Raw genomic sequence first — 72089 nt, 5'->3', positions numbered from 1 at the left:
GAAGGGTTACAGTTACATGAACAAGGTAATGAGTATATTTTCTATAGAGTATTGTTACCTCCTCCTTTGTTTTTTCCCTATCATCCCTCTCCACCTCCCCAACTTCTCCCTCCCCTGCCACCCTGAAGTTGTAAAATTCGTTTTCAACATAATGTATTGTACATCTCATTGTTACCATGGGTCAACCTATATCCTTATTTCAGCATTTTATTATTTCCCTTCCCCTCCTCAAATTAGAAAAATGTATATACAAGATGCAGGTCACCAGAATCAGATAGAGTGAAAACACTGGGAAGAACATACAAAAGAAACAAAAAAAAAAATCACATAGTAAATTATAAGTACGTTAAAAACAACAGCAAGAAAGATAAAACCCTTTATGTCCCTATTTTGGGGTTCATTTCACTTAGTATCAGCTTATATGGTCATATGTACAAAGCTTTTGAATTTTTCTGCTTGTGCCAGACATATCCTAGTTATTGCAAATGAGGAAAACCATGGGACTTATGTTTCTTTGGACCTGGCTTACTTTGCTTAATAAGCTTTTGTTTTTTTATATGTGGTAATAAAATTCCATGGTCAAATACAGATAGGACAACAAGGGAGAAATAGTCAGTTTAAAATTGTGTTTCAGAGCTTATGAATCTATGTTATCTGAGAATTGAGAAAGTCAAATGACATGTGGCAAAATACTTTCCTTTTGAAACAAATGCTCATGAAGGTTCTGATCTTTGGCCTTCGAGTTGTTCAATTACCAAGAATTGGGCAGAAATAAGCTATATCTCCACCAAGTGCACTCAAATTATTGAGGAGTAGTTGGGAGAAAATGAAGACAGTGGGAATTGCTGAAAGTGATTATACTTTTTCTTTTTGTGCTTCATGATATATTGTAAGCATTTACTGGTCTCCAGTGCTACATATTACTGTGGATATTGACAATCTCTCTACTATTGTTTGAAATATTCAATGCCAAAATTAAATTTAATGTAATGTAATCCTCTATAAAAATATACACCTTTCCTAAAAGCTGGGACTTTGTGGGAGGTGCTTAGGCCTACAGGGCTCTAATCTTATGGATAGGATCAGTTATTACAAAAGGGGTTTGGATAGGGATTTTGCCTTTTATTCATCTACTAGCATTAGTCCCTTCTGAAGCAGTATTTTCTTTTTGATTCTTTTCTTTCTCTTCACCACTGGATCTGTGTGTAGTTCAGACAAGCCTTGAACTTGCAAACATCCTTGAGTGTGGGGATTACAGGGGAACAGTACCATACTGTCAGAAGCAGCATTTAAGGCACCATTTTGATAAAATACTGGCTTTTATCAGACACCACATGGTACTTGGATCATGGATTTATCTGCTCCAAGGACACTGAAAAGAAAATTTGTGTTGTGGATAAATCATCTACTTTATTGTATTTCATTATAACACCATGGATAAATTACAATTTACTTACCTATTTACTAATTTTTGTAGAGCTGAGGTCATAGTAAATCATATATTCTAAGCAACTGCTTTACCACTAAACTATACTGTAAAACATTTTAAAGTTTTCTACTTATGAAATAAAATTCTGTCTAAAGTTACTTTTAGTAACTTTATTTTTAGTAACTATTCAGTTAATCACACATTCCTATAACTAGATAAATTATCTCTGATACTACCCACAACATCAACTACCAATACTTAGCTGCCCTGAAAAATCTCCTACAAATGTTTTACTATAATCAAAACACATAATGTGGCTGGGAAGGTGGCTCAGTGGTAGAGTGCTTGCCTTGCATGAGGCCCTGGGTTTGATTCCTCAGCACCACATAAACAGAAAAAGCCAGAAGTAGTGCATGGTACAAGTGGTACAGTGCTAGTCTTGAGCTGAAGAGCTGAGGGGCAGCACCCAGGCCCAGAGTTTAGGCTCCATGATTGACAAAAGCAAAACAAAGCAAAACAAAACCCAAAACAAAACATAACACAAAACATGCAAATCCAGTTCTTAATAATTATTATTAAAACCATTTTATTAATTCCTAGCTCAAGAATATATATAAAATCTTTTAAATACATGAATTAAATATGAAATAAAATGAATTAAATATTAAATAGGCCTTTACATAATTTGGGATGACTTTACACACTGCAGTCCTTTAGGTTGTAGTCCTAGATGGGACCAATTTTTTTGTTTTTGTTTATTATGGGTTTGGTTGTGAGGCCTGAACTGTGGGCCTAGGTGCTGTCCCTCAGCTCTTCAGCTCAAGGCTAGTGCTCTACCACTTGAGCCACAGCACCACTTCTGGCTTTTTTCTTTTTGCTTATGTGGTGCTGAGGAATTGAACCCAGGGCCTCAAGCATGCAAGGCAAGCGCTCTACCACTGAGCCACCTTCCCAGCCCCAGGACCAATTTTTTTTAATCTATATTATTGTAAAGATACTGTACAGCGGGCTTACAGTTATATGAGAAGGGTAATGAGTCCATTTCTTTTTGAGCATTGTTACCCCCTCCTTTGTTTTTCCTCTATCATCCCTTTCCTCCTCACCTCTCCAACTCCCCCCCACCCCAAGTTGTAAAGTTCATTTTCAACGTAGTGTCTTGTACATCTCATTGTTACAATGGGTCATCCTATATCCTTATTTTAGCATTTTGTTTTTCCCATCCCCTCCCTAAATTAGAAAAATATATACACAAGACGCAGGACACCGAAGTCAAATATAGTGACAATAGGGGTTGTACTATGGGGGAAGACCATACAAAGAAACAAAAAATATCACATAGTACATTATAAGTACATTAAAAAGAAAAACAAGAAAGATAAAATCTCTTGTGTCCCTATCTTGGGGTTCATTTTGCTTAGCATCAGCTTATATGGTCATATGTACATAGCTTTTGACCTATTCTCCTTGTCCAAAACCTATTGCAGTTAAGGGAAACCATGGGATCTATGTTCCTTTGAGTCTGGCTTACTTCATTTAATATAAATTTGTCCAAGTCTTTCCATTTCCTAACAAAAGGGGTGGTATCATTCTTCTGAAAGAGGCATAGAATTCTATCCACATTTTCTTGATCCATTCATTTACTGAGGGGCATCTGGGTTGGTTCCATATCTTAGCTATGGTGAATAATGCTGAGATAAACACAGCTGTGCTGGTAGCTTTAGTATGGTCTTGTTTGTGATCATTCGGGTAAATGCCCAAAAGTGGGATTGCTGGGTCATAGGGGAGCTCTATGTGGAGTCTTTTGAGGAACCTCCATACTACATTCCAAAGTGGTTGAACAAGTTTACACTTGTAGGGTTTACTTCTGTTCACATCCCCTCCAGCATCTGTTGTTATTAGAGTTCTTGATTATAGCCATTCTAACTGGGGTGAGGTGGTATCTCAGTGTTGTTTTGATTTGCATTTCTTTTATGGCTAGAGAGGTTGAGCATTTCTTCATATGACTATCCTTCTTTCTTCTCCAGAGAAGTTTCTCTTTAAGTCTTTAGCCCACTTATTAATCAAACAGTTGTTTCTTTGAGTTGTTTCTTTGTGGTTGGGGGATTTAATTTTTTGAGTTCTAAGTATATTTTAGATATGAGGCCCTTGATGGGACCATTTTTTTTCCTATAAGCAGATGTAGAAAGTTAATAAAAAATTAAGATGTCCTTATAATTTCTTCAAAGTAGACTGTTTTCTTTTTTCTATGCCTAGTAAGAGAATTATAGAATCATACTTTCTAGCAATAATTATTTCTTGATTATTTTTAGTGATGAATATTTATCACTTCTAACTCATGGAAATTGAGAAATCAGTCACTTTTTAACATTGTTAGATCCTTCTATGAAAAGTATCATAAAATATACTATACCCTTGTGTTTCTTTCATCTTTCTCTAACTGTCATCTCGGTTGTCAGTTTTCCCCTGGGATGGTGTTTTAAGATGTTTTGCAGGGCATCATAGTAGTCTGGCTTTACACCAAGTGTCTAAAATCATTCTGTCTGAACACAGGGTAAATTGGGTTACATTACAATGACAGCATATTCATTTGCAAGTCCCCTGACACAGTCATCTCAACAACTTAGCTTTCGCATTTACAGTCAGCTCCCAGCTGTACAGGGAAATTCAATGGCCTCATTATTGTGTCTGAATTGAACTGTGTCATGCAGGAGGAGAGCCAGAGTCAGAGACAGATTGAGGCCTTCCGGTCTGGTTCATCTGCACTTTGAGCTGGTTCAGCAGTAGTCTTGGAGGCCAGAGGTAGGATAGCATCAGCTCTTAAGTGAGGAAGCTCTGGTGCCTCTGTAAATCCTAAATGAATAGCAATTTTTGCCTTTTGAGGCACGCAGAATTCTTTTGAGCTCCTGCTGGATTCAGGGATCACAGGAATCAGCTTGACTCCTGGAAGCAGGATGTGTTCATTCAGAGACAGCAGCTTTGGCAGCCAAAGAGGATTGTCAGAGTCTATTTTCCTTTTAGCAGCAGGAGTAAGTACTGTAAAGAAACAGGGCTCAGGGAGGCTGCATGATGCATAAACAGTATGTAATCCAGTGAATGTGCTGGGAATTAGAGAATAAAAAGAACAGGAACACAATTCTGCTGCTACTACATAATGTGGGAAACACACCTCTACTTCAAAAACTACAGCTTATTGAAGGAGTTCTTGTTTTGGGAGGTAAAATAATTCTTTTAAAAAAAAATTTATTGTCAAGGTGATGTGCAGAGGGGTAACATAAGATATTTCCTGCATATTAAATTTCCCTCCCTTCATTATTAACTTGGTTTACCCCTTTCTGAAAAAAAAATAAGATTTCATTGGTTTCTGTACTAATAGCCTTCTTTCTCTATACTACTCAGTCATACTCATTATTAAATCACAATTAAAATAATGAGATGGCAGGAGATGGGGAGATTATGGCTGAATAGCAAAAATCAAGCATCACAATTACTAAAATACTTTGCTGGGCATGGCGAGAATGCTAGTGTTTCAGGCACAAGAAAGAAGGAAATAGCACTCAGAAAAATAACTATTATATAAACTATGAAATATTTTCTTGGGCATTTGTATGATATCCAGGCTTCACTCTGAATAGACTTGAAAACAGTCTTGTAGGAATAAATAAAGAAGATTGTCATCAATCATTAGATATTTATGCTGAGAAGGACTATTTTCTTCTTTCTTTGTCATTTGTTTAATGGCCCACACTGCATGACTCCTGAAGGCTATGGCTTCAAGTGCTCAAGGCATATGCCCAAAATCCAACACATGCTCTCCCCATGCTAATTTATCAGCACTATTCAGAAGAAGGAAGCTGAATGTAGGAAACAGCAACAGAAAGAAGAAGGGCTCGGCCAAACATAATACTTGCAGCTGCGTTTCTGTTTCTGGGAGAGCTCTGATTTGCTATCCGTTCCCAGCAGCATTTCAGGAGAGCTAGAGTTGGCACAAGCTTCCACATGGCTTTCTTCCTGCGGAGGAAAAGAAATGGCAGGGACCCTATTAGCACATTTTAAAATTGTCCTCTTATTTCCCATTGAAAGGGAAAGATTTCAGTCTATTTCATGGGATAATAAAATAATGAACAGCAATTAGTTAAACCTTCTGGAAAACAATGAATGCCTTCTAGCATGGTAATGTTTGTCAGCTTCATTGTGTCACTTAGGTACAAAGGTACTTTTCACTGATGGCTGAAGGTGTGAATTTTCATTTCCAAACATTTTACATAAGGGGGAAAATTGTATCTATGTGAACTTGATGCTACCACTCTTGTTTTGGACACAAAAGAAAATGTTATAGCTGTAGATGTCATAATTCTTGAATTCATGGATTTTTTGATATTTTAAGGTATGACACTTATTTTTCCAAATTTTGTGGTACTGGATTTCAACACAATGTCTCTTCGATGCTTGGTGAATTCAAATTGACTCTAAGTAGGCGTTTTTTGTTTTTAAGTTTTGCTCACCTCTCATGAATATTTAAATCTATATAAATTTCCAAAGTATGTAAACTACTAATCATGGCCACATGCTGCCCACCATAGACAATAATGTCAATGATAGTTTGTTTTCAACCCAATACATCTGTTCTTGGGTAAAAGTTCTTTAGGCTTACTAATGTGACAATCATAAAATTCATGGACTTAGACCTGCTCTAGAAAATGAGGAAAATAGGACATCACAAGGGGTCAACCAGCAGGGGGAGGTTTGGGCCATCATAAAATGTGAAAGTTACCTACATTTTACTCTTTTCCGATAGGTAATTTTTATACATGAACCTTTTGGATTTGGTTGAACTTTAGAAAAGGGTTTTGGTTGTCTCTGCCCCACTTTGTTCTATTGTAGTGGGAAGGCTTGCCTCGGCATGCATTTTCTTACACATAAATGTTGTTTGAAAAGTATTCATTTGTCAGCTTTCAAAATTTTTAGAGAGCTTCTAGAAAGGCATAACAATGTGGACTTGCATTTACTTCTCATAGAAAAGGAATAGGAATCACAGATGGAAAATAAAGTTATTAAACATTACACGAGTATTTTACTATCAGCACTGCTCTCTGAGGAAATTGTTGTGTTTGGTTGTGGTCTACCTTGCACATCAGTTTGGAAGTATACATTAAAAGGGGCTTACAATCTGTCAACATAATAGATGTGTCCTTAACATTTTCTTCAATGACTGTAGCAGAGGAAGCCTATCATTTTCTTGTCTCTGAAACTTCCCTCCAAATTACTGTGTTACATAGGCTCCACATAAGAATTATTTCCTTCATAGTGAGTTCTGAGTCAATTCCTCAACCATCATCTCAACAGAATCTACTTTTCTCACTGGGCATTAGAATTGAACTAAACGTATTTCCTATTGTATCTGATTATATATGAGGTTTAAAATAATAAGACAATTTAAAGCAATTTAATTAATCAAATAATTTAAAGCACACAATATGTTAGTATGTCCTCCACTTTGACTTAACAACCTCCATCTTAGGTCCCCAATGCTTTCCCCGAAATCAGGTGACCAGAGCAGACCTGACTGCAATTGTTAACTCCCAACACAGCACCTATAGCCTCCAGCTGCTGCAGTAGAATGCCTTCGTCCCAGACCTAACCACAACTGTTGCAATCAGTAAACCCTGCCTTGGCTATGTGCTATAATGAAACCCACTTTGTGCAAAGACTTGCATTATGCCTAGCACTGAAAGGCACAGCCTTGTCTGCTTGCTGTTAATACTGTGACTTGGTGTCTGCATGGTCTTCTGGGCTGGAACTTTCATTGATGCCATGACTCAGATCAAGGCTCCCCTGGTGATTCCCTCCAGGAATTTGACCTGCTCTAGGGACCTTGTGCTTGTCTCAGGCCCACCAAGGTGATTTTCTTTGGTTTGGTCATCTACCAGTGGTCAATCTGCCCTTCTTCTAGGGTGAGTGACCCTCGATGGCACATTTTCAGGGATTCACACAATTTTTGCGTGTGCTCAGGCAAGGGAGAGAAAACCCCCTATGTACAGGCTTTTAAAGCCATTGCTTTATTCCTCATACTTGCCTGTCCAACTTCTGTTAGCCATAAAATTGTCATATACTTTCTCCTTTGACCCTGCAGACAAACCTCTGCCATATCTTTCACTGGAAGGAGCAGCTACTCCTCTCCCCTCTGCTCCTGCTCCAGCAGAGGTGGCTCTTCTTCCTCCTCCTGCTTTTGCTCAAATGGTCGCTCTTCCTCCATCTGTTTCTGCTCTAGTGGCTCCTTTCAGTCCACTTGCATTCTCCAAGACTAGGGCCCTCCTCCATTGGCTCCTCTCCTTCCCTTCCAGGTGTGGCTTGTTCCCCTTCATGCAGGAAATGTGCCTGACCCTCCCCTCCCCTCCACGCAGCAGCAGCGAGCCAGCCACCAGATAGTGGGTTGGTAGTGTCCTGGAGGCTGTCACACAGAGGTGCTTGGCTTGGGAGCCTGCTCCCCTTCCTGCTCTAACTTGGATGCAACCAAGCAGCCCTGGATATTTGGGTCAAATTAAAACTCTTAGATAATGATTAAAACAATTGATCACGCCTTGCAAGTCGTCTTTAAGATACACTATGGCAGGGAAGACAAGACCAAAAGACTCAGTATCAGATGCTGGTGGAGATCCACCAGCCTCAGGCTTCACAATTGGCCCCTTCCCGATGGGGACCACCCAGGATCTGTTACAGATGTGGTCAGGAGGGGAATTGGAATGATCCTGCCCACCGCCTCCCCCCGCCCCCCAAAAAAGGAGGAGGTCTCCAAGGCCTGCTATGGTGTGGCCAGCACAGCCATAGAGGGACAGCCTGTCCACAGCTGCAAAAGCTGACTGCGCCATGCCCAGGTGCCGTGAGAGGGCTCACTGGGCCGTGGACTGTCCATTGTCCTCTCAAAGACTGTGGCCATCCACCAAGGCCTCACTGCCCTCCTTTGAACTTCTGGGACTGGCCGCTGAAGACTGAGAAGGCCCTGAACTCCTGACCCCAACCACTAACAGCACCACACAGGAGCCCAAGGTAGTAGCAATCACTGGTGCAGCTAGGCCTATTTCATTTTTGGTGGATACGGGTGCTACATAGTCTGTGCTTATTGAGTTCTGGGCCTGACCTACCTAGCTGAGACCTGGAGGGAAAATCTTACAGGCTCCGACATTAATGCCCCTCCCCCCCTTATTTGTCCCTCTTCTATAGTGATCTTTTGTCACTCCTTTCTTGTCACTCTCTACTGTCCTGTCCCACTGCTAGGCAGAGACCTTCCAACCAAATTTGGTGCCTCTATTCTCTTACACCCCTCCCAACTGTCAGAATGCAATGATTGGGCCTCCCCCCATGTTTTCTTTGTTGATGACTTTAGTGGACCTGCTTGGTGACACTTCAGGTTTTCCTTTTCTACCCTCTGAAGTTGACCCCTCAGTTTGTGACACCTACAACCTTTTCATTGCCAAACATCATACACCCATCCATATTTCCCTAAGGGACTCTCAGCATTTTCCCTCACAACCTCGATACACCCTTCCTTGGCACAACCTTTTGGGATTATAGACAGATTTGGTAAGAAAAGGTCTGTTGTGCCTTGCTAACACCCCTTACAACACTCCTATCTTGGCAGTAATGAAGCCCAAGGGCTCATTCCCTTAAGTGAAAAATTTGTGCCTTATAAATACTTCTCTGTAACTCAGCTCTTGGCCAAGTCCCTAAATACTTTCTGGCATTTCCTTATTCCCTATCACCTTCAGGGTTCAAGGAAGGTGGAAGGAACCAATTGCTCCCTTAAACATATCTTAACCAAGCTGTACCTTGAACTACACTGGACTTTTACCTCTGACTCTTTTTCACTTGCCAGTTTTGCCAAAATAAAAGGCCTTTAATGTTTAGTCCTTCTGAAGGTATGCATGGCTGCCCACCTTTGTCTCCTCTGGTCCAGGTTTTGTATTCTCCTTTACCTCTCCCAGTAATGTCTTCCCTTCTTCAGCACTTGTGTACCTTTCTCTGGACATAGGCTGATTAACATACCTTCATGCCTTCCTTACTGTCCCTTATTCCCTCCATATACTAAATGGTATACCTGCCACAGGTACTGCATTCCATTAAGTTTCCTGCTAACTGGGAAGGACCTTACCTGGTAATTGTCTCCACATTCATAGCTGTGCAGACTCAGAGTTGTCCTCATTGGATTCATCTCTACCATGTTAAGCCTCACCTACCCGACCAACTTTCCTACACCTCTGAGCCCACCAGACTCTGTCTTTGCAGATAAAGAAACTTGGACACAGCCTTTCCTCAGTCATTGAGGAACCAGAAGCCCCTGCTTGGGATAAGTAATGCCTGATGACAGCCCCTTTTGGGGACCAATCACCACCTGGCTGATTGGGCCCACTAGCAACAATTTTTTTTTGCCTTTAATGTACTGTGCCTGTTGAGGACCTTTATTAATTAGACTATCAACCAAATGCTTCTTGGACTATATCTGGTCTAATAGCAACTCAGGGAAAACCCATATTGATTAATTTTCCCCTTTTCAGCAGGAAGTAGTTTCAGAAGAAAGGAGCAACACCCATGTTCCTGACCTGGTACCAATACCTATTAAAAACAAAGGGGGAAATGTTTGTATATCCTCCTCCATTTTGACTTAACAACTTCCACCTTAGGTCCTCAGCCCTTTATCCTAAATGAAGTAATCAGACCAGACCTGACCACAATTATTAACTCCCACCCCTGCGCCCAACAGCCTTCCGTTGCTGCAGCAGAATGCCTTCCTCGCCCAGACCTAATCACAATGGTTGCCATCAGTAAACCCTGCCCTGGCTACATGCTATAAAGATACCACTATTGTACAAAGAGAAGCATTGCACCCAGCCCAAAAGGCACAGCCTTGTCAGCTTGCTGACAATAAACTTTGCTGCACATGACTTGGTTTCCATGTGGTCTTCTGGGCTGCAGCTTTCACAATATTTTTTTCAAAATTTTTAATTTTGTTCCTGTAAGGCAACAAAATTATTGAGGTAACTCTGTAGAAGCTATGAAAACACTTAGTTTCCAATACAATACTTCAAAGCTAGTTAGTTAAACATCTGGATCTATAGTTTTATGTTGCTCACTCAGACATACATTCACTTAATTCAAGAAGCAACAAAAAGTTATAAAATAACTATGATATCCAATGTCACATCACACACCTGTCCAGACATACTAATCTTATCTTAAAGATCCCATGTGTCATATGTAAGCTGTAATAAATAAAAGCAATGTGTAATGCTATACTACAATTTGTGAAGTCCCCAAAGAATTCTTTAAGGCTTCCAGTATCTTGGACTGAGCAACTGCTGGGTTTCCTGGAGCTCTACTCTAAGACAAGGCCAGTAGAGAACTGCCCAGCTCTAATGGTATACACCAGTCAAATTAGTCCCCTCTTACAGTTTTTATGTTTACCAGTGCTGTTCCACTGGAGAAACTTGGTGAACACAGGTAGAAAACATAGCAGTGACAGCAACAAAGTTTCAGACAGGATTCTGTCCAGACATTGACTTGACAAAGCAGGTCATCATCATCATCATCGTCATCATCATTTTTTTCTTTTAAATTTAAATTTTATTGTAAAGGTGATGTACAGAAGGGTTCCAGTTACAAAACTAAGGCAATTAGTACATTTTGTTGCAACCAGTGTTACCCCTCCCTCGTTTTCTCCCACTTTCCCCCATCATCATTATTTTTAACTTTTGAACATGGTGTAGTGGTGGGCATCTATAATCCTCAGAATCAGGAGGCTGTGGTAAGAGGATTGCAAGTTTGAGGTCAGCCTGGGTTATACAGAGATACTCTGTTTTTGGATATGTTGATAAAGGTTATTATCCCTCATTAACAGATAAAGGAGAATAAAGTGATTGCACTGGAATTGATAAATACCAAATGTAGATATGATATACCAGAATTTTTGAAAAAAATGTTGTGGCTTTTTCATACTTTATACTACAGTCCTTTGCTTTAAACTAGCATGCTGTTCATTCATCCTAAATGAAAAAGTCAACTGGCACAAAAAGGCATTTGAATGTAGAAAAGCATGTTCATGGGAAACTTAGAAGTAAAATATATGTATATCTTATATACAAATCATAAATGCATTTATACTATTTGCTATTACATGTTTTTATTTTTACAGAGTATATGAAATTCATAGCACTTAATACCATCTCCTAATTACTAGATAAAATATGTGGTCTGAGCACTGAAGAGCAAACAAACTTGTTAATCCTTCCAGATAATATATTAGATACTTCCAAGTTAACCTCATTTACTACATTTAGTCCTAGATGCATGCACTATGTTCATATACTCAAGAAATGAAAAAGACAAGATGTACCTGAGCATTATAGTCATACAGATAAATTATTGAAGCAACTGTATTCTTCAACCTAAAGCAATAAACAAGACACCAAATTTAACTTGATTAAGGGAAGAGTTGGGGATGTGGGGTGGGAAGGTATGGTAAGGGAAAAACAAAGGAAAAAGTAGAAATGCTTGATACAAAATGTACTCATTACCTTACTCATGTAACTTTAACCGCTCTGTCCAGTATCTTTACAATAAAAATATATACAACCCTCCCCAGCAAAGCTACAGTGATCTGTTAGTGATAATGCAAAGGTATTTGTTCAGCTGGATTTAAAAAAAATGGGCAATAGTTTTTAGGTCCAAAAAGCCAAAGAAGCTTAGGCCTTCAGCTGTCTTAAGTGAAACTAATAACACAAGAACATGTCTTTATGCACCTCCCCAAAAGACTCAATTTATCATGGATAATTTTCTTCCTAAATTCTTGTTTGCCTGCTTATTAGAGAGATATTTTTTATTTTGACCTTTCTATGGAGACTTTCATTGCAGATTCCATTGATGCTGTGTGGGTAACCAGATAGAGGGGTGGCTCTAATTTTCTAGAGGCAAATTAAAAAAAAAAAACATAGAAGCAAAGATATAAAGTAGTTAGCAGGCACCAGGGAACTGGCCAGGGGTCTTTTTAAGTTAGAACATATACTCATTGCAAAATTCTCAAATATGAAAAATGTGCTTGAGAATATTTTTAAAAGACTGCTGATAATGTTAGCTAATCACTTTACTACAGGGAAGGTAGAAGTTTCCAGTTATATAAAATAATAGCAATGAAACAGGAGAAGCATGCCTGTGTAAACGCTTCACAATCCTTAACCACTCTCTCTTCTCCTATCATTAGCAACCTTTCAGGCAAAATTCATTAATGCTGTTGAGTGTAATTATTCTTTTTATTGTTTTCTGTATGTCTCCTTAGAAGATAATCACCATTGATATCATAGTGATATTTTAGCAATTTTATAGCTTCTTTCTAGTCCCCTATTAAACATTCTATCCTATTAATAATTGATGTTCATATTTAGCTCAGTGGTTAGAAAATACTTCTAAGATTTTTTATTTTCTTTATTAGCTTTTGAGTAAATGTTTCACAAATCTCCTCAGCATTTTGTTAAAAAATGAATGTTATATATCTTTTGATAAAACCTACAGAGTTAAATGCCCAATAAAATACTACATGACTAAAATGACAAGTCATATTTTAGAATTATGCTGAAGTGTGAAGATTTGCCTGCAAAGGTATGAATCACTGGTTTTTCATTTCTTTAATTCTGTATTAATTGGTACTTGAGGCAATAAACCATAACACATAACCCTGGCTTCAGATAAGCTTTAATGAGAGCCTGACCTTTGCTTGGCTACTTCTGTGACAGTTAAAGAGTTGAAGAAAACCCTTTGAAGCTTAAATTTATGAGATAAATGTTCTTAGCATTTCCTTATCTTACCCTGAGCTGATTATTGGGGATATTTTGGGATTTATAATTGAGATTCAGAAGAAAATTATATTCTATTAGGTCCAGTTCAGTGGAAGCTTAAATAGCATTAGTGTAATGTCTTAAGTTCATTATCTCTTACCTAGAAAAGAACTGAAGTTTAGAGCTCAGCAAAGCACATGCGAACTGCCCTAAAAGTGTGTTGTGAAAACAGTATAAAGGTCAAAGGTATGTGGATTTATCATCATATATCTTCTTTAGAAGGGCTCAGTTCTTTAGCATCTTTTTATGTCCATTAACATTAATGTTTAAACTGAAATCTATTGGGTCATCCAATTGAAGAACCACAAAGATATCTTATAGCTCAACCAATTTAAAGTAACTACAGTAAAAAAAAATGAAATGTAGAAGACTGTTTCAGGCATACACTGGTACATAAATATTTTCAAATAGAAAAGGTTTAGATAGTCTTGATTCTGAAATTCCAGAAGAGAAGATGTGGGATCATGTTGAGAAAGCAGAATCTAAGTTGATGGAAGATGGAAGGAAGACTGTGAATATAGACAAGTTAGACTCTAGTAGATAGAGGCTGTCACTTTTATGCTATTATGGTAATGCCCTTTTCATCGTTAGTAATGCTTGAAACCATCCTTTGCCTTGGAAAACCTGGCATTGTTTTCTCATGCTTCTCTTTCATTTCTGACAACTCTTTCTCAACAAGATCTTCATGATGCTCGGTATTTTGTGGAATAAAACTCTATGAAAACATTATTTCTCATCACACTCCATATTTCAAGCTTTCCCAGTCATCGAATGGTAGTCTACTGCTAAAGATGAGTAAAGCTACATGATTTGTGAGTTATTTGGTGCAAGGTAGAAGAGCAACTTAATGCTTTTCCTTTGCCCACATTTAGTTAAAATGAAAATTAAAAACAAAAAGTAAAATAAATAAGAAAATATACCTATTACAAAAAATGGAGGAAAATGGAAAGATCACAGATGTATACAGTCTTCTGAGGTATAAATTGAAGTTTGGATAAATGAAAGGTGAAACAGTTAAAGGGGCTATTAAAAAGTTAGTGACCAGCCCTTGTTCCAAACACCTGTATTAACTTTATTGGCAGGTGGAGGCAAGTGGATAATAATTCTGAGAAAAGCCTAGTTTATATAGAGAGACTATGTTTCACATAAGAAACAAACAAACAAACAAACATACAAACAAACAAAAACAGGGCTGGAGATGCAGAAGAGTGCTTGCCTAACATGATATACTGGTTTAAGCCACAGCAATACAGAACCCACACAAACACATAACACACACACACACACACACACACACACACACACACACACACAAACACTATATAAGTGAACAATTTAGAAACAGAATTTGTAAACATAGTTTTGAAAAATCTAATATAGAGAAAGTTAGGGTTTGTAACCTGACAGAATTCTATGTCTGTGAATCTTAAAGTGAAGTTTGTCAAAAATGGAGCCTCATCTTACCCAACATGGAAAACCTAGTGAGCTTTATCATTCTTAAATGAGAAACAACTGACAAATGACTTACGCACACATGATGTTGGCAATGGAAATGTCCATGTTTCTGGTCTGAAGCATAAAAACAATAAACAATTTTTAAAGTTAAGGTAAATTAGCACCATTCAAGAATATACAATGAGACTAATAAATTGACTCTAAATAAAACTGATAACTTAGGGAAGTGAAAAAAATTGTCATTAATGTGTGCCGAGGTATTTGATAATATATTAGAAAAACAAAAGACAAAGGATGTTATAAAGATAAATGCCAAAACATAGATATACAAAGATGACGAAATAAGCAGAGAGAAACATATGACTGACTATAAATAGAGCAGTAGTGTACATGGCAGTTTCAGGGGTAGGATTTGAAAGAAACTGCCAATGTTTATTTTTGTTATTTAATTATTGATTGTGCAGCTCTAGGCATGTTACCAAGAATCTCAGTTTCTCTCTCTCCAAGACTGCAATACTATTTAAAGAGTTTTTCATCAAAATGCACAATATATAATGGGAAAACAAACCTAAGCTGAGCATTGAGAACAATACTATGTATATTATGTATAGAAATATATACAATAACATAATATGGAAATATAATAGAAAATATTAGTATTCAATTTAAGTAGATAAAGATTGTTTGCAGAAACTCATTTGTTTTAATTTTATGAGTGCCCATGCACTCATATATAACCTCTATTAAATGTAAACTGTATCCTTTATGAATTGAAGCCAAAAAATGATTCAAAAGCCTTGCCTAGAAAAAAAATACTTACATGTTTGAACAAAAATATTTACATGCATGAACAGAAAAGCCAAGTAATGTACAAATTATAAAAATATCTGTTTACAGGAAGAAAAGCTAAAACATTGTGGTATGCTGACACAAAGAAAGACTATTCCAGCTTGACTATAATGAAGAAAAGCTTTATGACAATAAGGATAAACATCAGAATGCGAAAGCCACTTTAAAACATCTCAATGTAAAAATATGCATAGTATGATTCTATCTCATAACACTTGGAAAAAGTCAAGCCTAAATCCTTGTACACTAAATCCTGGCACACTAGCTTACTACCACATAGATTAACTCCTTCCATAAATGTAAAAATAGAGAAATGTTGCTTAAGACTTTTTGCAGTACTAATACGGTCTCACAAATCGTGCTCTTTTTTTTTTTCTCTCACTATAGGATCATTTGAGGCCAATACCTTTTCCCGTGCATGAATCCCATTCTCACAAAAATGATGAGGTGTTTTCATTGCCCTTGCCTGGAGATTCACAAAATAGCACCTTTGTTGGAGAAAAAGTGTTTGTGAATGAAAACTCTCTCTAGGTATGTTATCAATGACTTTCTTCTAAAACAGGAGGTATAAGGAATAACAAAACTTACTCCAAAAATCTATGAGCTGTTGAGGGTGGGGAAGTCAAGGGAAATGGGAAGACAAATGGAGAGAGGAAGGGTGGGTGAATTAAATAATAACATTCAATTTACATATATGTAAAACCAGAAAATGGAGGAATGTAAATGTCTAAAGCCTTTTAATAGTATAAATACTGAGAGAAAATAAAATTTCTTGATTGTATGAAGAAAAGCAATTTCACATGTCCATCTAAGTGTCTAGTGCTACTTGATCAGAATTCCTCTCTCCATTTCCCACCATTCTGTCCATCCTTTCCCCTAGATTTGTGTTTCCCATTTCCCATTTCCTTTATTATATATGTCCATTGAATACTCTGGATGTATTTGTTCTTTATTCCCTTCTTCATTCATCCTTGTGGCTTTCACTACTACAGCCCTTGCAATCTATTTTCAGGTTCCTGATAGTAATTTTGTTAAGCTGTCTCAAAATTATTTGAAAAGTTTCTCTTACTTTATACTAATATTGATTCAAAGTGTGTCAAAGACCTCAGTATAAGATCCTAAACCGTGAAACTACTACAGGAAGGAGTAGGAAACACTAGAATCCATAGGTATAGGCCGGAATTCCCTGAGTAGAATTCCAGTGGTTCAGTAAACAGGAGAGAAAAGTGACATCAAGCTTAAAGTTTCTGCATGACAAAGAATATAGTCTCTAAAATACAAAAAAGCAATGTTTAGTGAGATAAAAATTAATAGTTGATTATATGGAGGTTAGGTTGCTTAGTAAATATCAAACTTATTTCTCCACGTTTCAGGATTATTTAATTGTATAAAATTAAAGAACAACTAATGATTTAAGAGCTTACTTATATGGTTTTGAAAAAATAATAAAAGGTTATCCTAATGTAAGGTCTTATTGTGAGAAAAATTTTCAGCCCACACAGAATTTAAAAATATATTTCCATTTTCTTGTTCCCAGGCTTGACAACTTGGGTTCATTTTTCCATTCTATTGGATGGCTCTTAATTTTTCCCAATCTAGTAAATATCATAAAATTGGTAATTTTATGGTATGTAATTATTATAAGAACTAAGTTAAAAACTAACGTTTAAACCATTGTTTTCTATACTTTTTCATTATATATCCTACCAATTAAGTTGTCTCTGACCTCAATACATGTATATTTGCTTTAGTTCTATAAATTTCACATGGGTATGTAACATTAAATACTATATATAGTGTAATATTAAATTATCTGTAACATATGACGCTCACCTTTGTTTTAATTTCAGAGTAAATAAACCCCTAAATTTATTCATATATATGATACAATTAGCATGTGTTTTCAATGAGTAAATCAATAACCATACAGATAAGCTACTAGAAAGAAGTCTCAAATTCTTAAATGCTCTAGTGTTCTATGAAATCTAGATTTCCCTGAAACCAACATGACTGTTTACAGACTTTCTGGGTGCAGATCTGTCTTACTATTGTTGAGTTCCTGTATAGAAACTAGGATCTGGGAAAACAACTGGGAAAATATAAACAGCCATTTAAAAAATTGTAGTATCATATCTCCATGGATTCCATATTAAAGATAGAGATAGAAATAAATTAAAAAGCAGTTAAAAATAATAAAGGGAGGCAATGAAGTAGAAAACATAGAACTCATTCTGGCTTTTCTGAGACAAGTATCTTCAAAGTTGATCTGATGTTTCCTATTTCTAAAGCCCAGCCTATCCTTAGTTAAAAGACATAAAGGTGAAGGCAGTAACGGGCTTATTTTTGTTTTCATGTAAGTATTTTATTTGTATAAAAATGAATAATTGCTCACAGGAAGAATATTTAAAACAATAAAATGTACTAATATTTACATGAGTTCATGAAATAGATTATGATTTTAATATGTAAAACAATGTAGTAATGAGTAAACATTTGTAAAGCTACAATTTTCTTTGGCTATCCATTTAAAAAAGGCTTATAAGCTGAAGAGACACAATTCAGAAGAAGTAAAAATGGACAATAAGCACAGGAAAAAATGCTCAATATCTCTGGCCATAAAGGAAATGCAAATCAAAACAACTGAGATTCCTACTAACAAGAAAACAAACAACAACAAATGCTGGTGAGGATGCAGTCAAAGGGAGCTCTTTAAAAAAATGTTATTCCTCCCACACTGTTCTTTCTGCTAAGCATTATTTTTACTATGCTTCCATCAGAAAAGAACGACACCACGCCATTTGTTAGGAATTGGAAAGACTTGGAAAAATCATATTAAGTGAAATTACCCAGTCCCAAAGAAATTGACATCCCATGGTTTCCCTTATTTGCAATAATTAATGTATATATATATATATATATATATATGATAATCTTATCAGATGAACTGAAAAGCTCAAAAACCATGTACAAATGGCCATATAAGACATTGCTAAGTGAAATGAACCCCAAGATATGGACACAAGAGATCTGTCTTTACCGTTTTTTTTTAAATGTACCTTGAGATTTTATTTTATTTTAATTTTTGTTTCCTTTGTATGTTTTTTCCTCGATGTCATATCCCCTATTGTCACTGTACTCAATTTTGATACCCTGAATTTCATATATAAATATGTCTAATCTGGGCATGGGAAGGGGAATAACAGAACACTGAAACAAGGACACAGGATGACCCCAACCAAGACATCCACAGGACAGTATATTGGAAACAAACTTTACTACTTCAGTCAGTGAGGCAGGGGAGGAAGATAGGAGTGTGGAAGGTGGGGGAGAGAAGGGATAGTGGGACAACAACAGGGGAAGGGATTACAATGAGCAATGATCAACGAGTACTCATTGCCTTACTCATGTAACTCTAACCCCTGTGTACAACATCTTAACAATACATTTTTTAAATGTAATTTTATTGTCAAGGTGATGTACAGAGGGATTACAGTTACATTAGTAAAGTCGAACTTGTTAGTACTTCCCTCATTTTCTTCCACTTTCCCTTCCCTCCAATGCCCCACCGCGTTGCACAGTTCATTTCCAATATATTGTCTTGGGAGTATCGCTGTTGCATTGGTTCACCCCTTTGTCCTTTTTCCTCCTCATTTTGTTATTTCCCTTCCCTACCGTAATTCAGATAAACCCATATACACAATTACCCAGGGTACTAAAATCAAATACAACAGGGGATAAACTGTGTGTGGAGTTGGGGGAACACAAAGGAAAAAGATATCACATAGTACATTAAAAATAACAAGTTTCCATATCTTGGAGTTTTCCCATCCTACCTAAATAAAACAACCTAACCTCAAACACACATTCTGGCATGGAATGAGAGATAGTTTTTCCAGTGGTAGACCTCTCTATATCCCCAATACCTGTGCCTATGCTCTGAAGCAGATATCAACTTGACATTTCATTTTTACATTTTCCTAGTAAGACTTTTGAAAGGGCAGAGATGGAATTTTTTATTACTTAAAATGTATTATGAATATTGCTTTTGAATGTAAAAATAGCTACTGTCAATTTTAGCTCCCTAAAACAATCTTATTTTTTTCTCTTAACATCACTCATCATATACTGTACCTTAGATATCACTTTGAAATAGCAAAAAAAAGTGCTTTTATTTGTATTTCCACTGAATAGTATTGACCTATAAAACATTGTGAATTATAATGAATCAAATTTAACACTTCTTTTGCATCATCATTAAACATTTCCCTGGAAAGAGTACTTCCAGCAGCTGGGTGCAGGTGGCTCACGCCTGTAATCCTAGCTACTTAGGAGGCTGAGATCTGAGGATTGTGGTTCAAAGCCAGCCCAGGCAGGAAAGTCCATGAAACTCTTATCTCCAATAAACCATCAGAAAACCAGAAGTGGCGTTGTGGCTCAAGTGATAGAGTGCTCACCTTGAGCTGAAGAGCTCAGGGACATAGCCCTGGCTGAGTTCAAGCCACACAACTGACAAAAAAAAGAAAAGAAAAATATTTCCAGGGATCATATTTTAAATAATCTTTTCACTGTATTTGATGTTGGTATAATTTGGGGAGGGGAAGGGAAAAAAATTGTTTAAATAAGGATACAGGTAGACCCATTGCAACAATGAGATGTACAAGATGCTATGTCAAAAGACTAACTTGACAGCTTTGGCGGGTGGGGGGGGGGGTGTAGTTGTGGAGATGGGAGGGCAGGGATGGTAGGGGAAAACCAAAGGAGGGGGCAACAATGCTTGATAAGAAATGTACTCATTACCTTGCTCATGTAATTGTAACCTTATTAAAATAATTGTAATCTTATTAAAATAAATAAATAATCTTAATGTAGAATGGATTAGACTAAAACAAGAGCTGGGTAGTGAATTCTGAAAACAGAAGAAGTATTTGAATGGAGAAGGTTAGATAGCAGTGATGAATGAAATTGATGAATGTTTCCCTAATTGATTGATTGTGACAATCGTAGATCATTTAGATGGTGAAATAAATGTGAGTTTCTGTAGCATTTGCTTTAGTTAAGAGTGAGAACAACAATATTGCCACCCTACAGTTTTAGACTGAACTACAGAAATGGGAATTAACGAGGCTCATTTCCACAGTGGACTGCCCTGAGTCCTGCAGGAGTCAGAGGGCAATGCAAGTATGTAATTACTTGAGTTAAAGAGAAATGACTATTGGAGCTATCTTGGCTTCAGTGTAATTTAAAAGGGAAGACTTTGTGCCATTTGTTTTGATGTAAGTAGGTTTTGGTGGTGTGAGGAGGAGCTCTGTGAAAATGTACTTAGTGGAGGTAGCGGAATCATATTCATATGCAAATTCTATAGCAGACATTTTACAAAATTCAGTCAGGATGTGTAACCATTAGCAATATTTTTGGTGTTAAAAAGACTATAACTTTATTCCCACTTGCTTTCATTTTGCAAGTGACATATAAGTTGTATATTTTTGTATAAAAAAGCAATGTAGACAGAAGTAAAAGACAGCAACAATATGTGTCAACCATGAAGGAGAAATGAAATCCAGCTTATAGAGCAAAAATTAAATGTCTAAAAATATCTAATCAACAGTGACATTTTTGAGGACCAGCTGTGCAGTGTGGCAGGATTTGCTTTCATCTGCAAGAGAGCTTCTATAGCTCGTCAGATCTGAGTGATAAGCTGGAGAACCAGAAGTCAGGAAATGTGTTGGCAGTGCTAGTTTTGGCACATGTTTCAGGATGCAACCAAAGAATATTTATCTATTTAAAGGAGTGCAGATAATTGTTGGGACAGTGCTCACAAATAAATATAAAGGAAAACTTTGTAAAAGCTTAGCTCTGAAAGATAAATGCCTTCAATATAACCACAGATGTTTATTTTAGCAGCTAGTTTTGTGGCCACATATAAGTTACTTAATTTTCTATGGCTCAATACCCTCACTGAAAATTTGAGGATTATTGTGTGTAGATTCTTTGAGGAAATACATGTGAAGAACAAGTCTCAGTACATTTTAACTGTTAAAAAGGTTATCAGAACAACAAGCCTCTGAGTAACAAAGACAAGTCTATATTCAGAAAAGCAGAAGGGAGAAGAGAACACTGAGAACAGCAGAGTAGAACAGAATAGAAGAAGAGAATGATAAAACAGAAAAGTGGCAAACAGAATTAAGAGAGTGTTTCTTGCCCCAGTACCCATGGAAAGCCAAAACTTCCTCCATAAAGTAAGTCCTAGCAGCCTTTCCAACATATTGTTAACTTATCACTCCCCTCCACCCCACTAGGGACACTAAGTGACTTCCCCACTGTGACAGGCCATCAATAGACAAAACAACGTTCACTTCCCATATTTTGAAAAGTTCCAGTGAGACACCATTTTGACCCAGGGCTTCAGGTTGGTGGGTGAGGTGCTTTGGGAATTAGATTATATTAGTTGCTTCCAAGCAGTCTACAGCCAGGTAGCCCTTGAGACTGATCTACAACCAGAAGAAGCATCATTGGCCAAGGGTTTCTGGATCATCCAGTGACAGTATGTAGGTGAATCTTGCCACTGATGGCTCACAGACATGATTTTACTCAAGGGGATGGTGGGATCCCAGTGAATGTTGGGGAAACAGAGAAAGAAGGCATAGTGTTTGACAGCTCTCCTGTGCTTGGTGGTTTACTGAAGACATTCAGAAAACATGTTCTCACTGGTAGAAAGCTCAAACTCTAGGAGCTATCATGGTTATCAGTCCACATTAACTCTTTACAAAAGTGACCTATGATGAGTGTTTGCTTAGGGATAGAACCACACCCAAGTGGTTTGGAAAGGAAAGAACTAATCAGGAGATTGTCATGAGAACTGGCCATGGAGAGGTGAGAACCTTAGATATGGGCAAGTTGATAACTCAAAACAGAAACCAGAATTCAGGTAGAAGTTGGTGACTCTGTCTTCTTTAACAAGAACAAGATCTAGTGTGGATCACTACAGAAACATCATCAAACCTCTGTCTAGTGGAATGCTCAGTATCTGATGGCTTTGTGGGCTTACTGCCAAGTAGGGATTAGAGATCCAATACAGAACAACTGAGGGCTCCCATGATATTCCTTTCCATCCCCCAGTTTCAGCCTGGGTATGATCTTAAAGAAGAAGAACAGGAAGTGCACCCAAGTCCCTCAGTTCTCCTCCACTGGCGCAGATTTCAAGTATTATTGTCACCCCCACCATTTTAATGGTGGATCATTTTAACTCCTCTGAAGAAATAGTACTCAAACAAGTTAGCAATTGGAAACCAAACTGGCTGTTCTAAAGAAACTATATTATTTTCCAGTGACATAGGCAGTAGACAAAATCTAGAGAACTTCCCCTGCCCACATTTTATTAGCATCAAGTACTTATAAAAAGTCAGTGCCCCTTAAAATCTAGATTTTGTGACTATGGAAGATATCTGATGAAGTGATAATTAAATATGAGCAAAATAATTATGCAAAGATATTGGAGGGGAAGTCAAATACTTGGGCAGAAAAAAAGATAATATGCAATGACTATGCAGCAGAAGGGAATGCGGCTGCTCATGACATAGATTAAAGGTCAATACAGAAAAATAAACTAGGAACATAGCCTAAGACAAAATTACAGACAGATGAGAGTAGCATAAACCATGAAGGTCAAGGTATCAGTTTTGGTATTTCTGGAGTTTAGAAGATGATGGATTAGAGATAGTCAGCACTTTCTTTCATACCACAAACCTGAGACAAAAATCAGGAAATTTTTGCCTAAACAAGAGGACAGCAGCCAGAGAAACAAAGAAAAGCAGGCAACAGTAAATAATAAATGGAATCCAATTAAAACCGAGAAGTATTGAATATTGAATGCATAAAAGAAACAATAAACCAACCTAAAATGTTACAAAATGGTAGACAAGAATGAGGACCATACTACCAAGGAAACAAGAAAAGGCTGGAAAATATATGGTATAAAACCCAAATATGTATATGTATACATGTATATCTATGTATACATATATATGTGTGTATGCATGCATGTATGTATGTATGTGTGTATGTATGTATCTATGTATCTATCTTCCAAACCCTGAAGTCCTTTTCCACTCTACAACAAAAGCCTCTCTCTCTCTTTCTCTCTCTCTCTTTCTCTCTCTCTCTCTCTCACACACACACACACACATACAGCTTCAATGAAAGAATCTGGTAGTGGTATCAGTGCTAGAAGTGCACTGCAAATCAAACTGAACTCTCATAAAGGAATAGAGGTAAACTGTCTTTGCTGAAACAGAGAAATGTGAAGTGAAGGCAAAGGGCATCAGAGTACCACACCTTGCCTAATGAGTGCAAAAGTACAATGTCTTGACTGTACACTTCAGAGGACTGGAAGGATTAGTGGACTCAGGAATGTATTTCTAGAGGACTAGTCAGTAGGTTACAGACATGTAACCTAGTGGTGTTCTGTTCGCTGACCAGGAACTGATTGAGGGCAGCCCTTACATTCATTGCAGCCTACATGCAAGGAAACGCTGCCATGATGCCAACTCAGCAGAGAAAGCAGGTCAAAGCTCAGCCTCTTAACAGACTCCATCACTCTGACTTCAAGCAACTTTCAAGAAGAAAACAAACAGAAAGTTACACTTCTACAAAATAAAAAAGGAAGTCTAGGATTAGAAATTTACCTTCTTTCCCTGGGCTAGGAAAATATAGTGACTGGAGTATTTATTTATTTATCTTTTATTTAGTTATTTGGTGGTGGGAATTGTAATTGATAAAGAGTTGTTTAGTGTTCTTCCTCTCCACATTTATTTTGTTTTTCTCTTTTATTTGTCTTCTCTTTGACTCTGTTTACTTCCCCCATTCTCTTTCAACGTCATTCTCAGTTTTCATACACCTCTTCTCAGGATACTATTTTCTCCTCTACAATTGTACTTTCTCACTTCTTTTTAAATCCTCCATTCTTCCTTCTTTGTAACCATAATCATCAGTATCTCTCAATCAACTATTTTCAAACTTCTAGTGCATTGCATGAGTGTTCTAGTTCTACCCTTATTGAGGGTTTCCCATTGTTTCATAATATGCTTTTCTTTTAATTTTCTTACTGAGCGAGGGATGTATTGGAAAACATTTCTGTTCACATAAAGAATGTACAAAAAAACAAATGAAATACATGACTAATAACAGCTTGATTTAAAAACACAATGCAAACTTTAAAGTTCGGTACTTAGGAACTACCATTAGCTATACACATAGGTATGCATACATGCACACGTGTGCACATGCAATCTGATTTGTAAAATCTAAGTGTTATCTCTTTTTTAGTATACATTTTTATTGTACAGATACTGTACAGAGAGGTTACAGTTACATGAGTAAGGTAATGAGTATATTTCCTATCTAGCATTATCACCTCCTCCTTTGTTTTTCCCCTACCATCCTTTCCCTCTCCACTTCCCCAACTCCTCCCTCCCCCTCCCCAAAGTTGTAAGTACATTTCATTGTTACAATGGGCCAACCTGTATCCTTATTTCAGCATTGTGTTATTTCCCTTCCCCTCCACAAATTGGAAAAATTGTATAAACAAGATGCAGGCCACCAGAATCAAATACAGTGAAAACAAGGATTATACCATGGGAGAAGAACATACAGACAAAACAAAAAAATGATCACATAGTGCATTATAAATACATTAAAAACAACAGTAAGAAAGATGCAACCGTGTGTTCTCATCTTGGGGTTCATTTCATTTAGCATCATCTTGTAATATGTTTAAGTATTTGTTTTTTTTAAAATTGTTGTGGATGATAGTTCCATCTGCTTTCTCTCCCTTGAGTGATTCTGACTCAAAGAAACATATCCACTAAGAATGATCTAATAAAATAAATAAGGAAGCTGGGCTCCGGTGTCTCATGCCTGTAATCCTAGCTACTCAGGAGGCTGAGATCTGAGGATGATGGTTCAAAGGCAGCCCAGGCAGGAAAGTCCATGAGACTCTTATATCCAATAAACCACCAGAAAATTGTGAAGTGGTGGAGTGGCTCCAGTGGTGGAGCTCTAGTCTTGAACAGAGCTAAGGGACAGTGCCCAGGCCAAGTTCAAGCCCCATGATTGACAAAGAAAGAAGGACAGAAAGAAAGAAAGAGAGAGAGAGAGAGAAAGAAAGAAAGAAAGAAAGAAAGAAAGAAAGAAAGAAAGAAAGAAAGAAAGAAAGAAAGAAAGAAAGAAAGAAAGAAAGAAAGGAAAGAAAGAAAAGAAAGGAAGGAAGGAAGGAAGGAAGGAAAGAAAGGAAGAGAAAGAAAGGAAGAGAGAGAGAAAGAAAGAGAGAAAGAAAGAAAGAGAGAAAGAAAGAGAGGAAGAAAGAGAGAGAGAGAAAGAAAGAAAGAAAGAAAGAAAGAAAGAAAGAAAGAAAGACAGAAAGAAAGAAAGAAAGAAAGAAAGAAAAAGTAGAGACATTCATCTACTGATGCACAAATCACAATGAGAAAGCAAAATTAAGACAGAATGATCCTTCCAAAGACCATGACTCAGAATTATCTGAATTAAGAAATACTGAAACAGCTGAAGCTTCTAGATGTAAGAGGAATTATGAGAGTATTTTATCATAAAAAACAAGAAATGAGATTACTATAAAAAAATAGAGGTTTAGCTTTCTTAATGAACACCATAATCATTCTGTCAGCATTTCATACAGAATTAGATTCTCTTTATAAATACTGATAAGATTGTTTGACTTAATGTGCAATATTACATGGATGTTTGACAAAAGTCATTATCTTCATTATGTCCTACCTCATGGGTTCCCTGGACATAGCAGTATAATTATTTAAATTTTCAGCTTATATGTTTAATTTAGGAATCATTTCCTCCTCAAAGATACAAAATAAGAAATGTTTTAGCTTGTTGGTCAGCAGGAGGAAATGAGGAAGAGGGTAACACTGTTCAAAAAGAAATGTAATCAATACCTTACTTATGTAACTGTAACCCCTCTGTACATCACCTGTATAATAAAATTTAAAAATTATTAGTAGTGTATTAAAGAAATCTTTCATTGTATGAATTTTTTAATTTTATTATTTAGTTGTATTTTTTGTTTAATATGAGTATCTCAAACTCCTTATGCCAGTGATTGTTTTCTGATAATTATTCACTACAGCTTTCTGGAGATGTTTTAACTCCATCTAAGAGCTAAGATAGGAAAGGTTCCCCAAAGATGTGAGAAAAAGATTAAATGTTTATGAGTAATAGAAGGAATGTTCAAAGCCTTCACAGGAGATTTTTTTAAACTGTTTCTTGTCTGCTTCATGGGTTTTGGTTAAAATTGTGTTTTAAATAGAAAGCACAGACTGATAAATTTCTGTTTAAAGAGTTTATTGATTTTTTTCCTTAAAATTGTTCTATGAATACTAGACAAGAATGTGTATTCCCTGTAGAATTCAAGCATCAATATATTACTGGATAATGATATTTCGAGCTTGAGTAAAACAGAAAGAGACAATTTCCTGAAAAAATTTTACAAGTAACAGTCTCTCAAACTGAATAGATTTTAACTGGGTGCAAGTGGATCATGTCTGTATATACCAGCTTCTTAGGCAGATGAGAATGTGGAGATCATAGTTCAAGGCTAGCCCAGGGAGAAAACTTCATGAGATCATTTCTCAATATGCAGTTGGGTATAGTAGGATGCACTTGTCATTCTAAACTATTTGGGAAATTGAGATTGGAAAGATTATGATGCCAGGCAAGTTTAGGCAGAACACCAAATGAGACTAATTCATTGGTAGGAAGAATTGTACATGCACCTTATTATGGATGGTTTTCAAACATTAGACTTTATCCCTAATAGCTTTCTTTTAGTTATCTATATAATGGCTCTATTTTACTGGCTCTTCTGAATATTTTGTTGATGTACAAGGGAAGTATTTATAGGTGGCGTAGAAATGGGTTAAGTATATTTAAGCAGGCATCTCTAGTTGGCTGCCAGCATTGGGTAGCAGATTTCCTGCACATCTTGCTTATCAAAAACTCTAATAGTACCTGGGACAAAAGTACCAATAAGTGCAGTTATTTTTTAAGCTACACACCCTACCTCCCACCCCCTCAGAACCCCCACATTTGTCTGTATTTGTGTATTGGACACATATGAGAAGCTGACAATTTTGAATACTCTGTTGTAAATCTGGATCAATAAAACCCAATAAGTAATAAGTAAGAAATTTGTGTTTACTTCTCATGCTCCAAATTTACTACTTATACAACATTGTTTCAGTTAATTTATCCCTGAAAATCAACATTTCATTCTTTGTCAAAAGGGAAAATAATAATCATATTTTAGAAGAGTATAAGAATAAAGAAATTTTATTGGAAGTGTCACATCATCAGCAGTTGACATAGTTTCTATTGTCTTCTATATAGGGCATTCCAATTCTACTCAGAGTAGAATTGCTTACTCCACTTCAAATAATTATTAAGGAGCTAGGATCCATGATGAATCAAAAGAATTAGAAAGGAGTGGGAATGGTAGTGGCCATTGTGGAGAGTTATGAAAATTGGGTCTTCTAAAAGAAAATATTGCTTGGTTGGTTATTTCTATAGGAACCCCATACATATGATAATTCTTTTGCTCTAGAAGAAATGGGCATATTTTTATGTTTAAAGGTAATGAAAAAAACCTAATATTCTAGAGAATAAGTTTACAAATACAAAAATGACTTAAGAAACACTGTATGTCAATCTTTTCAGCTCATTCCCTTGTGAACAATAGGATATCGAGACTTGATTTAGAAGTGCAAGGAAATGCTATTTTGCTTAGGGATTTCAAGAAAAGCTTTCATTATAGTGCTGTAACTACAAGACTGAAGAAGGTATATGAGTGAGGAAACATTTGAAAAAACATAACTCTTTTGAAAATGTAGTATTATAAAACTATCAGTTAGGAATCAGGAAAAAGATACGATTTAAACATGGTCAACATTTTGCTTTCTAGCAAACAATCAAGAATACACAATCAATAAAAAAGATGGAGGTCAGATGGGGAATGGTCAACAAGTTTTTTACAATTTTCTGAAATATTTTAATATTTTTACTTATTTATTAGTGTATACTAGGTATATATAATACTTGATACATGAACACATGTATATAAAGTATCTTCATCATATTTTTCTTGCTTTACCTATAATTGTCCCCTCCAGCCCAACCCCTTATTATTCTCTAATATTCCTTCTTGTATATCCATGTTGGCATATTTATACTAAGAATATCTTCATTGCCTAGATGAATAATTACATGTCAAAATATGTTTCCCAAGTACTCATTTAAGAAAAACAATTTTTTTATTCTCAAAAGAAAGATAATGATAACAAAATTGATTTATCTCCTCACAAAGTAAGTTCCAATGGATATGTGATCACCTTGGAATTAGGGTGAGCTTTAAATTGAGCTATTATTTCCCTTACAAAACAGTGAGCTTTGAGTCAAAGACATAGAGAAAGATCATATCAAGGAACAGGTGGAGATGAGAATCTGAAACTTTAAACCAAAGAATACCTTTTTCAGCCATCTCCAGATGCTAGAAGAGTGGAAAACAGAATCCATGAAAGCATCCAAAGGTGTTGGGCGGGGACACTACTGAAATTGTGGTCCCAAGAGTTTGGACAGTAGAACAGAGGGAGAATGAATATGAGTAGTTCTAAGGCAGCAACTCTACGGTAACTTGTTGCAGTATTTTGAGGAACCTAACACACTGACTAATCAATAATAACATTACCAGTAATATTAAATGTTAATAATAAATATTCTGATACAATGAAATTAAACGAAATCTTTTTCCTGTGATAATCTGCCAACACATATGATCTCAGTCTAATGATGAAGAAGCTATATGTACTAAATATTTGGAATATTTGTAAAAATTAACTCACCAGTGTATTGAAAACTGTTTAACATGTGAAGAACAAGGAAAAACTGATTACCACTACCATACACACAGAAAAACAAAGAGTATGACTAAATTCAGTTTCATATTCTGAACTGCATTCTAACATTTAATGAACACTAGTGGAAAAACTCAAGATATCTGGTTAAAATCTATTAGTTACTAGTATTCTGACAATGTGAATTACTTTGTTTTCACTGTTATTTTCTAGGAATATAAGATGTCAGTGGGGGAAGAAGCTGAGAAAGATATGTAAAGGAAGTTTTGTACTTTTTTCTGTATCTTTTTGAAAATATAAAATTTTCTAAAAAATATTAAATAGAAATGTCACTCATGAGTTCCAGCTAGGCAGTTTAATGTGTTGGATCATTTTGAAATGTTACTATGTTTGCGTAGAATGGAGTCAGGATACAATGAACTGAATTGTATCTACTGCTTATTCAGAGGTTGAAGCCTTAAGGCTTGTAACTAAATTACGTTGTGGCAGTAAAAATGAGCCATAACCCAAACTGAGTGGCACCATATCTAGACACTAGGACTTAGAAGTAATGACCAAGTCATGTGCAAAGCAGAGGAAAGAGTGAGTGAGGACAGAGTGAGAGGAAATGTCTACATCTCAGTAAAAGCCTCAGGAGAAACCAAATCTGTGAATGTTGGGATTTGGATTTCAGTTTTTGTAAATGTAAGAGAATGAACTTGTGTTATTGAAGCCACTCTGTGATAACTGTGATGGGATCCCAGCCTACCTAATACATAGGCAATACTGACCTTTGCCCACAGTGGCTGTGCTTAAATCTCAGCAGGCTTTGAATGAGGTATGTGTCCAGCTTCCTGATTATTTATCCATATGAAGTAGAAATCTAAATTTCAAGCTATTATGATTATTAAGAGTAATACAGCTATCACTATTGCTTTTTGACAGAGAGAGAAACAAATTCTCAACAGTGTGGAAATAGTTACTGGAGGTCCCAGCTGCAGGAGGGTGAGTGCTTAAACCATGCACTGTGGGAAGTAAAGGATCAAATGTTATCCAGAAATATGAAAAAAACTACATGACTGAATAATATTCGAAATAGTTAATTGCTTGCCTAAAAGCCTAATTGTAATTTTTTCCAGCACTTGTAGTTTAGGTTTATTTGTCTTTTTACAAAACAGAAATCAAATATGTAATATAGCATTTATGATCGTTGGGCTTCTAAAATTAAGGCAATAAATGTCTTCAGCTATTTAACAATGAACAATCTAATTAGTATTAGTAAAACTTAAAATTCACATAATTCATACTAGATAACATCTATTAGAAGATGATTTTCAGTAATACTGAAAATTATCGTTCTCATTTACTAAGAAAAGAACACATGTGAAGCATTGTGTTTAACTCACTAGGCAACCAGGAAGATGTTGCAATGTGTTCAAAAAAGAACCTCCAAACTGGAAGAATTGTAGACCAAGAATGTTGTAATGAATATGTCAGTGGAAAAAATTCATTTTCCTATGGTGCAAAAACAAAGGAGAAATTAAGTCCATATCAGATAGAATGCAATTTGTATCATTACCAATGACACATAATTTACAAACAGTTAAAAATCTCTCCAAGATATTCAGATGAGAATCAGCCTGAATTACTGTCCTCCAAATACTGCATACATCTCTATTATTTTTATTTGGAAACATGTTTTTTTTGTGTTTCCAAGTAACATGTAACTGTTGTTTACATTATATTTAGTCACTTACATGGACAATTGTATTGTGTCTAAAGATACAATTTAAAATATTTATTTTTTGTGTTAATTTTGTGTTTGTGATCACCTGAGTCTTCATAAAAATCATTGCCTTTGTTGATAGAAAATCTTGCTTTAAGTAAATTGAGTGCTGGCTTATCGCGATAGTGGCTGCTAAATTTTTGAGTGACAATTTCTTAGAGTAAGGCATCAATGAGGATTGTGACCTCAATTGACAAAATATTTCTCTCTGGCATGTGGTGCTGTTTTACAACAATTTATTCACAAAAGAATCTTCTTTTAAAGGTGATGTCAGTTTTTTTATTCTCTACTGCTGCTTTATCAACTAAGTTTGCATAACATTCTATATCCATTGTTATCTTCAACAATGGTCAATAGCATCTTCTGGAGTAGATTCTATCTGGAGAAATAATTAAGAGTAAATTTCTCAATCATTAAGATTTTATCATGACATTCATATTCCATATTTAGGGCATACACTAATTATATGAGGTAATGGGTTTCATTATGATATTTTCATATATGCATTTAACATAATTTGGTAATATTTATCCTCTGTATTGCCTTTTCTTACTCCTTTTATCTCCCCATTTTCAAATTCCACATTGTAATAATCCTCATTTTACTTTGTTCTTTCATTACTTTTGTCATTTTTTTCTCCCTAAATGCCTTATATGAGCAAAAGCATGTGGTACTTTTCTTCCTGAATTAAAGCATGTGATACTTTAATTTTTCCATCAGGCTTAATTAACTCAACATAGTAATTTCTATGTAGTTCCATACATTTTTCTTCAAATGATATTTTAATTTTCTTGATGGCAGAATAATGCTCAAACACACACACACACATCTTTTATCCTTTTAGACATTAATCTTTTTTTTTATTGTGAAAATACCCTACAGAGGGGTTACAATTACATGGGCAAGATGAGTACATTTCTTATCAAGCATTGTTGCCTCCTTCTTTGTTTCCCCTTCCCATCCCTTCCCATCTCCCCCTCTCACACTCCCCTCTCTCCCACCCTTGCCAAAGTTGTATAGTTCATTTTCGACATAACAACTTGTACACTTCATTGTTGCAATGGGTCCACCTGTATCCCTATTTAAATTATTTGTTTTTTCCCTTCCCATCACAAATTATGCCAGTATCAAATACAGTGAGAGCAGGGGTTATACCATGGAGGCGGGACATAAAAAGCAACAAAGAAATCATCTTATAAATATGTTAGAAACAATTGCAAGAAAGAAAAAAAACATTTGAATACTTACCTTGGGGTTCATTTCACCTAACATCAACTTATCTGGCCTTTTCTGCCTTTCTCAGACATATCCTAGTTATTGCAAATAAGGGAAACCATGGGACCTATGTTTCTTTGGGCCTGGCTTACTTCACTTAATATATTTTTTTCCAAGCCTTTCCATTTCCTAACAAATGGGGCAATGTCATTCTTTCTGTTGGAGGCATAGAATTCCATTGTTTATATATACCACATTTAGCATCTTAAGTCTAGTTCAGTATTTAAAGCAGAAAAGATGAAAATTCTTTGGGATCAGGATTATTTTAACCACACTTTGAGCTGTATAACACTGTGATTTGCTCCCTCCCTTTCTTACAGAAGTCAGCCTTATGATCTGTATTAGACATTGTGTTAATAACTAATGGCTTTTGACCTGGAGGTTGGTGTTCTGCCTATGGCATTCTACTGGTAGGATACAGTTAAAATAATTCTCTATGTACTGTGGGAGAGTGATAAATAGAGGAAATAGAGACTTTTATTAAAGGGGCCAGCAGAGACCAGTCCCAGGCAGTAATCTTGAAGCTGCATAAGCAGGGATATCCCAAATGAACAGTTTCACTGGCCTGACAAACACCGACCCCAGACACATGCACAATAAACATTTAGGATCTTTTAAATGTTGAGTTTTTAATCTGGTAGTTATGCAAATTGTTGTCGCATAAAGAACTGTGAAGCTCATGTGCTGTTTATATTTATCATATTCTTCTAGTGTCACATGAACATTTTATTAGAATCACCAGAGACTTAGAAAATCTAGATTGCTCATTCTTGGGCATGGAAGTGGAGCTGTGGCTCAAGTCGTAGGGCACTTACCTTGAGCTGAAGAGCTCAGGGACCATGCCCAGGCACAGAGTTGAAGCCCCACAACTGACAATAAAAAAAATCAAGTGCGATTACTCATTTTGGGGCATGTGTCTTCACATAACATCTAAGGCTTTTAATATGGAGCATGTAATCATATATTAGTTTAGAAGTTTATTGCTCCTCAGTATTGCCATAGTTTAGTAAACTATCTCTTCATGAGTGAAGATATTAAGACTGAGTTTAGGCAAAGTTATCATGCATCTAAATCCAGAAGATTCCCCAAAACATGTTTTTTTTTATTCCTTGAAAAAAGAGATCAAAAAGCTTAATGTTAAAGTTTGACCAGGTAAGACAATATTGCTTCTTTAGTATTTTCTAATAAGCTGTTAATATGCTCAAAATCATTCTGCCTCTATGTCATACCTAATTTAGCTGTAAAGATAATGAGCAATTGGTCCAAACTTTCAGTATTTTATCTCCTTGTGACTCAGTTCAAGCTCTATTATTCACAACTGCATTGCAGCATCAATATGCTGATATAGACTTCAATACACCAGGATTCAATATACAGGTGTTAAATATACCTTCATTAAGCAGGCATTAAACCATTATTTCAGTTCTATTCCTAGTCTTTCTGCATTTATTTGTAACTCATTCTATTGACTAAAGTATAATTTACAGTTTTACTTATAATATATATATATAGAGAGAGAGATGCATGTAAAGTACATACAAGAAAACAGACATTGGTTTAGTCATACTTTTAATTATTCTGACAAAATATTTAATAAAACAATTTAAAAGAAGAAGGATTAATTTTGTGTCAGAGGTTAATGCCATAATAAACTAGTTCCATGTTTCTGGGCATGTAGTGAAACAGAACATTATGGAGGAAACAGTAGATTGAATAGCATGATTAACTCACATCATCTAGTTAGCTGAGAGAAAAAATGCCTATACTAGCTGGTCCTCTTTTTTCTACTTTTACATGACCATGTGCTCCCAGCCTGTAGGATGGTATTGCCTACATTCAGAACAAGAGCAAGTCTTCCTCATTATTAGTTAATTCCTTCTGAAAATGCTGTCAGAGACAGCACACTTTCAGATGTGCTTAATCGATCTTGGCACTTTTCAGTATAATTGAAAATCAAGTTAACCATCATGGACATATATAAATAATATGTACTTTTGTATCAACTATACATGATATGTGAATGTATGGTAGTACATGTAATGTACTGATAACATTACATGTACTATATGTTACACATATAATGAACACATATAATGTACAGAAAAACATGAAGAGGTGATCTAATCAATAATTATAAATTCTAGCTCCCAAGTTATCTCAGCTTAATTTACAGAACACAAGCTCTATATATTTAAATCTTGTACCTCTCGGACTAGGGCAGGAATAAAACTTATTTCCTATCCTGTCCAAAAATCTGAATCATGAACTCAGTTAGCATAGGACATTGCTATCCCTTAATGTTTTTTACTTGGTCTGGGTGTTATAATGATAATGGTGCACCATTATTTATCGTCATCTAAAATTAGTTTAGTACTTGCTTTCATTCAGGCAATTGAAGATGCAGAATACAATGATTGTTCCATTTTCTCATCAGTCACAGAAACATGTGTACTAGCAAAATATAAATGTATTAATGTGTGTAATATATTCAGATCATGTTGTATTAGGGAATCAAAGTTCAGTTTCAGTGTATCCCGTGTACCTCTGGTCATCAGGGGTAAAATCTGATGATGGAGGAGTCAGTAATTAATGAAAAAGATGATAGAGATCTTATTACTATGACAGTATAAGAAGAGGAAAGAATTTCCAAAAATCATGATAATCAACAGAGATCTGTGATTTGTTAAGTGTAGATGGTTAACATGAAATGTGAAGATTGACTAGTAGGTAAATGATAGTTGTTTAGTTGGAGTAGTCTCCAAAGAAGACCAGGGCAAGAAGAGGGAAGGCTGCCAACCACAAATTAGAATATCTATATGTTACCCTAGAACAAAAAATTGTGTCCTTAACCAATGGATGTTAGACTATTCTATTGCTTTGGCCTTGGCATGACTCACTTTGGTGTAGAATAAGGAGCTTCAAAATGTGCACATTTCTATATCATGGATTATCCTGTTGGGTTGACTTGAGAAATAAATTAAGTCAGAGAGGCCATCCAAGACCAGGCAGACACCATATGACTGACCAGTAAACTACTTATATGATAAAAAGTGTGAGTCAAGCCTAATCAATATTGGCCAATTACTCATAAATTTGTAGATTTTTACATTAAACAGGCCTTGGAATTATTTTTTTGCCTTGGAATTTTTTTTAACAATAGCATGTAACTGGAAATTTGTCTTAGAGACATATTCAATTGGATTGTAAGGCTATAGCTCAAGAAAACGTCTGTTTTACAGACAGGACTACTCACTAGTATTCAATAGTCTAACCTTATTTATTGTGAATTTCTACTCTGAAAGGTTGGACTTTCCTTGTGATTGGTTAATGTGCATGCCTTTTAGAGTTCTACATTCAAGTGTAGGCTTTTGAGTTGTTTGTGTTTAATGATTAAGTCTTTCAGGGAGGGGAGGAGTGAAAAAGAAGAAAACTGATAGCAAAACATTTAGAAAAATAGAGTTTAAAGAAAAGACAAGTAGGAAAAAATGTTCTGAATTATTTGGGGAATTAATAAAGCAAGACTACAAGAATCCACAAGATGTTCATTCTAACCAATAAGAAACAGCATTCAAAAGAAATTTTTGAGGGGGGATAGGAGGAGATGGGAAGGGATGGGAAGGGGAAACAAAGGAGGAGGCAACAATGCTTGATAAGAAATGTACTCATTACCTTGCCCATGTAATTGTGACCCCTCTGTATAGTATTTTCACAATAAAAAAGTAAAAAATAAATAAATAAATTATTTTTAAAAAAGAAGTTATTTAAAACACCATTGAAAAGTCCAGTAAAAAATTGAAGAACTGACATGATAGTCAGCAACACAGAGATTGTAGTGGCTTTGAACAAAGCCACTTCACATAGTGGTAAATTGATGTTACTGTGTCCATTATGATTTGTGAGAAAATCATGCAGATTTTATTTTTAAATCAAAAATACTTGTTCCTATGAGCACACTGAATTAATTAAAAAGTTGTCTCCTGTGATCATTCAGACACTGTAAATGTGAATTAATTAGAAAAGAGTGAAGTGATACATGAAAAAAGGAAAAAAAATAGTTTAATATGCATGGCACCATCTAGTGATGAAATGCATGGTAACCCTTGCCAAGTCAACCACATTAAAAAAGCCTCATGTTTAGAATTCATCCACATTCTCTCATCTCTAACCTGATTACAAGAGGATTTTGTTGTTGTGACAAATAATGAATGAACAGTAGTTTAATAGCACTGTGGAAAATTTGAGTTAAGTAGCTTCTCTGTTGTTACAGAGGGCAATAGCAATATTGAATAGTTAACAATAGTCCTTCCACCCTTTGTATTGTAAAGTGTTTTCTATCAAGGGAAACAAGCAGTCCTTAGATTATACAGTAATCAAGTTATGAAAATAGGTGGTATAAAAAAGGTTTAGTTTGTTCCTAACAGATTAAGTGTGTTTTATACTAGAAAATGAGCTAAGTCCAGCCAGACAAAATGTTTCCTTAGCATTTTAAAGTGTTTGAAACTGAATTTAAAAACATGGAAATTAAAAGGCTTTTTGTTTAAAGCAATGGGTACTTCAGATCATTCTTTCATTTGGTTCATTTTAAAGATGGGATTTTTGATGGGCAAAATTGGTTGGATAAGCAGGCAGCCAGGAGGTTGGATAAACAGGCAGCTCTGTGCAGGCTGTGTGATGATGTTTCCAGAGAGCATTCTTAAAATGGGAAGACCTATCCTTAATTTGAGGGGTACTTTCCCATAAGCTGGAAAGCTATGTATGAAATAAGAGGAGAAGGAGAAAACCCACTAGTGCAAACGTTTTATCCTCTTGCCTCCTGACCATTATGAGGTAAACTCTGCTCTCCCATGCTCTCCCTAATATGACATGGTGAAACCTCTGTACCTCCATGCCAAAATGAATCCTTTCCCTCTTAACTTGTTTATGTCAAATGCATCATGCAGCAAGCAAAAGCAACCCAATGGATGCTAAATTGTTTAATGATCATTTTCTGTAGAATAAATGCTTTGATATGTTGTGTTTATTAGAATTACAAAGTATCTATTTGAAGAAGAATGCTCCTTGTGTACTATAAAGTCTATGATCAATGTGGCCATAGTCAAATGATTATTTTGTAAAAAAAAATCCCAAGGGAATGACTACCCTTGACATAAAATGAACCTAATGTAAACATTTATCAAGTGTTATCCAAGCAAAGGGCATTTCTATATACATTATATACTGAATGAACTTGAACTTCTACATAATAATTTAGAACTATTTTAATAATTGTTTTTCTTACAAGTTAAGGTTGATTCTAAAAGTAATTCCCATAATACAAAACTCAAGCAAATACATTGGGAAAGTAAGCGTAAATCACTCAAATCAAGCAGGTGGTTATTATTAACATGCTATTATACTTATTTGTTGATAACAAATGATTATAAACATAGAAATAAAATTTGAATAGATTTGCTTTTTAGCAAAACCACTAACTTAAAAAGTTATAGAAGAAAAGTATGTAAAACTCTCATGAAACAAGTTCTTGTATATAGAACTAAGAACCCTAAAAATTCATCAATAAAAGATTAAGAAACCAACTAAAATTAAGGCCATATTAAACAGATGCATTAATAAGGAAGACTAGTATTATGCATATTGTAAAAATCTCAGTGTCATTAGTCTCACAAGCAAACCATGATGCCATACTCTTAAATATTAATTAGGATAGCTAAAATATGCACTGATAAAACCAAGTAGAAGTTGCAGAGAAGAATGGATCAGTGACATTACTAGAAGATCTGCAGATGGAGCAGCCAGCCATCAATGTGAATCGTGGAGATGGTCCAAGTGAATCACCTGTCCTACTAACAGGTTTCTACCTAAGAAATTTAGTCCTCAATACAGTAAGTACATAGATTAACTTGATGGGCATTATGCTATGTGAAATAAATTTCACCTGGAGAGGCAGATATACACATTTTACTTAAATGCACAAGCTCTAAAGGCTGATCTCATAGAACTAAAGAGTATAATAGTGGTTGCTAGAGATTGGAAGGATGACAGGATATGGGACATACAGAGAGGATGTTTATCAGGCACACAGGTATAGATGGACACAAAGAATAACTTCTAAACTTCTGTAGCAGAGTAGGGTAATGGTTGACCAAATATTTGGATAATATGTATAATTTTGAATGTTCTTAATGCAAATGATAAATGTTTACAATGATGGATATACCTATTACCCAATTTAGTCCTTTCCCTGTTTGTGCATGTGTATATCACATTGGGTCTCCTAATTTTAAAGTTGCAATGCTTCAATTAAAAGTAAAGTAATAGGGGCTGGGAAGGTGGCTGAGTTGGAGAGTGCTTGCCTTGCATGCATGAGGCCCTGGGTTCGATTCCCCAGTACCACATAAGCAAAAAGGAAAAAAAAAAAGCCGGAAGTGGTGCTGTGGCTCAAGTGGTAGAGCGCTAGCCTTGAGCTGAAGAGCTGAGGGACAGAACCCAGGCCCAGAGTTCAGACCCCAGGACCAGACCCCCCCCCCAAAAAAAAAATTAAAAGTAAAGTAATAACTATAAAAAATCCCAAAACCTCAGGGGATGTATTTCAAGGTATTCCCTTGCGGATGGTATAGAAACATTTGTTGGCTGGTGTAAATAAGGAGAGAAGAAAGCAATACTGCCTGCTGTTGGATAAGGAATATTAAGTTTCCTAAGTATCTTAACAAGTCACTGTTCAAGCCCCAAACTAAGCATTATCTAGCCCCAAATGTTCATAACATTAAAATTGAGAACTCCTCCTTTAGATAATTGACAGTATACCATTTTACACAATCTTGTAAACAACCTTTATGTTAGCTCTCATCATAATCATCTCAAAATAACCAGAATGTCTTATCTTACTAGGTACATATATAAACAATAATAAATACATATGAAAAGAATACTACTAAACTTATTCAATATTCAATATAATAACATTAAAAGTAAAAAAAAGTCTTACTTCACTTAATACAATTTTTTCCCAAATCTTTCCATTTCCTAACAAATGGGGCAGTGTCATTCTTTCTCATAGAAGCAAAATATATATATTTATACCACATTTTCTTCATCTATTCATCTACTGAGGGGCATCTGGGTTGGTTCCATATCTTAGCTATGGTGAATAATGCTGTGATAAACATAGTTATGCTGGTAGCTTTAGTATGGCCTTGTTTGTTTGCATTTGGGTAAATGCTCAGAAGTAGGAGTGCTGGGTCAAAGGGCAGCTCTATGTATAATCTTTCGAGGAACCTCATACTGCTTTCCAGAGTGGTGAACAAGTTTACACTCCCACCAAAAAATGCAGTAGGGTTCCTATTGGCCACATCCCCTCCAGCATCTGTTGTTATTAGATTTCTTTATTATAGCCATTCTAACTGGAGTGAGGTGGAATCTCAAGTTTTTTTTAAATTTTATTTTACTATAAGGATGTTGTACAGAGGGGTTACAGTTACATCATTAAGGTAATGAGTACATTTCTTGTCCAGCATCTTTACCCCCTTCTTTGCATTTCTTTTGTGTGTCTATTGGCCATTCTTATTTCCTCTTCAGAGAAGTTTCTCTTTAAGTCTTTAGCCCACTTATTAATGGACTGGTTGTTTCTTTGAGGATTTGTTGTTGGGGGATTTAATTTTTTGAGTTCTAAGTATATTTTAGATATTAGCTTTTGTCCGTTGTATGGCTAGGGAAGATCTTCTCCCAATCTGTGGGCTTTCTATTGATCTTGCTAGAAGTAAGCCAGACCCAAAGAAGTATCGATTCTATGGTTTTCCTTATTTGCAATAATTAATATAGTTTAGGATAATCTTATCAGATAAGCAGAAAAGCTCAAAAGTTATGTACATATGACCATATAAAATGATGCTAAGTGAAATGAACTGCAAGATATGGACACAAGAGATTTTTCTTTGTTGTCATTTTTAATGTGCTATCTGGTTCTTTTTGCTGTTGTTGTTTCTTTTGTATGTTCTTCCTCCTATGGTATATCCTTCTAGTTACTGTATTTGATTTTGGTGCCCTGCATCTTGTATATGCGTTAATCTAATTTGGGGAGGGGAAATGGAATAACAAAATGCTGAAACAAGGACACAGGACGACCCATTGCAACAATGATACTCACAAAACACTATGTTGGAAATGAACTTTACAACTTCATGGGAGATGGAGGAGTGCAGGAGGTGGGGTTGTTAAGGGATAGCAGGAGAAAAGCAAAGGAGGGGGTTAACATGCTTGACAAAATTGTACTCATTACTCATGTAACTGTAACCCCGCTGTACAGCATCTTTACAATAAAATAAAATTTAAAAATAGTAAAAAAGGAACTATTGCATCACATACCAAGTGTCAAAATCATTATGCTCAGTGACAAAATGCCAGTCATACCATGTCATATAAAAATGATTCTAATTATATGATGTTCTCTGAACATCAAAAACTGTATGATGGAGAACTGGCAGTTCATATCTGAGTGGAATTAGGAGACAGTGATTGTAAAGGCCCATCACAGGATTGGCCATGGGAGTGTGGGGCTCTGTGTTCTCACTGAGGTGGCTATTCCTCTAATTTATTCCTGTGTTATGGCCCTTTTACTCCACTATGTAGGGCATAGCATGATATTTCATAACTATCATTCACCATAAATCAACCTTACTTATACCCTATGCCAATTTTAAATGTAAATTTATTGAAATGTAAAAATTTCCCTTCTTTCCCAATTTAGGGTGTATTGTACATAGACTTTGTATTATTTGTTCTTAAGGTTTTATAGCATTTACCTAGGATAATATCTAGGCCTAATTTTTTTATTCTGAGAAAAAAATAGTTACAATATCAAATCTGTTTCAATACATTTAGGAAGATTTGATCCATCTTGTTTTAGCTTTTATTCATTCTTCTAAGTTATATTTATAGGTATAATTTTTTAGTGCAATAATTAGTTTTTCACTTTTTATAAAATCAGCAACATCAGTTTTGCAATTTGAAATTTCATATCTGGAATTTTTGTTGTCTGTGGTAAGAGTATTAATTATTTTATAGCTCTTTTAAAAAAACCATGATTTTATTTGTCATGTTCTTAATTTTACATAATTCTGCTACTGCTATTATATATTTTGTTCATTTTTAGGTTTATTGTGGTTTTTGCTTTCAACAAGTTTCTTTAATATTAGAGATTGCCATTCATATAGGACATTTTCATGTAAAAGGTCCTAGGTGTTCATATATGTCTTACGTACTCATATGTCTTTTAATTAAAAGATATATATTCTCTTTTGTAAACTTCATGGAGCATGAAGTTGATAGACTTTGATGTGAAGTACATAATTTTATGGAACTACAATCATAACATATGATTCAATGATGAAAGCAGCATTATATGGAACAGGGCTCTGTCATTTTATTGCTACAAATTTCCCTCTTAAAGAGCTAAACTAAGTGAACCCCACTGCTGATCATATGCCACAAGTTACTAGATATCAAGAAGGAGAATGCTAAACTTACTAAGCTTACTTAGCGAGGCTTGTGCATAAAATAGTTTTTACAAGCCAGCATACAGATGGGCTTGCAGAAGATTTAGAACTTGACTGAAGTTTAGTCAAGCAAGTAATCTCTGTCATCTTTGAAAAAAGTAAAAAAAAAGTACTATAAGCCTATCACCAACATGCCACTCAACCCCTTATTAGCCTTATTAGTTAAAGAAAGATGGCATAAAATTGAGATAAATAATGTAGAACTTACGTTTTCATTTAAATGTATTATGTGAAAATTTGTTAGATTTAATAATTATAATTCACAAATTAATATTCATTATAAATGGTATTCCTGAAATTAAAAAAATATTTATGAATAATGGGATGCTGAATGCTAGTAAAAAAAAGCCCTGGGGTATCTTGTCATAATGGAATTAGTAGAGTCAAACAATCTAAAGTTTATTATTTTCATTGATAGAGGAGATTTTTTGAGGTATTGGAGTTTGTCTTTGTTTCTTTACTTATAAAAATAGAATAAAATATTTTTCAAACAATAGTTGATGTCTGTAGGTGGAATTTTTATTTGATCTGTCTTGTGTTAGTAACAGAGAAACACTGGGAAAGTTTTATTTCTGGCAATTAGCTTCTGGATGCAAGGGTAATAATAAATTTCTGTATCTGGAATTCATTCTTTTTGTCTGTATTAGAAACAGACAGAGACAGAGAGGATAGAGGTTAGAAAACAGAAACATATACACATATATTTACATACATATACATATATGTGTATATGTATATATATGTACATATATACATATATAAACATATTTTACATGTCATATTTTTAAAATCTAAAACATGTGCCCTGAATGTTCTAAAAGTCTAAAATTAATGACAATGTCCATATACCAGGCAGCACTCCATTTTACATTTTTCATTTAATATTACAGGCATTTGTAAAACATATTTTATTTATGAAGTATATCATATATACACAATACATATATCAGATCTCTCTCTATAATATATGGTATGTACGGTACTGCATATATGTCTACTTCTCATTAGTAGATTGTCCTCATGATGTAGTCCCCCTCTCTCCCTGATTTACTCCTTTAGGTATTTGAACTCAGGACTTTGTGCTTCCTAAGTGAGCATTCTACTATTTGAGTAAGGCTACCGGCCCTTTTTGGCTTTTAGTTATTATTTTTAGATGTATCTTGTATTTTTGCTTAAGACTGAGCTCAGATGATCCTACATCCATGCCTCCAGTAGCTGGTACTGTAGTTAAGTGTCACTGTATCTGGCATATTGAATGAAACAATTTTTGCCTGGGCTGGAATCTAACTTTGATCTTGCTAATCTCTGCCTCCATATTGCCTAGGATGAGTTATTTACCAGACCTCAGATATCCTTTATTATGTGTAAGATATTTCTTTTATCTGTAATTTAGTAATGCTTCATTTTATCACATACGTTTTTATGTATTTATAAGTTCTGGAATGTATTTTTGTATCTATTGATGCTAGCATGTTTTTTTTTTCTTAACTTGATGATATGTTGAATTATATTGAATTTCAAAAGTTAAACCAGCCTTGGATATCTTAAATTAATCCAAATCCACTTCATATGAATTTCAAACTCCTATCTAATGATGTGGGAATATTTTTTGAAGGTAATGAAGGCAGAAATGTAGAATTCATCTAGTACCCTTTCCAATTCTTAGAGTATTGCCCTTTTTTCAGGCCACATGTCTGTTTTTATTGGAATAAGCATTATGGTGAATATATTTATATTGTAAGAACATATATTAATAAATTTGGGTTGAAGTTAATTCTTATATGTAGTATCTATTTATGTGATATTTATGAATAGTATTTCCTATGTATGTAATTGGTTTCTTTAGTTGATTCCTCAGTGACAGTATCATTTTGGTAGCTGTTACCTGATTTCTTTTTTTTTTTATTGTGAAAATACCCTATAGAGGGGTTACAATTACATGGGCAAGATACTGAGTACATTTATTATCAAACATTGTTGCCTCCTCCTTTGTTTTCTCTTCCACACCCCCCCGCCCCGTTCGTTTTTCGACATAATGTCTTGTATATCTCATTGTTGCAATGGGTCCACCTGTATCCCTATTTAAATGATTTGTTTTTTTCCCTTCCCCTCCACAAATTATACCAACATCAAATATAGTGAAAGCAGGGGTTATACCATGGGGGAGGGACATACAAAGCAACAAAGAAATCATCTTATAAATATACTAGAAACAGTCGCATGAAAGAAAAAAATTGAATACTTATCTTGGGGTTCATTTCACCTAACATCAACTTATCTGCTTTTTCTGCCTGTCTCAGACATACACTAGTTATTGCAAATAAGGGAAACCATGGGACCTATGTTTCTTTGGGCCTGGCTTACTTCACTTAACATAACTGTTTCCAAGTCTTTCCATTTCCTAACAAATGGGGCAATGTCATTCTTTCTGATGGAGGCATAGAATTCCATTGTGTATATATACCACATTTTCTTGATCCATTCATCTACTGAGTGGCATCTGGGTTGGTTTCATGGCTTAGCTATGGTAAATAATGCTTCAATAAACATAGTTGAGCTGGTAGCTTTAATATGATCTTGTTTGTGATCATTTGAGTAAATGCCCAAAAGTGGGATTGCTGGGTCATAGGGAAGCTCTATATGGAGTCTTTTGAGGAAACTCCATACTGCTTTCCAAAGAGGTTGAACAAGTTTACACTCCCACCAACAATGCAGTAAGGTTCCCTTCTGTCCACATCCCCTCCAGCATCTGTTGTTATTAGAGTTCTTGATTATAACCCTTCTAACTGGAGTGAGGTGGTATCTCAATGTTGTTTTGATTTGCATTTCTTTTATGGCTAAAGAGGTTGAGCATTTCTTCATGTGTCTATTGGCCATCCTTCTTTCCTCTTCAGAGAAGTTTCTTTTTAAGTCTTTAGCCCACTTATTTATTGGGCAGTTGTTTCTTTGAGGATTTGTTGATGGGGATTTAATTTTTTGAGTTCCAGGTATATTTTAGACATGAGACCCTTGTCCATTGTATGGCTAGTGAAGATCTTTTCCCAATCCATGGGCTTTCAATTGTTCTTGCTAGCTATGTCCGTTGCCATGCAGAAGCTCTGCAACTTCATGCAATCCCATTTGTCCAACCTTTCTTTGATTTGTTGTGTTTCTGGGTCTCTATTAAGAAAATTTCGGCCTGCGTCAAGGAGACCCAGGGTTTCTCCTATTCCATCCTGTAATGTTTTCAGAGTGTCTGCTTTGACTCCTAGGCCTTGGATCCATTTGGAGTTGATTCTGGTGCAGAGTGATACATAAGGATCTAGCTTTAGTTTTCTACAAATAGTTAACCGATTTTGCCAGCACCATTTATTGAAGAGGCTGTCTATCTTCCATTCTATTTTTGTTTTGTTTTTTGTTTTGTTTTTGTCGGTCGTGGGGCTTGAACTCTGGGCTTGGGCACTGTCCCTGTGCTCTTCAGCTCAAGGTGAGCTCTCTACCGCTTGAGCCACAGCACCACTTCCGGTTTTCTGGTGGTTTATTGGAGGTAAGAGTCCCATGAACTTTCCTGCCTGGGCTGGCTTTCAATGGCGATCCTCAGATCTCAGCCTCCTGAGTAGCTAGGATTACAGGCGTGATCCACCGGCGCCCAGCTTTCCATTCTATATTTTAGCTCCTTTATCGAAGATTAAATGGCTATAGGTCTGTAGGTTCATTTCTGGATTTTCAATTCTATTCCATTGGTCCTGAGTTCTTGTGCCAGTACCAAGCTGTTTTGATTACTATGGCTTTGTAGTAGAGTTCGAAATTTTGTTACCTGATTTCTTTAGTTGTCAGTTTTCCTCTGAAGTTTTTAAAGCATTTTTAAAAATTTTATTTATTGTTAGGGGCGGGGAAGGTGGCTCAGTGGTAGAGCGTTTGCCTTGCATGCCTGAGGCCCTGGGTTCGATTCCTCAGCACCACCAAAGCAAAAAGAAAAAAAGCCGGAAGTGGCGCTGTGGCTCAAGTGGTAGAGCGCTAGCCTTGAGCTGAAGAGCTGAGGGACAGCGCCCAGGCCCAGAGTTCAGGCCCCACGACCGGACCCCCCCCCAAAAAATTATTTACTGTTATTGTAAAGGTGATACACAGAGGAGTTACATAAGCCAAATAAAGACTACATTCATTCTTTAAAACGTCACCCCTTCCCTCAGTGTCTCTCAGTTTTTCCTCTCTTCCCCACCCACAAGCTGTGTAGCTCACTTTCAGTGTAGTATTCAGTGAGTACCACTGCTGCATTGTTCACCTTTTGTTCCACCATTTCTGTGCTCTCTTTACCCTCTCCTAAATATTTTGTGTTGCTTATAGATTCTTCACTCTAACCAGCCCAAAATTATCAGTTGTGTGTTTTGTACTGTTGAAATCATTGCAAAAATATTTGTTATCTTTCTCTTTTAATGCAACTTTGAGAATGATAGACGAAATTTTATTTCATGGTATTCCATACATTTTCTAAATTATACCCATGGAAGACACCCTTGAGCTGAGTGATATTGGCTCATAACTATTATCCTAGTTTCTGAGGAAGTTGAGATCTGAGGACCGATTACACTTGGAGGTGGCCAAGACACAAATTAAATATCTTATCTCCAATTACTAGCAAAAAGCCAACGGTGGAGGCATGGCTAAAGTGGTAGAGTGCCAGCACGAGTGGACAAAATAGCCAAGTGAGAATGCTAGACTTGGAGTATCAGTACCTGCATACACAAAAAGAAACTCATGGTTTTTATTGAATTCTTGAGTATATTGTTTCATTAAATTTATGTGATTCATGATAGGTTTATTTATAACCTTTAGTTTATGGAAATTTTTTCTTTTTTTTAAATTTTATCATCTTTTTATTGTGTTTACTTTTTAATTTTTTTTTATTGTGAGAATACCTAGAAAGGAGTTACAATTGCATGGGCAAGATAACGAGTACATTTCTTATCAAGCATTGTTGCCTCCTCTTTGTTTTCCCTTCCCATCCCTTCCCATTCTCCCCCCATGTCCTCCCACCCGATCCTCCCCCCCCCCCCCCACCAAAGTTGTAAAGTTCGTTTTTCAACATAACAACTTGTACATCTCATTGGTGCAATGGGAAACTTTTTCTTTTTCTTGTGGGGGTTGGGGGTCCGGTCTTGGGGCCTGAACTCTGGGCCTGGGCGCTGTCTCTCAGCTCTTCAGCTCAAGGCTAGCGCTCTACCACTTGAGCCACAGCGCCACTTCTGGCTTTTTTATTTTTGCTTATGTGGTGCTGAGGAATTGAACCCAGGGCCTCAGGCATGAAAGGCAAGCGCTCTACCACTGAGCCACCTTCCCAGCCTTGGGAAACTTTTTCTAAGTGAGGTTTTGTTATCTATTATTCCTTATGATACTTTGGTAAGCAGCCTCTGATAAGCAGCTCATCAATGGTTCACAGGAAATTCTTTTTTTTTTTTCTGGTGGAAAATCTATTGGAAGGAAATTATATGGAAGTTGAATTCTTGCATAATTTCCAAGTCTAATTGTCTTTTAATTATCTGTATACTGCTAATATATATTTCCAATCTTGATTTTTGAGTTCATGTGGAGAATATTTGTTCTCTCCCTCTTTTTAACAAAAAACTAATTTCTGCAGTCCATGTACAGGTATGAAGTTCCTGATCAAATTATTCAGCTTTGCCTGTGTTTATTCTTTGTAATAAACCTGATCTAGAAAACATAAGAATCAAAGTATATTTTCTTGTTATTATTATAACTTTAATGTTTGACTACTTCCACTGAGCATGGTGTCTAAAATTGGACAATAATATTCTACATTATTTTTCCTCAACATTTCTCACCATACAACATTATTTTCATTGCATTTGGCAGCCCTTACTATTATCTTGCTATTCAGGGTAACGGGTATTTTCTAGGTCTAAGGAGATACACTTCTTTTCTCTCCTCCCAATTTCCAATGATACGATAGAGCAAATTTTGTTGGAGAGAAATATATTGTTATTAATTGGTACCAAATTTCCCTTCAATTATTTATGTCAGATGAGTATTTCTTAATCTGGGATCTACTGAAAGTTGATTGCAGTGCTGGTGAGTCATTAATTAATTGATTGATCTCCTTAGGGCCTAAAATGTCTTTTGGTAAGGATAAATTGTAGGAACTGTAGAGACCTCTCTGCCTCCCATGTACAAGAAGTAATTAAAACTCTACAGTGAAAACTCATACTCCATGGTAGTTCAATACAATGATTACAGTTCAAACAGCCTCCTAATCTCTGGGGGAATACTATTAATATAGAGCATAAACAACAGAGTTAATTAAGAATAAAAGAAGAATTTTAGAATTGTTATTTCAGCAATTTAAAGAAGACCAAACAGTGACAAAAGTTCTCATATACTGAGCACTTAATATGGGCATAGTACTAGTATTAGTATGTCTTTTATAAGAACAGTTATCCTGTCATTTTAACTCATGAAGTATGATTGTCCTTATTTTCAAATTACAGATGATAAATTACAGATAAATTGAAAGTTGTCTAAATTTCTTAAAAGAGCATATTTAATTAGTGGCAAAACCAGTGTCAGACCAGCACTGCTAAAGACTCTTGTAGTAAAGATCAAAAGCATTTAAAGGTGACTAGCTATCCATTCATTATTAAAACACTTTTCTAGTAAATGTATTAATGTACACTGCTAGGCAATATGTCATGTCAAAAAGACTTAGCACTAAACCAAAATGGAAACTATGTTAGTCTTTATTGACATCAGAGTGGAGTTGAAGAGATAGTAATAACTTCCATAATGTGAAAAAGAACTGTGAAGGAACATGCTGATATGGAATAACTGAGTAAGTACAAACTCCCTGTGGTTCAATTGTATCTTATTCAATTAACCACAACAAAGTTGGTTTGTCTGAAATAGAGAAAAATATATTTGGGAATTGATGTGACCAAGAGATCATAGAGCTGGTTTTGATACTTTGTGTTCTATGTGAAACATTTTGGAGTTTGTCATAAAAGCCATAGGGATTTATTTTAATGAAATTCATGATTAATATGGCTCCCATGGGAAGAACTGTTTTGTAAAAGCTTCTTATTCTACCTGTGCAGGAGGTACAAAATGGAATAATTCAATTGAGAATAAGCCAGGCAAAAAGTTAGAGATTTCACCTCAAGAAATAAATTGTGCATGGTGTGTCAATGTGTTGTGTTGTTTTACAGCTGCATGTTGTATACATTGTCCACCCCTGCTATTACTCTTTCATATTTCTCTTTCGCCATATCCTCACACTGTAAAAACTTTTTAAAGGTGGGAACTTTTTGAAGCATGTTTCCATGTTCCAGATGAGAAATCATGAGTCCTTGGGCTAGAAAGGTGAAAATGGAGATGGAGAGAATTAGATTGAATAGACATATTAGTATGTTAAATTGAAAACAACAACCAGTGATCGATGGACTCTATTGTGAAAAAGAGCAAGTTATTGATGACAACTGTCAAGTTTTAAGCCAGAGAAACATAAAGAAAGATTGTATCACTCGCTAAGTTAGGAAAATGAGAAGGAAGATCATATTTCTTTCTAACATTTGTGTAGATTTTTTGACATAGTGAGTAGAAGGTATTTTGACATACTCAAAGAGTGATGTCAAATTGGCAATTTGGTTGGCAAATCGAACTCAGAAATACCCATACCTAATGGTTGTTGACATCATGGTTTGAATGAAACAGCAAGAAATGCATTTCAAAAAGAGATGGGAAAATGCCAAATAATTTTAGGTTTATTCCAACATTTAAAGACTGGTTATAGAAAATTAATTCTGTGAACAAATAAGATGGCAAGAGACTTAGAAGAATGACAAGTAATGTATACAGATACTGAATGACAGAACATTCCCAGTTCTGATTTTTGACATTGAAATGGGTTCTTTCTTTCATAGAAAGCCATTTTTCCCTTCATTCACACGCTGAGTTTTCCAATTTGGTCACAATTGCTGTGAAACTGTATTCTATTTGAGTTTTCCATGGCCAACTAATACCAGGAAACTCATTATTTCTTTGCTGTTTGCTTTCATCTGACATACTATTTAATTAGTGTTGTTTTATGGACAGTCTTCTTGCCCTCATGTGGTTTGGTGTTTCTAACTTGCTCACTGTAGTAGCTCTTTTATCTCCTTAAGGCTGGCACATTTGATCCTCTAGAGATGAATCAACCATGATGTGTGAGTGGGTGAATGACAAACTGAGTGAAAATTCCCATTGGGAAGGCAAACATATATGAGGACTAAAATAAGATACATGAATACTGGGGTGGTGACAGTATTAATCAATTTGGGCTGGGTGGCTAGAGAATGAAGCAAGGATGCAAAGATCATGAACAAACAATTTCACTCTGAGGCAGAGTTATCATTATTGAAAAAATAAAGATGGCAGTAACTGGTTGGGATGGAAATATTGGGGGGAAACATGAATGGAGGAAGAGCTTCCTCCCCTCATTTTTGGACAAATGCAAAAATTTGCAAGCACATTTAAAATGCCATTGGGTGGAAGCAATTGAGAGAGAGAGAGAGAGAGAGAGAGAGAGAGAGAGAGAGAGAGAGAGAGAGAGAGAGAGAATAGCTGAATAAATACAAGGAAAAGGTATATACAAAAAGGGAGGTTATAAAGTACATTTTCAACAAAAATCATTAACAGAGTTAGGTTTGATAGAAGGCCAATTGGGCCTATAGGACTTGTAGACGGGCTTGTCTTCTGAGGTGCATGTGCCCTCTTGCATACCATTGTGGAGGAGGAGGAAGCAAGGAGGTGAACACCTACACAGCAAGTTAATGTGTTTTGGATGAGACGTTAGGTGAGCTTTCTACATGGTAGAGAGTCTGTGAATCCTAGGGATGTTTAAAATAGAACATTTGAAAAGAAGATTTAAAATAGTAGCTGCAGAATATGTTGTAGAAGCAGAACAAAGAAATATGTATCCTGGAACAAATACCATGTGCATAATCAACTTGTACAAAATAGAAATATGTCAGCATTATTTTTTATCGTGAAAATACTGTACAGAGGGGTTACAATTACATGAACAAGGTAATGAGTACATTTCTTATCAAGCATTGTTGCCTCCTCTTTGTTTCCTCTTCCCCTCTCTTCCCATCTCCCCCCTCCAATCCCTCTCCCTGCCTTTAGAACACACTTTTAATCAATGAAATAATGTTTGCTAATAATTTGGGCATCTAAAGTTAATTTATATTTTGAAAATATGTAAAAATATCTTTCACAATCCCTTTTTTCAAATGAATGCATCATTTCAAATTTCAGTGATAAAATTTGGTTCATTTCTAAATGATTATTCTTTCCTCCAATAATATTTCCAAAATACACACATATATGATATTAACTTCAAAACAATGAATTTCTCACTAACTATGGAGAAATACATTGTGTCTTAACAATTTTATTCTATTTATTAATTTTTGGTGCTAGTGAGGTTGAAGCTAGGTCTTTATGGTGTTTTTAAGACATGTTCTATCATTTGAGCAATGTCCCAAGTTCTTTTTGGCTTTAGTTACTTTGTGTGCATAAGGTCTCATATTCTCTTTTTGGCATATCTTGCCTAGGATCTTTCCACTTACCATCTCTCACATAGCTGTACCAAAAGTGTGTACCACCATGCTTGGCTATTTGAGATGATGATCTTGTTAACTTTTTGCCCAGGCTGTTGTTGAACCACGACCCTCTTGATCTCTACATGCCAGTTAGCTAGAATCATATGTACGAGGCCAGTGTACCACCATACCCACGTTGTAGTGTTGCTTTTAATTTGTTTCATGTTTTGTTTTAACCAAACACAGCAAGAAAATACAATTTGACATTTAATTGTTTAGAGTAGACACTATAAAGAAAATGTTGCATCTCTAGTATCCCAACTCATAACTTCATGTAGAATTGGACCATTTATTGCTCTAATTAGCAAAGCCCTACAGCTATTCTATGGAATGGCTTTGTAATATATGTTGAGCTTTCATCAGGAACTTCTGATGTACTTCAATTATGATGTACAAAGTAGCATTATCTTGATTAAAAGGAAATTCCATTTGGGGGCTGTTTAAAGTGTCATTCAACCATAATATGGTTGAAAGTCTCCTGTTTGGCTGAATCTGCCCCTTATATTAAAGAAAGGGCTATGGTACATCAATTATGTTGGAATGGTGAAAAACAAAACCAGTAAGGATGCACTGGTGATACTGTAAAGTAAAACTCAGTTATAAAGACTCCTAAGAAATCCAATTATATATTGGAAAATATGTACCAATCAATAACTCTGTCAGCAATATTTCTTCAATCATAAAGATCTGTGAACAAAATATTCTCTCTGTAGTTGAAGAAATTAAACACTAAAAATCATTATGATAAATGTTCACAGTTGTGGTGATCATGGAAATATCCACAGGAGATCTGTGGATATTTACATGGGTTGTACAAAACCTCTAAGGAAATAGTGCAGGGTCCCCTTGAGACTCATGCACAGGTACGCACATATAAAATTTTCCAAATCAACAATGAGTCATAAAAGGCATATGTGTTTTTTATCTTATATGAAAAATATATAATTTCACTTCTTTTCTCCAGATTAAGTCTGAAGATTTAAAGTAAAATTTTAAATGAACACAGTGTGCTTTTAGGCTTAAATGCAAGATGATATATCTGACATTGCTCACTGTTGAATGTCAACACAGATTTTAAATGTGGCTGACTTGTTAGTAAGTGAACAAGAAATTAGAAGACATGCTTTACAGGAAAAATGCTACATATAAAACACTAAGTAGAATGTGATATAAATATACATATATATTTCTGTATAGTGACAAACATATATATATATATATATATATAATATGCACATTTCACATGTATATCCTTTACATAAACAAATGAACTGATAATTCAACTGTGTAAGCACATCAGTGTAAACCAGGGTTAACTTTTCCTATTGACAAATGAACTATTAATAGCATGTTAGGAATCTCCAAATGTTAAATGCTTCAGTACATTGTTAATTGCTATTCTGCCTATGACATCAGTATGTCTAAAATCACTATGCTTTTGAAGAATAAATGCCTCACTAATAAAATTTGCAACTGTTTTGATCAAATGTTTGGTTTGAGTGATGTAATTCTTTATCTGGCCTGACAGCCTCAAAATATTGTTGTACGATTGAGTTCCTCTAGAAAAATCTTCCTTAGACACACTGCTTCATTTATTATTTGCTCCCACAAATTCTTACAAAGTTGGGAAATACAAAATTTCAAAGACTTGCTTCCTGCCTTTTGCCTCAAAAGAGTAATAGTGATCAGCCACAGAACATGGAGTAGCTCTTGATGTGCAGATTACTCAGATACTAGTGCAAACTAAATAATTTTATTAAAACTTTGGATATTTCAACCATTTTCAAAATCAAAGTTCCTGAGTATTTCTAATGTGAAAATGTTATTATTTACTAGGAAAGAGCGATAGCCATCAGATAATGTGGAAAATGGTTAATCTCCTTGTTGGGAAGCTGTTGATCTAATAGATAAATGGATATGTGACACTAATACAGACTCTGTTTCTATAATGAAATACTTGAAATAATTAACATTAAAATGACCTATTTTGGCTATGTGACTTCACTATTTGGGATCTCTGGTGAGTCAGTAAGTATATTATGCCAGGAGCATATGGTCAAGTGAATCTTTACATTGTCAATAAGCATGCAAAGAAAAAGGAGAGCTCATGGTACTACAGTCCTGGAAGCCTGTGTTCAGTGGCCCAAAACTCCACTAATATATCTTTTCTTTAAGGTTTGCATAACCTTTCTACAACAGCACTGAGAGGACCAAAGTGTTAAAACATGTATATTTAAAACATGTATATTTTCCAGATATATTTTCCAGGAATGATCTAGTTAATATTCAGTGGCACATTTCTTTATTTCTAGGATTCTTTGCTGATGCCATGACAAGAAGACTTTTCTAACAAGTCATCAGTGAAGAGTCAGTATATATGAATTTTGACTTTGGACATTATTCAATATGGTAATTATTTCTCCTTGAAGTATGCAGTAAATGTGTTTTTTTTAATGTTGAAGATCTTTATGAACTACAAAATAGTATGCAACTATATTCTGCTGTATTCTGTGGTAGGAAAGCTTTTGGTATTGGAATGGATATTATTTGTTGACATCTACAGGAAGGAAGTAACTTCTTGTGGCTCTGGAAATACCACTTCATAGTTGATTAAATAAACCATATGCCATCCATCGGAAAAGTGCAAACATAGGTATATGATACTGAACGTACTGTCAAAATATGTTAGGAATGTTAGAAAGGTGCATTTCTATCAATTGTTTTCTAATTTCTGTCATGACTTGCCATTATATATGGTCTAAAATACTTTTCACAGTGCTGGAATGGAAATGCTAGAATGTGAATTTCATGGGAGTGATCTGAACTTGATTATTTCATGGTCTTTCCATGTTTATAATGTAACCCACACACATTTTTTCTCTTTTTCCTACTATATTCCTCTTCTTCCACCTCCTTGCCTTTTTATCTTTTTATTTCTTTGACATGAAAATTTGACATGGCTTTAGCTTTCAGCTGTTAAGCTCTGTTGCAATTACTATCATTATGAAAAATGACTTGCCCCCTAAGGATTATGTAACAGACTATTAGGGGGAAAAAGCTACAAAAATAAATTCTACTTTCCTATTAGCCTGATTATGCTCAAGACAAATCTTTGTTCTAACATTTTTGAAAATAGTTACATTATGACCTTTTAAGTTTGATTATTTTTCTTCAAAACTCTCTTTAATAATATGATGTAAAGTATTCTCAGGTCTAATAGATAACTCAGCAAGTAAAAATCAAGTCAATTTGAACAATGAAAACCGTAACAATCTCGGTTTTCTTTTTACAAATTTATTTTTTATGGCCTCAGGATCTGCAATAATATCATTTGCACACCTAAAATGGTTAATTGATTCTGTAAGGTATGTGGAGGAAATCATAGAATTGCTACACAAAAGGAGTTAAAGTTATTTGTTAAAAAGTCACAATTTCTTTAAAATAATTTAATCTGCTTACCACCACTTTTCATGCTTCTCAAAGAGTATGATTAGAAAATGAACAAGTAACAAAATAGAACTTACATAGTACTTCTTAGTTCATATACAAAAGCCTTAGCTACATAGTAAGACTATTTCAAAAATAACAATAAAACAAGTAAACAACCTTTCACTTCCCATACCCCCCACAAACACACACACACACACACACACACACACACACACACACACACACACACAAAATATAAAAAGAAAGAAAGAAAGAAAAGCTGGGCTTTATTGTTAGTACAATACATTTGCTAGGGTCCTTTATATGGGCTATTAACCTTTCCAATGGGAAGAATTATTGGATGTATAATTTTTTTTAGCTTAAATCCTGGTTTATAACATTTTTGAATCAGACCTTTGATAACCCTGTGTCTTCACTGGTTACAGATTCACTTATTGTAACTTGAAAAAAACTCTGTTTCTGAGTGTTGCTATGAGAACTAGAGATTGTGTCCTTTGAGGACAGTGCTTGACATAATAGAGGCATAACAAGTAAGGTAATTTTAGCATAAAAAAGACAATTAAAATTGCACAACTTTATTCCACTAAACTCTATAACTTTTACATTTTACTATAGGACTGATAATCTTATAATAGTCTATTTTCAGTTTATTACTACAGCAATTGTTATAGTGATTATCAGTGTCCCATCTTTTGTGAGTGTCACAAACTTAACTGGTAAAATAGATGACATAAATCAATAAATTAAGAAACAAGTAGGTAGGTTGAGTAAGTGTACTACCAAGGGCTACACAGAGGGGTCCAAAACAGCTGCTTTTAAGTTGAGTTTTCAGTTCAGGACTCTCAGATTTGAAAGTAAGTATGAGTTAGGTGTGTAAAGTAGGAAGATTGAGTCCACAGATGCCCTTGGTGTGGCCAGGAAGGAAGGTGACCTTGTGAATACATAGGTTGAGGTGAGAGGCCATGCTGTAAAAGTTGAAGTAGATCAGGATTGACAAATCAGACTAAAAAACAATGGTTTCCTGTTTTGTTTTGCCTTAAATATATGCTTTTGGAAAATTTGCACAGGGGAAATGTCTGACCAAATATGTAATATGTATAAGGACCACTTTGCTGTATTATTAAGAATGAGAATAATGAAACCAAACACTTTCAAATAAGTTATATAAGTCTACTCAGGTTCTCCAAAAGCCCACATCAGCTATTTCGAAAAGGGAGAATTGAAGATTTTGGATGCTATCAGACAGTTTCTTCACAAACTCCAAAATCCTGAAGTAAATATGTAATTTTCTATAAATATTAGTGTGTATGTATTCCTTTTTGGAACTGAAAATATAAGCTACTTGATTGAAGACATTAAAATAATTCTGAAATTTGACTTGCTTCAGATGACATTTCTTAAATTCTGTTGGAAACTTAGATCATTATTTGGACAATGCTATCATCCATGTTGAGGATGAAACCTGAAAATGCGATCAATTCCCTTTTCTCTAAGTACCAAAATTCAAAGGTGAGCAAATAATTTTCAGACTACAGATCATTTATAAACTCTCTGATTATCAACTTCATCTCATTTTTCTTTTCTTTTTTTTTTTAAAGTAATATAATTAAAAAAGCTAAGTCACAGGTATCATGCAATGCTACACATAATAGCTTCACTGGCACTTATGTGATTTCTAGGCAGAGTAGGATAGTACTTGACAAATTATAGTGTATCTGATTCATGGGGAATCTTGTTTAACACAGGTCTTATTCAGTAGTTGTTCCGTGGAACTGTTGATCTTTCATGCTTAGCCAGTTCCTAGATGTTGCTAAAATTCTTTCACATGAGCCAACTTTGAGAACAAGAAGACAAGCTTAATATTTAAAAACCAACCTATTGAGCAACTAATATTTTTTAATTCTATGTCAGAATTTCACCAAAGAAATAATCACATCAGATAACAAAATTCAAAATTCATCTGGCTTAAATAATTTCATAAAAGATTATTGAATATGTTGGATACATGTATGAAAACACCAATATACAATCAACTGTGTGTTCTAAAACCAAACCCAGAAAATGGTTTGCAAACAACTATTGTAGTTGATTCTCATGTTCAAGCATTCTTGAAATATTTAGCACGTCCATGATGTGTACTTAGAGTTAAAATAATATGGGCAGCAGGACTTATGGGTGCAGGTCTGTAAATGTGTTCATAAGAATTGTGAAAATAATTTGCTAATTTTGATCTTGGCTTTACTTTGAGCAGACACTGACAGAATGGCCATTGTATTAATTTATACTGACTTGCATGGCAGCTTTGTGATAATGGAGGCATTGATGAGGCAGACTATTAAATTCTTTTCCACTCATGACTGAAGCAATGGCTTGTATGGGCATTTCCAGAGGTGAAAAATGAATGTGTGAGCCCATTTGTATTCATATATTAAGTGAGTTAATTCATTTTCTTTATAAATGGTTTTGAGATAAAATGCACTTGAATGACTATAAACAGAAATTATTCCTTAACAGTGAAAGAATTATTTGAGATCCTTCTGTAGGTGATTGGAGAGTTATTTCAGAAACATGTTAGCTCTAAAATAATGAGTACTAATAATAACTATATTGTATTTGTTATATAGCAGATGGTACATGTAATATGTGCAATGACATTCTCCACAACTCTTCTGAAGAGGAACTTGAGATTTTAAAATTAAATTACTTATCTAAGTTTCTGCAGCTGGTACATAGAAAAGATAATACATAAATCCTTTATCTGTCTCTATAATCTACACATTTTTGTTGTCCATGCCATCCCTTCTAAAGCTACTTATAATATTAGCTAATTAGCATGTGCATAATTTATACTCAGTATACTTGTCATAAGCTGGAACTTACAAGATATAGTTAAGATATCTGTGAAATAATTTTCAAAGTAGGAATGTGTTCTCTGCTAACTTGTTAATTATTTTTCTTAATACGTAAGTTTTGAACCTTAGTTTAGTATACATCCTACATATGTGAACTTTTTGATTACTGATTTTAACTGTGTTCTTAGTTCCTCATTTTGTCAGTAATTCTAACTGGTTATCTCATGTTTGGCCCCAATCTTTTCTTTACTTTACTTCTTAGTAATCTTACTTTACTTTACTTACTTCTGAAATTTTAGTGTTACTGTGTTTTTTAGTGTTACTATTGGGTATTTTAGTGTTATTGTGATTTTTCATTTCTTTTATTGCTAAGAATGTTGACCATCATTTTTTAGCAATTTTCACTCCTTTTTTTGAAAACCTGTTTCGACTGAGTGCTGATTTACTAAATGGAATATATTTGATGTTTAAAGTTTAGAGCTATTCATATGCCTTGGGCATTAATCTTTTGTGGGTTACAATAATTCTTGTTAACAATTCTGTCATAAAAATTCTCCAAATCTTTGGGCTATTTCTTGATTCTGGAACTTGTTTCTTTTGATGTGTAGAAGCTTTTTAGTTTGATGCAATTTCATTTTTCAAGTATTGTTCTTTTTGATGATATATTGAATTGTGTTCAGGAAGTTGTTGCCCATATCAAATGCAAGCAAGGCTAGGAATGGAAAAATTAGTCTTTATGCACTATCAAGGGGAATATAAATTAGTCCAGTCTCAATGAAAATCAGTATATATATATATATATATATATATATATATATATATATATGTATACTTTAAGAAACTAAAAAGGGAAATATCATATCGTACTATTCTTAGTCATATATCCAGCCATGTTTATAGCATCCAAGACATGGAACCAGCCTAGGTTGTTTCCTAGGTTGTACACCTATACAGCAAAGTATTATATAACAATTAAAAACTGTGTCATTGTAGAAAAGAATAATGTATGAACAAAAATGATCTACTTCAAATTTTCATCCATAGACTGTTTTTTATAATTTTTCTTGTCAACTAAATTTAATTAGGTCTAAAATTGATCATATTTAGGGCATTCATCTTTTTTTTGTTGAATTATTTATTTTCACTTTGAAATAAAATGAAGCCTATAAGAAGAAACCCTCACTTTCCCTTCCCCTCCACAAATTATACCAACATCAAATACAGTGAAAAAGGGTTATACCGTGGGGGAGGTACATACAACAAAAAATGATCTTATAAATATGTTAGAAACAACAGCAAGAAAGAAAAAAAAAATTGAGTCCTTATCTTGCAGTTCATTTCACCTAACATCAACTTAAAGACCGTTTCTGCTTGACTCAGACATATACTAGTAATTGCAAATAAGGGAAACCATGGGACCTATGTTTCTTTGAGCCTGGCTTACTTCACTTATTGTAATTTTTTTCCAAGACACAGGTAGACCCATTGCAACAATGAGATGTATAAGACCTTAGATCGAAAAACGAACTTTACAACTTTGGGGGGTGGGAGGGTGACGGGTGGGGAGGGGGTTGGGGGTGGAGATGGGAAGGGATGGGAAGGAGAAACAAAGGAGGAGGCAACAATGCTTGATAAGAAATGTACTCAATACCTTGCCCATGTAATTGTAACCCCTCTGTATGGCATTTGCACAATTGGAGGAGGAGGAGGAGGAGGGAGGAGGGAGGAGGGAGGAGAAGGAAGGAGGGAGGAGAAGAAGGAGGGAGAAGAAGAAGAGGAAGAAGAGGAAGAAGAAGAAGGAGGAGGAGGAGGAGGAGGAGGAGGAGGAGGAGGAGGAGGAGGAGGAGGAGGAGGAGGAGGAGGAGGAGGAGGAGGAGGAGGAGGAGGAGGAGGAGGAGGAGGAGAAGGAGGAGGAGGAGGAGGAGAAGAAGAAGAAGAAGAAGAAGAAGAAGAAGAAGAAGAAGAAGAAGAAGAAGAAGAAGAAGAAGAAGAAGAAGAAGAAACTCTCACTTTATGCTTCAGTCAATTATGTTTTCTTTTTTACTTTTAAGTTTTATTTTATCGTAAAGTTGCTGTAGAGGGGTTACAGTTACATGAGTAAGGCAATGACTGCATTATTTGTTACTCCTTCCCTTCCTCGTTGTTGTCCCACTATCCCTTCCCTCTCCCAGTTCCCGCACTCCTCCCTCCCCCCCCCCACCCGAAGTTGTAAAGTTTGTTTCCAATATACTGTCCTGTGGGCATCATGGTTGCATTAGGTCATCCAGTGTCCTTGTTTCAGCGGTTTGTTATTCCCCTTCTCCCCAGATTAGACAAATGTATATACAAGATGCAGGGTACCAAAATCAAATACAGTGACAACAGGGGATATGACATAGGGGGAAGAACATACAAAGAAACAAACAAAAAAGAAATCACATAGACTATATAAAACAATAACAATAAAGACAGACCTCTTATGTCCGTATCTTGCGGTTCATTCTACTCAGCATCATCTTTTTTTTTTTTTAATTTAATTTTATTTTATTTGAGAACATACTGTACAGAGGGGTTACAATTACATGGGCAGGATAATGCATACATTTCTTACGAAGCATTGCAGCCTCTTCCTTTGTTTACCCTTCACCTCCCTTCCCAGCCTCCTCCCTCCCCCCCCACCCAATCATACCCTCCCCCCTCCACCGACATTGTAAAGCTGGTTTTGACATGACATTTTGTATTTCTCATTGTTGCAACAGGTCCACCTGAATCCTTAAACGACTTGTTTGTCCACGTCTCCTCCACATGTTATACTGACATCAAATATAGTGAAAGCGGGGGTTACACTGTGGGGGAGGGACATACAAAGCAACAAAGAAATAATCTTATAAATGCGTTAGAAACACATGCATGAAAGAAACAGAAACATTAAAATACATATTTGAGGGTTCGTTTTCCTAACATCACATTCTCTGACTTTTTCCGCTTGACTCATACCTATACTAGATATTGCAAATAAGGGAAACCATGGGACCTATGTTTCTTTGGGCCTGGCTTACTTCACTTAATATAATTTTTTCCAAGCCTTTCCATTTCCTAACAAATGGGGAAATGTCATTCTTTCTGATGGAGGCATAGAATTCCATTGTGTATATATACCACATCTTCTTGATCCATTCATCTACTGAGGGGCATCTGGGTTGGTTCCATATCTTAGCTATGGTAAATAATGCTGCAATAAACATAGTTGTGCTGGTAGCTTTAGTGTGGCCTTGTTTGTGGTCATTTTGGTAAATGCCCAAAAGTGGGATTGCTGGGTCATTGGGGAGCTCTATGTGGAGTCTTTTGAGGAACCTCCATACTGCTTTCCAAAGTGGTTGAACAAGTTTACATTCCCACCAACAATGAAGTAAGGTTCCTTTCTGTCCACATCCCCTCCAGCATCTGTTGTTGTTAGAGTTCTTGATTTTTGCCGTTCTAACTGGAGTGAGGTGATATCTCAATGTTGTTTTGATTTGCATTTCTTTTATGGCTAGGGATGTTGAACATTTCTTCATGTGTCTATTGGCCATCCTTCTTTCTTCTTCAGAGAAGCTTCTCTTTAAGTCTTTCGCCCACTTACTTATTGGGCAGTTGTTTCTTTGAGGATTTGTTGTTGGGTGGTTTAATTTTTTGAGTTCCCAGTATATTTTAGATATGAGACCCTTGTCCGTTGTATGGCTAGTAAAGATCTTCTCCCAGTCCGTGGGCTTTCTATTGATATTGCTAGCTATGTCATTTGCCCTGCAGAAGCTCTGCAACCTTAGACAATCCCATTTGTCCAACCTTTCTTTGATTTGTTGTGTTTCCGGGTCTCTATTCAGAAAATTTCGGCCTGAGCCAAGGAGACCCAGGGTTTCTCCTATTCCATCCTGTAATGTTTTCAGAGTGTCTGCTTTGAGTTCAAGGTCTTTGATCCATTTGGAGTTGATTCTGGTGCAGGGTGATATATAAGGATCTAGCTTTAGTTTTCTACATGTAGTTAACCAGTTTTGCCAGCACCATTTACTGAAGAGGCTGTCTGTCTTCCATTCTATTGTTTTAGCTCCCTTATCGAAGATTAGATGGCAATAGGTCTGTAGGTTCATTTCTGGGTTTTCAATTCTATTCCATTGGTCCTGAGGTCTGTTCTTATGCCAATACCAAGCTGTTTTGATTACTATGGCTTTATAGTAGAGTTTGAAATTTGGTATTGATATTCCTCCAGCAGTGTTCTTTCCGTTGAGGAGCGTTTTTGCTATTCGGGGTCTTTTATTGTTCCATATGAATTTTTGGATTGCCTCTTCTATTTCCTTGAAGAATGAGGGTGGAATTTTGATAGGTATTGCGTTGAATTTGTAGATAGCCTTGGGAAGTATTGCCATTTTCACGATGTTAATCTTTCCAATCCAGGAGCATGGGAGGTTTTGCCATTTTTTAAGTTCTGTGTTGATTTCCTTTTTCAAGATTTTAAAGTTTTCATCATAGAGGTCCTTCACTTCTTTAGTTAAGTTAATTCCTAGGTATTTTATTTTTTGTGGGGCTATTACAAATGGAGTTGCTTTCCTAATTTCAGCCACACTTTTCGCATTGTTGGCATACAGAAAAGCCATTGATTTTTGGGGGTTAATTTTATAACCTGCTACTTTGCCAAAGTTTTGAATCAGCTCGAGTAATTTGGGAGTGGAGTCTATGGGATTCTTTAAATACAAGATCATGTCATCTGCAAAGAGGGAGAGTTTTATTTCTTCTTTCCCTACTTGGATCCCCTTTATGTCTGCATCTTGTCTTATTGCTGTAGCTAGGCATTCTAATACTAGATTGAAGAGAAGTGGAGAGAGTGGGCATCCTTGTCTTGTTCCTGAGTTAAGAGGAAATGGCTTTAGTTTTTCACCATTGAGTATAATGCTGGCTGTAGGTTTGTCATACACAGCCTTTATTGTATTGAGGAATGTTCCATGGATTCCTAATTTTTCCAAAACCTTCATCAGGAAGGGGTGTTGGATCTTGTCGAATGCTTTTTCTGCGTCTATTGAGATAACCATGTGGTTCTTATTCTTGCTCCTGTTGATGTGATGAATAATATTAATTGATTTGCGTATATTGAACCAGCTTTGCATCCCTGAAATGAATCCTGTTTGATCGTTGTGTATGATTTTTTGGATGAATTGTTGAAGTCGGTTGGCCAAAATTTTGTTGAGAAGTTTTGCATCAATATTCATCAAAGAAATGGGTCTATAGTTCTCTTTCTTTGATGAGTCCCTGCCTGGTTTTGGGATGAGGGTTATAATGGCTTCATAGAATGTGTTCGGTAGTGAGCTTTCTCTTTCAATTTCATTGAAGAGTTGGAGGAGAATTGGTGTGAGCTCTGCTTTGAAGGCCTTGTAAAATTCCGGTGTGAAACCATCTGGTCCTGGACTTTTCTTAGCTGGGAGGTCTCTTATTGCTGTTTCTATGTCAATGCTTGATATGGGCCTGTTAAGATAGTTTGCCTCATCTTGGTTTAATTTTGGCATGTCAATATTTGCTAGGAAGAGGTCCATTTCTGTCAAGTTCTCAAACTTATTAGCATAAAGTTTTGAGAAGTATTCCCTTATAATGTTCTGAATCTTGCTTGTTTCCGTGGTGATGTTTCCATTCTCATCTCTGAGTTTATTAATTTGGGTGTGTTCTCTTCTTTTTCTGATAAGATTTGCTAAGGGTCTGTCAATTTTGTTAAGTTTTTCGAAGAACCAACTCTTTGTTTTGTTGATTCTTTCGATAGTTTTTCTGGATTCTAATTCATTTAATTCTGATTTAATTTTGATTATTTCTTTCCGTCTACTGGATTGGGGTTTATCTTGCTGCTCTTTTTCAAGGAGGTTTAGATGTGTCATTAAATTGGTAGTTTCAGATCTCTCCAATTTGTTGATGTAGGAGCTCAGAGCTATAAACTTGCCTCTGAGTACTGCCTTTGCTGTGTCCCAGAGGAGCTGGTAATTTGTGTGTTCATTTTCGTTGAATAGCATGAACATTTGAATTTCCTTTCTAATCTCTTCCATGACCCACTCATGATTCAGCAGTGTGTTGTTCAGCCTCCATGTGATACCGGACCTTCTTTGGTGGCTTTTGGTGTTGAGTTCTAATTTTATTCCCTTGTGGTCAGAGAGAATGCAAGGTATAACTTCAATGTTTCTGAATTTAGACAAGTTTGCTTTGTGGCCTAAAATGTGGTCTATTTTAAAAAACGTTCCATGTGCTGCTGAGAAAAACGTGTATTCTGATGCTGCTGGGTGAAATGTTCGGTAGATGTCTGTTAAGTCTAGTTGATCTATGCAGCTGTTTAGATCTGCGGTTTCTCTGTTGAGTTTTTGCCGAGTTGATCTATCTAGTGGGGAGAGTGGTGTGTTAAAATCCCCAACAATTAATGTCTTTGGATCTATATGGGATTTGAGGGAAAGTAGTGTTTCTTTGATAAATTTGGGTGCTCCATTGTTTGGCGAATAGATATTTAGAATTGTAATATCCTCCTGAAGGAGAGATCCTTTAATTAGTATGTAGCGACCTTCTTTATCTCTTTTCACGAATTTTAATTTGAAGTCTATTTTATCTGATATTAGGATTGCAACTCCTGCCTGTTTATGCGGTCCGTTTGCTTGGTAGATTTTGTTCCAGCCTTTAACATTGAAAATGTGTTTGTTTTTATGGGCAAGATGTGACTCCTACAGGCAACAGATAGAAGGGTCTTGTTTTTTAATCCAACTAGACAGTCTATGTCGCTTAATTGGAGAGTTCAGTCCGTTAACATTAAGAGATAGGACTGAGAGGTATTTGGGAGTTCCTGCCATGTTATCTACCTTCTTGGGGGCTGCGAAAACTGGGTTCTTCCTATGGTTCTTGGATTCTCAGTTTGGGTGCAGTTTCTTGGCCTTTATTGCGGTCTTGTTGGTTTTCTATGTGTAGGACATCTTTAAGAATCTTTTGTAGGGCTGGTTTGGTGGAGATGTATTGTTTCAATTTTTCTTTGCTATGGAAGGTTTTTATTTGGCCTTCAGTTATGAAGGAGAGTTTAGCTGGGTACAGTATTCTTGGTTGATAGTTGTTTGTTTTTAGGGCATGGCATACATCATTCCAGGCTCTTCTTGCTTTGATTGTCTCTGCTGAGAAATCTGAGGTGATTCTAATTGGTTTCCCTTTATAAGTGATTACCCTTTTCTCTCTGACAGCTTTAAGGATCTTTTCCTTGTTCTGAGTTGATCCTGTGTGGATTATAATGTGGCGGTGGGATGTCCTATTCTGGTCTGGTCTATTTGGGGTTCTAAAGGCTTCTTGTATCTGGACAGGCCTATCTTTTTGCATGTTTGGGAAGTTCTCTGCTAGGATCCTGTTAAACAAATTTCCTAGACCATTAACTTCTGTTTCTAGGTGCTCCTCTACACCCATTATCCTTAGATTAGGCCTTCTGATGGTGTCTTCTAGGTGTTGGATAGATCTATCATATTTCTTGGACTTGTCTTGGATGGTTGTATGTTCTTTCTCTATAATATCTAGGCTGTCTTCAATCCCTGAGATTCGATCTTCTGCATGGTCTAACCTGCTGTCCAGACTCTCTACTTTGTTTTTTATCTCTTTTCCTTCTAGTTGTTCAGCTTTGATGGCTTCAAGTTCTTTGTTGAAGCTCTGTTTTAGGTCTTGTATGAATTTCTTTACTTCCTTAATTTGGTGTTCAGTGTTTGTCCTCAAATCACTTAGTTGATTGGTTATGGTTTCTTTGGGCTCCCATTCCTTCTGTTGGGTTCCATTCAGCATTCCCTTTGTGGTCTCCCTGACTTCCTTCAGCTCTTTGTTAATGGATTCCATGAATGCCTTTCGTGATCTTTGTGTGTTCTCTACCTGGTCTCTCAATTCCTGTATTACTCTTTGATTAGCTTCCTCCCGTTTGTGGGATTCCTGCAGATCTCTTTGAGTGTTCTCAGCCTGCTCACGCCATTCCTCCCTTTCTCTTTGATTATTCTCAAGTTGTTCGCGCAAATCCTGTATCAGTTTTTGAGTAGCTTCCTCACGCTTATGATATTCCTGTATAAACTTCTGGGATGCCTCCTCTCTCTCCCTATCACGCTCATACAGAGTCCTTTGTACGTTGTCAAACTTTTCATTTATCATGTTTGCCAGCAGTGTTTGTAGAGCTGTTTGGGAACTCTCCTCTGGATTATTCATTATCTGTTCTAACCCCTGATTATCAAGATTGGGAATTGAGATACCCGAATTTGCCATTTTTCTTGTGTTTTTCCTTCTTACTCTGCCCATTTGAGATGAAGATAGCACCAGTTTTGTGCTAGAACACTATCTTAAGGCAACCATCAACCAAAGTTTGCATTTGTACAGTCAATAGTCTACAGATACAATCTAGTTCAACAGATACATCTATTCGACATCAAACAACTATATGTTAAAGGGCTTCGAACCGCAGAGAGGAATTTGGAAAACCAGAAATTAGGGTTAGGGAGAGATGTGGGTAAAAAATAGGAATAGATTGGTGTGGGGAGGCACAGGGAGAGTTAACTATGTCCTAATCACAATGCAGGAAATAGGTTGGGTAGGTTGCAAGTAGAGAGAGAGAGAAAAAGAAGAAAGGGAAAGGGGAATGAAAAGAGACCAGAAAAAAAAATAGAAACGTAAAAATTAATGTTATTTTAGAGATTAAAAGACCATCTATTTATAGAGGAATATGAATATGTTGAGAGAAAGGGAGGGACATAGAGGAGATGTGAAAAACTTTAAAAAAATGCTTAAAATATTATATAGGTATAAAGAGGTAGTACTGCTATTAATGAATTTAAGTCTCAGAGGTTTTGAATTGAGTAATAAGTTTGTGGATTAAGTGTGTACACAATGGGGGATAGGGTCTACTAGTTAACTACGGGTTTATCTGAGGATGTGCAAGACAAGAGTTAAGTCACATAAAGAAGAACAAAGAGGAAAAGATGGAAAGGATAGGAAAGTGAGAAGAAAAGATCAGAAGTTCAGTAGAGCTAGACAAAAAACAAAAAGATAATTAAGAATGAAAGAAAAAGAGAAAGAAGACAAGAAAAGAAAGGAAAACACACATTCACGTATTCCTAAAATAAAAATTATAAGAGGAGAAAAAAAAAGTTAATGGAAAACAATTATTTTTTCAGAAGAGGCAAAAATTAAAGATTAATAAAAGTTTTAGAAAAGCAAAAAATTTTTTTATATATATAAGGTAACAAAAAACGAGAAGAAAAACAAAACAAAAAAAGAAAAGAAAAGAAGAAGAAGAAAAAAAAAGTTCTTTGATTTTTTTTTTTTTTGAGAGGGGTGGGAAGAGTCCTGTATCTCCCTTTTGTCTGTAACCAGAGTCTGGTTGGAGTCTCTGGTCAGCTTGAGGTCCTGTGGCTTGATTGGTTTCTTAAGTCAGTTTGTTGGAACAGGCAGAAAAATGCTCTGCTTTACCCAAGATTTTGAGATCCCCCTCCCAGGTTAGTTTACTGGGAGGGTGATCTGCTTTGAGAATCACACAAGAGGGGGATGCAGTGATGAGGCTAGGTTCTGGGTAGAGTTGAGGTCTTTCAACAAACAGTAGCTTTTCCCTGGAGCTATTTTGTGAAAAAAACTCACAGCACCCAGCCTGGAGCCATTCTCAGGGTTTCTGTTTTTCAATTGATTGTGGTGGCTGCTAGAGGGAGGGGCAGCCTCTGGCTCTGGTTACCCGGTGAGGAGAGCCACTCCAATGGCTGGCGCCTGAGCTGGGTGACTTATCCCTGGATGGAACTGAGTCTGTGAGGTCACTTTGCCGTTAAGTTCTTGTGACCTGCTAAATGACTAGTTTTATTCCAAGGCCTGAGCTGGAGCTAGGCGCTCCTCCGAGCTTTGTCGGTATCCAAGATGGAGATCACCGGTGCTGGGGGGGGGGGGGGGGGGGAGGGGTGGCCTTCCCTACTCTGCTCCCTGAGAAGGAGTGAGGAAGTCGGGCTTCTACTCACGCCGAGTCTTGGATCCCGGGTTGTCTCTGGTCTGCAAAGTGCAGGATGAAGTTGTCTGCTCCTTGTCGGTTCTTGCTGGTGTTGAGTAGAATCCGCTTGTCCGCTGCGTCTGGCTCCTTCGTCCCGGACTGTGTCTCAGGTATGGCCCCCGCGGCGGTGGTCGCTGCCGCGATCCTGCAGCCGCAGCAGCAGCTGCTGGCAGGCACTCAGATGTGTCTGCTTAGCTTCCCCTCTCTTGACTAACTCTCTGTCCTGTGATGGCACACTTGGTGTGATTCTCTGGCTTGGGACTGTTCACTGGAACTCTGAAACTGTTTTCTATGCAAGAGCTTGCTCAGATTCCAGCTTCTCCTCCGCCATCTTCCCGGAACTTCCCCTCAGCATCATCTTTTATGTACATACATACATTGGTTTTGAGCTTTTCAGCTTATCTGGTAAGATTATCATCATTGCGTACTAATCAATGCAAATAAGGGAAACCATGGGACCTAAATTTCTTTGGGACTGGCTTACTTCACTTAATATAATTTTTCCAAGTCATTCCATTTCCTAATAAATGGGGCTATGTCATTAATTCTGATGGAAACATAAAATTCCATTGTACATATACACCACATTTTCTTGATCCACTCATCTATGGAGGGGCATCTGGGTTGGTTCCATATCTTAGCTATAGTGAATAATGCTGTGATAAACATAAGTGTGCTGGTAGTTTTAGTATGTCCTTGTTTGTGATCATTTGGGTAAATGACCGAAAGTGGGATTGCTGGGACATAGGAGAGCTCTATGTTGAGCCTTTCGAGGAAACTCCATACTGCTTTCTAGAATGGTCAAACAAGTTTACACTCCCACCAACAATGCAGTAAGATTCCCTTTTGGATACATCCCCTCCAGCCTCTGTGGTTATTAGAGTTCTTGATTATAGTCATTCTAACTGGGGTGAGATGGAACCTCAATATTGTTTTGATTTGCATTTCTTTAATGGCTAGAGAAGTTGAGCATTTCTTTATGTGTCTACTGGCCATTCTTATTTCCTCTTCAGAGAAGTTCTTCTTTAAATCTTTAGCCCACTTAATAATCCGCCAGTTGTTTCTTTGAGAATTTGTTGTTGAGGGATTTCAGTTTTTGAATTCTAAGTATATTTTAGATACGAGACCCTTGACTGTTGTATGGCTAGTGAAGATCTTCTCCCAATCAGTGAGCTTTCTATTGATCTTCTTAGCTATGTCCTTTGCCTTGCAGAAGCTCTGCAGTTTCAGGAAATCCCATTTGTCCAACCTTTCTTTGATTTGTTGTGTTTCTGGGTCTTTGTTTAGAAAATTTCAGCCTATGCCAAGGAGCCCTAGAGTTTCTCCCATTCCTTCCTGTAATGTTTTCAGGGTGTCTGCTTTGGCTTTGAGATCTTTGATTCATTTGGATTTGCTGAATCTTGTTTTCTTCTGTGGTGATGTTTCCATTCTTATCTCTGAGTTTGTTTATTTGTGTGTGTGTGTGTGTGTGTTTGTGTGTGTTTGTGTGTGTGTTTTGGGGGGGTAAGATTTGCTAAGGGTCTATCAATTTTGTTAATTTTTTTTGAAGGATCAATTCTTTGTTTTGTTGATTTTTTTCTATATTTTTTTACTCTAATTCATTTAATTCTGATTTTATTTTAATTATTTGTTTCTATCTGTTGGATTGAGGTTTGGCTTTGCTGTGTTCCAGAGGAGCTGATAATTTGTATGTTCATTTTTGTTAAATATCATGAACATTTGAATTTCCTTTCTAATCTCTTCCATGACCCACTTGTGGTCATGAACAACAGTGTGTTGTTAAGCCTCCATGTGTTACAGGATTTTCTTTGGTGGCATTTGTTGTTGAGGTCTAATTTTATTCCTTGTGGTCTGGGAGAATGCAGAGCATAATTTCAATGTTTCTGAATTTGGACAGATTTTCTTTGTGACCTAAAATGTGGTCTATTTTGGAGAATGTTCCATGTGCTGCTGAAAAGAATGTGCACTTTGTTGCTGATGCATGAAATATTCTATAGAGGTCTGCTAAGTCTAGTTAGTATATACAATTGTTTAGATGTTCTGATTCTCTGTTGAGTTTTTGCTGAGTTGATCTATCCAGCAGGGAAAGTGGTGTGTTAAATTCGCCAAAAATCAATGTCTTTGGATATATGTGTGATATTAGGGAAAGTAGTGTGTTTTGGATAAATTTGGGTGTCCCAGTATTTGGTAATTAGATATTTAGGATTGTTATATCCTCCTGTAGGAGAGACCCTTTTATTAGTATGTAGTGTCCTTCTTTATCTCTTCACACTAATTTTAATTTGAAATTTATTTTGTCTGATATTAGAATTGCTACGTAAACCTGTTTGTGGGGCCATTTTCTTGGTAGATTTTATTCTAGACTTTCACTTTCAGAATGTTTGTTTTTTGTGTGCAAGGTGTGTCTCTTGAAGGCAGCAGATAGATCCTGGTTTATGATCCAAGTAGAGATTCTATGTTGTTTGATAGGAGAGTTAAGTCTATTAATATCAAAGGTCAGGATTGAGAGGTGTTTGGTTGTTTCTGTCACATTATCCACCTTTTTAGGGTTTGTGTCACCTAGGTTCTGCCTGTGTTTATCTGATTCTTTGTTTGGGGCTTGTTTCTCTGCCTTCATCGTGTTTTAGTTGGTTCACTATGTGTAGGATGTATTTAAGTATCTTTTGTAGTGCTGGTTTGGTGGAGAAATATTGTTTCAATTTTTCTTTTCTGTGGAAGGTTTTTATCTTTCCCTCAGTTATGAAGAAAAGTTTAGCTGGGTACACTATTGTTGGTTGATAATTGTTTGTCTTTAGGGTGTGACATACTTCACTCTAGGCTCCTCTTGCTTTCACAGTCTCTGCTGAGAAATCTGTAGTTATCCTGATTTGTTTTCCTTCATAGTGATTGATCTTTTCTCCCTGAAAGCTTTAAGAATCCTTTCTTTGGTTTCCATTGATCCTGTGTGGATTACAATGTGGCCTTGGGATGTTCTGTTCTGGTGTGGTCTATTTGGAGTTCTAAAGGCTTCTTGTATCTGAATGGTCCTATCTTTTGGGATGTTTAGGGAGTTCTCTGCTAGGATTCTGTTAAATAAATTTCCTAGACCTTTGCCTTCTGTTTCTAGGCTCTTTTCCACAGCCATTAGCCTTAAATTAGGCCTTCTGATGGTGTCTTCTATATGTTGAATAGATCTATCTAATTTTTTTTTGATTTGTTTTGAATACTTTTGTCTTCTTTCTCTATGATGTCTAGGCTGTCTTCTATCCCTGAGATATGGTTATCTGCATGGTCTATCCTACTTTCCAGACTTTCTACTTTGTTCTTTTATTTCGCTTCCTTGTATTTGCTCAGTTTTATTGGCTTCAATTTTTTTGTTGAAGCTTTGTTTTAGGTCTTGTATGGGTTTCTTTGCATCCTTGATTTGGTTTTCCGTGTTCACTCTCAAATCCCTTAGTTAAGTGGCTATACTTTTACTGGACTCCCTTTCCTATTGTTGGAATTCATTCAACTTTCTGTTTGTGGATTCCATGTATTCCTCTATTAATCTTTTGTTTGCCTCCTCACCCTCACACATAGTCTTATGTAGGCTTTCAGTTTTTCCATTCAACATGTTTACCAGTATTGTAAAGCATTTTGAGAGGTAGCTTCTGGATTTTTTAATGAACTACTCTGTTGCCTGTTTATCCTGTTTAGGAGTTGATATTCCTTGACTTGCCATTTTTCTTGTGTTTCTGTGTCTTTTCCTGTCCATTTGGGAATGAAAGCAAATCCAATTCCTCATTAGAACACAAGTACCAACCCATAGCCCTGTGGCTGCACAGATTTTGGAGGATTACAATTACCAAAAGGTGTTTTCACTCTATCTCATATTTTTGGAGTGAGTACATAGCTAATTACACACCAGAACACACATCTAAGACTAGCACTTTCCCAGAGCAATGTAGTAGCATAGATTTTGGGGCTTACCATCAACAATGGGAGTTTTCACAATATCTCACCTTTTGGGGAGTGAGAGTATATCAATTATACA

Source organism: Dipodomys spectabilis, unplaced genomic scaffold (genome assembly GCF_019054845.1).
Source record: "Dipodomys spectabilis isolate Male_0828 unplaced genomic scaffold, ASM1905484v1 ptg000197l, whole genome shotgun sequence".
NCBI lineage: Eukaryota > Metazoa > Chordata > Mammalia > Rodentia > Heteromyidae > Dipodomys > Dipodomys spectabilis.
This window is presented reverse-complemented; position numbering follows the sequence as displayed.